The sequence below is a fragment of the Asparagus officinalis genome, chromosome 7, assembly GCF_001876935.1.
Source record: "Asparagus officinalis chromosome 7, Aspof.V1, whole genome shotgun sequence".
Taxonomy (NCBI): Eukaryota; Viridiplantae; Streptophyta; class Magnoliopsida; order Asparagales; family Asparagaceae; genus Asparagus; species Asparagus officinalis.
The window spans coordinates 142,769,212-142,822,364 of NC_033800.1; the positions used below are offsets into that span (position 1 = coordinate 142,769,212).

General features: G+C 39.0%; 7 protein-coding genes across 9 annotated transcripts in view; 3 read left to right on the plus strand and 4 right to left on the minus strand.

Moving 5' to 3' along the window:
- LOC109850306 overlaps nt 1-1,182 on the minus strand; it is a 6,529-nt gene extending 5,347 nt beyond the window's left edge. Inside the window, exon 1 of the mRNA XM_020420287.1 lies at nt 1,007-1,182. Within this exon, the coding sequence (XP_020275876.1) occupies nt 1,007-1,015 (9 nt within the window). The 5' untranslated portion in view covers nt 1,016-1,182. The remainder of the gene's footprint in view (nt 1-1,006) is intronic.
- On the plus strand, nt 49-641 carry LOC109850305. The gene is made up of 2 exons (XM_020420286.1): nt 49-328; nt 406-641. Exons 1-2 carry the CDS (start codon nt 90-92, stop codon nt 569-571), a joined length of 405 nt encoding a protein of 134 aa, XP_020275875.1. The 5' UTR covers nt 49-89; the 3' UTR covers nt 572-641.
- Nucleotides 1,049-2,233, minus strand: LOC109847886 (mRNA decay activator protein ZFP36-like). The gene is made up of 4 exons (XM_020417116.1): nt 2,045-2,233; nt 1,881-1,949; nt 1,144-1,394; nt 1,049-1,088 (listed from the first exon to the last, which is right to left on the minus strand). Exons 1-4 carry the CDS (start codon nt 2,231-2,233, stop codon nt 1,049-1,051), a joined length of 549 nt encoding a protein of 182 aa, XP_020272705.1.
- LOC109849418 (uncharacterized protein At3g03773-like) lies at nt 4,539-7,960 on the plus strand. The gene is made up of 6 exons (XM_020419245.1): nt 4,539-4,647; nt 6,220-6,403; nt 6,465-6,627; nt 6,725-6,759; nt 6,853-6,910; nt 7,522-7,960. Exons 1-6 carry the CDS (start codon nt 4,643-4,645, stop codon nt 7,623-7,625), a joined length of 549 nt encoding a protein of 182 aa, XP_020274834.1. The 5' UTR covers nt 4,539-4,642; the 3' UTR covers nt 7,626-7,960.
- LOC109849417 (probable F-actin-capping protein subunit beta) lies at nt 8,065-15,576 on the minus strand. The gene is made up of 8 exons (XM_020419244.1): nt 15,334-15,576; nt 14,327-14,397; nt 14,122-14,235; nt 13,901-13,983; nt 13,737-13,810; nt 13,495-13,614; nt 8,410-8,505; nt 8,065-8,314 (listed from the first exon to the last, which is right to left on the minus strand). The coding sequence occupies exons 1-8, from the start codon at nt 15,460-15,462 to the stop codon at nt 8,231-8,233; spliced, it is 771 nt and encodes a 256-aa protein (XP_020274833.1). The 5' UTR covers nt 15,463-15,576; the 3' UTR covers nt 8,065-8,230.
- Nucleotides 17,541-29,442, minus strand: LOC109849787 (tRNA pseudouridine(38/39) synthase). Of its 3 annotated transcripts, none has more exons than XM_020419668.1 (17): nt 29,266-29,442; nt 29,115-29,174; nt 27,796-27,948; nt 27,634-27,703; nt 26,739-26,811; nt 25,690-25,735; nt 24,174-24,284; nt 23,370-23,424; nt 23,000-23,096; nt 22,835-22,889; nt 22,599-22,729; nt 21,618-21,735; nt 21,111-21,234; nt 19,846-19,947; nt 19,696-19,767; nt 19,304-19,425; nt 17,541-17,855 (listed from the first exon to the last, which is right to left on the minus strand). In XM_020419668.1, the coding sequence occupies exons 1-16, from the start codon at nt 29,347-29,349 to the stop codon at nt 19,370-19,372; spliced, it is 1,407 nt and encodes a 468-aa protein (XP_020275257.1). In that variant the 5' UTR covers nt 29,350-29,442; the 3' UTR covers nt 17,541-17,855; nt 19,304-19,369. The 3 variants fall into 3 exon arrangements, with proteins under 3 accessions (XP_020275257.1, XP_020275256.1, XP_020275255.1); XM_020419667.1 differs by having other exon boundaries at nt 19,696-19,764; nt 22,835-22,895; nt 29,266-29,441; XM_020419666.1 differs by having other exon boundaries at nt 22,835-22,895; nt 29,266-29,441.
- On the plus strand, nt 33,799-37,174 carry LOC109849362 (aldose 1-epimerase-like). The gene is made up of 5 exons (XM_020419185.1): nt 33,799-34,048; nt 34,152-34,201; nt 34,752-34,875; nt 34,982-35,086; nt 36,457-37,174. Exons 1-5 carry the CDS (start codon nt 33,871-33,873, stop codon nt 37,059-37,061), a joined length of 1,062 nt encoding a protein of 353 aa, XP_020274774.1. The 5' UTR covers nt 33,799-33,870; the 3' UTR covers nt 37,062-37,174.

Sequence of the window (53,153 nt, forward strand, 5' to 3'; positions counted from 1 at the left end):
TAGCCACAGTTGATATAACCGTTTCATCACTCCTCCCTCTTTCGCTCTCTCGCCTTCATCTCCCTCGTCCTAATCCAATTCTCACCGCCATGAATTCTATCACCGTCACTAAAATTAAAAGCCACCTTTTCCTCCTCTTCCTCCTCCTCTCTCCTCTAACTCTATCCTCAGTAGTTAGAGGAGACGACGTAAAGAAAGAGGATAACAAGCAGCAAGACCCGAGCCCAGTCGAGAGGGCCGTCGGCATCACCGGACTCAACAGCCGCTGGGATGCGATCCGGACTTGGGCAAAACTTGCTTGGATGAACCTCCGGCCTCCGGATTTGAAGTAATTCATATATATTTGAGATTTAATCAACATTGTTAAGTCCATTAATCCTTACCCTTTGTTCTTTTCTGAAAAAGGTTTGGTCAGGGATCGGATACGAATGTGATGAAAGAGGCGGCGACCAGGAGCTTCGAGACGAGCAAGCAGACTGTGGAGCAGCCAAGGTGGCAGGGGAGGCCGTGGAGAAGGCTACAGAGAAGCTCAAGAGGAGTTTGTCGAGCGAAAGAGAGCCTATTAATGTAGAGCTTTAAAATATATGTATTTGCAAATGATCAGTCAGTTACCCTTCGGATTCTAATGTTATAACTGTGATGAGTGTCCTTCATGTGGTTTGAAATTCTAAGATGGCCTTCCTCAATCATAACCCTTGTGAATATCTCAGTTCAAAATTCACGGAGGATCCATTCATCCAAATGCGTGCAATTCTCTGTTATGGTGATTGACATTAAAGAGAATCCATATTCTAGTACTCTGCAACGTAGGCAGGGGACTACAAATAGACAAGTCCCAAAACTAGCAGTATCGTCATGATTGCTATAGTAAGAACACAATACATGATGCATGATTAATAGCTACTTGATGCTATGTCAACTAAAGCTACCAAATCCAGCATTTGAATGAATGATGCAGGTATGTAGTGACTAAGTAACTCGAAGGACAATTGTGAGAGGATCTTACTGAGAGCATATCTCCTCGAAGACAGGCAGCCTGCGCGTAGAGCTAGGCCCATAGAGAACGCGCATAATGAGCTCTTCTTCTTCTTCAGACGGAGGCCAATTGAAGGTAGACGACGATGGTAATGGCGTCGGTGGAACTGGGATAGCGATTGGAGCGGTGGGCTCAAGCTTGGATTCTGTGTTGGAGCCGCAGTCTCGAGCTTGGATTTTGGGTTAATGGTTGAAGCAGCGGCGGTCTCGGCGAGCTTTGTCAATGAGGTCCTCGTAGGGAGATCAGGATCAGGGGTGTTGGGCGATGGAAGAGAGATGTAGCGGTAGTATTTGCTGCCGTATGCGCTCGATGATCCTGAGCTTGGTGAGGATTTTGTACTGCTCACACTTCTTGCAACCTGTGAAAGGATTTGTGACCAGAATTGGTCATTGTTCAGAATAATTTACTACTTTAGTTAAAAAAAACTTGCAATTTGAAGAGAAATAGACAAAAAGGACTCAGCTGGATAGGCTACAGAAAGAGGGACCTATTACTGATTTCTTCTATAATTAACCACAGTATCTTAAATCCAAATTCGTCTACTGACACCAAATAAAACAACTCATACCAAACATTCGTGGGGAATTGAAAGCAGAAACTGGATTTAGACATAATTACATGGATAATTTGGGTTTGAGAATAATTTTAGTAGTGCGTGTGTGAATTCGAAATACATCAGGGTACGACCTTTTGGGTTTAGAAACAAAAATCCTAATTTGAAAATGGGGAAGCTCGGATCTGATCAGGGCTAGTTAGATGTTAGAGTATTCTTTTCTCCATTTGGCCCTGGCCCAATTCATTGTTTTAAAGACAAAAAAAAAAAAAAAAAAAAAGAGGAGATTACCTCGTTTTTATGTTTCCAAGATCGAGGCCCCCGCGGATCCGAGCGCAATTCTTCCTTCCCATGAGCAAACTGCAAAATTCCACGAACAACAAAATCACATCCATATCAAACTTCACTGAATCTTAAAATACACGTGTCCTCTAACAAGTAACAACACAACTTACTTGGCACTTGGACCCATAGCGACACTGCCCAAGCTCCTTCCACGACCAGCACATATCCTCTTGCAAACCCCGCCGGACCGCGACCTCCGGACTAGTTCGCGCGGCGAACACTGAAACTCCCGCCGAAATTATTCCTTCTAATAGTTCCGCCTCGACATCACTACAGAACCCCGTCCAGTCAACCCCCATCCGCCTCACTACCATCCACTACCGCTCAAACGGCCGCGCCTTGTACTCCGCCGGCGACTGTGTTCAAGTTCCGATCGATGAGAAGAATCGACGGGCTATCATAATCCGAAAAGCGGGCGGGCCTGCCGCCAGAGAGATCGAGAGTGTGCGCGAGCGAGGCGGGAGCGAGAATCGGAGGCTGCCGGATCTGGGAGGCGGAGGAGGGTGGGGTCCACGTCCGAACGATCGCGAGGAGCAAGCGTCGAGAGGTGGGGGCCGAGAGGAAGCAGAGGGAGGCGAGCGGTGCTGAGGGCGATGCGGCGACGGGTTAGTGGGGCCTAGCGCATGATTCCTGAGCCCGGATCGCGCTCCTGTTATGGGCTCCGATCGATTGTGAGGGGCGAGTTTTCTGTATCACCTCGTAGTAGATCATCGCATTGGGAGCTTATCCTGCTCCCTGAGGGATAAGTCTAAGCGGTATCGTGAAAATTGACAGTAATGGCATCCTCAAACGATCTAAATAGACGTCCGAAGAATCTTTAAGTGGCTGGAGGCGGCTTAATTTTCGAATTGAGACAGCGTACAGATTTTGTTTTTGAATTTCGAAATTTTTTTTGAGAAAAAGGATGGATTACCACAAAGGTAATCCAGCCAGCTAAATTAACAAAAATGGTTGTTACATAAAATACTCACCCCCAACCAAGAGTGAGTATTACAGTCCATATCAGCAACTACATACAAAGAAGAAAAACACCACCCCTCTGTACATACTCAAAAGAGGGAAGATCAAAAAAGATCTAACAAAAAACCAAAAGAAGAGCAGTTCACAATGTAACTGAGTTTTTGAATTTCGAAATTAATTCTATTTTTGCTAAATAATCTGAAGCAAGTCGATGGATCCATGAAAAAACATGCGAAATTAGGGCAAAGTTTGGGGGAGATTCATAACAACAGTGTATAATATTCCTTTATGAGTGTATGATTGATCTAAAACATTAAATTAAAGCAGGGGGGGAAAATCAAAGAAACTCAAGTATTTCATTTTCCTACTGATTAGGAGCAGATGGAAAAAATTATGTAAACTATACAAAACTAATCGTGTTGATGATCAGAGCGAAAATAAGCAGAAAATTCGCATCAAGAACATATAATTGCTAAATAAATCAGAAATTGCGAAGAAAACCCTCAGATCTCCTCAGATCTAAGGTTTACTTGCCCTAATCTCTATCTATTTTAACAGAAGTCACTCGAAGAAGCTTATTCAAATGAAATAGAGTAAAGATTGATCTTGAAATTAGCTGATAAGGTGACATCGGGGGGGAAATATCTTGAACAAGAAATTTCTTTGGAATTAAAAGAAATTAGCAAAGGGAAAAGGAAAAAAAACTCACCTGTGATGAGATCGGAAAGACGAAGTTCAAATTTTCGGAGATTTTCTCAAACCTTGAATCGCTTCATTCGAAGGAGATCGCTTCTTGTCGCGAGCTCGGAGATTGAGATTGAGATCTCGCTCGGGCGGGAAAACGAACTGTATATTTATAGAGAATGAAGGGGTTCTGATGTTGACACGTGGCGATCTAGGTAAATTACGGGTTTGCCACTGAATGAGGAGAGTCGTTGATCGTGAATCATATGATCAAACGGACGGACTGGATGGTGTTTCGCAGTATTTATGTTTTGGCTGTGATGGCGTTTCATACTTACATTTTAATAATTGCTTGGGTTACTAACTAATATATAATTAAACATTAATTAGATTGTTTATCACTTCTATCTCTTTTCGTCAACTGAAATAATATATTTTGCTTGGGTTACTAACTAAATATATTTGGCTGATGTGCCATAAAAAAAATTTAATTATTTGACATAACATATTTTTTTTCTACATGGAATATCTCGGCTACTTATGAAAATTAAAATTTGTGACACATGGGGTCAACGTATATTACATAATTATATTGTATTTAGTATTTTTGTTCTTAAAAATTAACTTATGATAGGTTGAGTAAGTTTTATTAAAAAAAGAGAACACACAGTTCAAATTGACTAGAAATATGATTACTATTTAATTATGTGGCTAATCATCTAAGTAATTAAAATATTGGAAATCTAGCTCAATCGTGTACATAGTTAAAAATCGGAAAACTAGGCACCAGGTGGAGGACTTTATTCTAACGTGTGGATAATTGGGGGAGCTAGTCATAATTTTCCAACCGGTTCATGGAAGCCCACGGCAAATCGGTTAATAATTGGAGGTGCTGTTCATAATTTTCCAGCTGCTTCATGGAATTCTCTAGACCTCTTCAGAAACACCTCTCGCCTTCGTGCTCCTATATATATATCCTCCACCATCTACTCACCGCTTTCCTTGCTGATTGTAGCTTCTTGTGTTAACCCGGCAAATATTTTAACCAAAAAAAAGGAAGAAATATGAGGTAAAATCTTATCCCGTCTTTGTTTTTTTTTTATTCAAACAATCTCTGTTCATATTTGCTCTACGTGTCAATAATTTCAGAGGTTTAGGGTTCTAGATCTAGTGCAAGTCATGAAGAATTGAGTTAAAATGACTAAAATCACCCATTTGATGATTTAGTTCTGATGAGTTGTGTGACTTTATTTGGATATCTGTATCCATTAAATGATGATTTAGTTCTTGATTGTCTCAGTGTATTGTGGAGAGGCCCCTTATTTGTTCTGTGCACATTGAAAATCATCCATATAGTTTAGCTACGAATAATTTCATACGAACGCGGCGGGTCCCAAGTGCAAATAAAAAGTTGGGGGTTTTCTTTAACAAGAAATCATACTAAAATAGGGTAATTATACAGAAACCATTTTGTTTTTCCTCTAATCATTCTGAATTTATACAGAATCAACAATTTTTTTTAATATGAAATCGAACACAAGACCCTGGGAGCCATATTGGAACCTCCTGATCATGCGGGTCACCCGCAATTCCTATATAGAATCCGCAATTAAAGTGGGGTTTTGCTGTAATTAACTAGGGTTTTTATTGTAATAAACCACCGTCTGGTCAAAATTTTCATTGAAACTCTAAAATTACCCATAAAAAATCACGCGACTCATTATTATTTTTAGGAAAAATTTACAAAATAGTCTGTTTTTGCTAATTATTTAGCAAAATAGACCGTTTTGCTAAATAATTAGCAAAATAGACATCTTTTTGGTCAACAGGCCAAAAAGAGGTCTATTTTGCAAAACAGCTCAGAAAACATACGGGACTAGTAGTCCCGTATGTTTTAATCACGGATTAGTGAACTCAGAAAGTTTCACAAAACATTGAGATGAACTCGGAAAACATACGGGACTACTAGTCCCGTATGTTTTCTGAGTCACTAATCCGTGATTAATTTGGCTCTAAACATACGAGACTAGTAATCCCGTATGTTTTCTGAGTCTTGTTTTTCAAAATCGATCTCTTTTTTTCAAAAGAGGTCTATTTTGCTAAATAATTAGCAAAACGAATTATTTTGTAAATTTTCCCTTATTTTTAGTGTTTACGTCTTGTTGGGATACAACTAGCGGTACTTTGAACTTGAGTTTTTAAAACTTATTTTTGGTCGTTTTAGTGAAATTTGTAATTGAAAGATGGTTTCCATATGATTACCCAGGGGGGAAAACCTCAAAGTTTATGTATAACTAAAAAGTTTATGCATAACCCGTGTAGTACAATTAACCCAAGATTGTAAGAAAACCAGAAAAGGCTTGTGTATCCAGTTGTTTTCTTGGGTCTGAGTGGATTTCCATCACCCTTTAGGATTTGGTAATGTGAAGTTTCTTTGATCTCTTATTTTATCTGTTTGACACTTAATTCCATCTTACTGAAATGTAGCCGTCTTGTGATTGCATATATAGAAGCATTTTTTTCCTTTCATTTCCATAAATGGATGGATCTTCTGCATACTCATTGCTAATGACTTATCCCTTGCAAGACATGCTCTCTCTCTTTAATGATATTTTGACTTTGTATTATTTCTCTTTGTCAGTCGACATCCACTTACAAAATGGGCTCAAAGATCTGACAAGGTCTTCATCACAATTGAACTCCCTGATGCCAAGGATGTAAAACTCAAACTGGAACCTGAAGGTCGCTTTTATTTCTCTGCGAAGAGTCCTGACAACACTCCCTATGAACTCGATCTTGAGTTGCACGACAAAGTTAATGTTGAGGTAAGCGTTTGCTAAAGTTTTTGATCATATTTCTCCAATTAATGATGAGTGTGTATTGTAGGAGAGCAAAGCTGCAGTTGGACTGAGACACATATGTTATCTAGTGAAGAAAACTGAGAAGAAATGGTGGAGTAGGCTGTTGAAACAAGAAGGGAAGCCTCCAGTGTTTTTGAAAGTAGATTGGGATAGGTGGATGGATGAAGATGATGAGAAGGAAGGCAAAGGTGAGCTCTAAGTTTCTCTATGTTTCGCGTTCAAATTATGCCCTGATTATCTTCGATATTAACTTTAATGTGCTTGTTGAACCTTTTACTTGGTCAGTTGGAGACATGGATTTCGGTGATATGGATTTTTCGGTATGTAAAGGATGCAAATTGTGCATCTTTTTGCTAGAATTAGATGTATCACATTTTATTTCATGAACTGCTCATGGTTTATTCCTTGTGCAGAAGTTGGACATGGGCGATGGAGATGATGATTTTGATGTTGATGCAGACAAACTAGCAGGTTAGTCATTAATATAGGGGTTTGGATTAATATTATGATTTTATCTGAGTTCTAATAAGATTTCAGATAACACATCACTACCTGACTTATCGAAGTCCTTGTGAGATTTCGGATAATACATTGTGGCATGATTAGGTGTTGATTGCTGTAATTATTGGTTTCCATCATCAATGTGTTATGATCTGGGTGTATTGTTACTTTGGTTGAACTTTGAAGGTTGTTGCTTTCTGTAGTTTCTCTTGAAGTCCCTATCCAATTATAACAAAACTCATTGGATAACAAAACTTTGAAGTTGTGGTGAGGGTTGAGGCGTTGAGGGTTAGTATTTTTATATTCTAACATGCCCCCGCTAGTTGAAGGTCCTTTATATGGGTTAAAATTTGGACTCATGCAACAAAGTTAGCTTTTGCAAATATGTTTTAAATTTGTGGCTGCTGAGATTTAAATCTGGGTGGCTGATATGCTCTTAAAATCTAACCAATTACACCAAAACTCGAAGTTGCGGTGAGAGTTGATGGTTATATTTTTATATTCTATACTAAGAGTTTCAACTATTTATAAGTATGGAAGAAATATTGTTTCATTATGCATCACTTATTTATGTTGTGCAGAGGATGATGGAAAGGGAGATATGGAGGCAGAAGGTGAGAACAAGGCGAATGAAGAGACCTCAGCTGCAGCTACTGCTTCAAGCGAGTCTGAAGGGAAGGTGTAGGGAGGTTTACTCCACTCCAAGAGTATTTTGTGGTCTAAAGTGATGATCTCTTAATAATGTCTTTTGTGTGTCTGGAGTTAAATTTGAATAGAGCAAAGAGTTGGTATGTTACTCCGATGAACCATTTCCTTTTGTGGTGAAAGTTTGTTAAAAATGTTATTCTTGGTTCTGCATATTTGAGGAGTATTATGGACTCGTTTAAGTACTGCCTTCAGATTGTACCCATATAGTCAGTCAGTGGAAACTTTGGTTTTAGCGACTTCTATCAATGCTTCATAAATTTCTTCGAGTCATTTTGTGTGAGCTTCACGAATTGCATTCTAACATTCCTACTCTGAATTTTAAGTTAGTAAGCATTTGATGTTTAGGGATGTTTTCTTTTGTGTTTACTTATTCCTATCCTTCACAATCCATCTCTGATAAGAGAGGAAACTAGAGAACTGGGAAGCGAACTATTTGTAAAAAGTACGCATTCTGTTGACATAAAAGCACAAGGATATCGTCATCTGTACTGATGTAGCTGATACATGTAGTAGGCTAGTAGCTCCTGAAAGTACAGAACCTCCGCGATGTTTATGCCTCGTACTTACTACCCACCAGCACTATCAGCTCTCTGGCATCCTGTGTTGTATCACTTCAGGTGGCGGTCGCAGAGTGCAAACCATTTCCCTTGTCTTGCCAAAATAAACCTGTAAATTTGGAAGCCCATGGATGGTATCTCAAGTACTCGAGGCTCCAGTTAATATTCGCAAATCATTGGAATGAGGAAAGGGGAAGAATATACCTGATCCAGCGAGTTCCTAAGCTTACCCTCCATCTCCTCTATCATCTTCCCCATGTTACATAGATGACCTTCTTCGGTTGATAGGTCCATACTCATCTGTAATTTGGAACTAGGTTAATCACTATTGGCATGAAAAGTATCGAACTTTGCAGTAGTAGGCAAATACAATAGGATTAACAACCAGATAGGTAAAGTAACCAAAGAAAAATGTGCATTCTTGCGTCGCGCTGAGAAACATTCAACTAGTGTCCATCTGATTGAGCACCTCAATCTGCATTTTGATTTTATTACAAGACTCAAGGATCTGCTTTGGTACATGCAGCTCTATTAGTAAAATATTTAGGATTTCATTTGGTACTGATGGCAGATTGGTTTATTGCTTTCTCAGTCTAGTTCTGGTTCCGTGTAATCTTGTTTACCTGATTACACTAGTTTTCTTCAATTTTGAGGACATAGACTTTCTCAATTATTATTTTCTATGACAGCGTCCACCTGCCACAGGCTATCTGCTTCTCCCTCCAGTCCATCTACTTGCTTGTTTCTAGAACGAATCTCTCTTAAGCCTAATTAAACTAGGGGTGGCAAACGGGTCGGGTCGGGTCATAGTTGACCCGACCCGTATAAGTGTGACCAACCCGACCCGTTTAATAAATGAGTCAATGCGATCCGACCCGTTTATTAAATAGGTTACCCGACCCGACCCATATAACCCGAATGACCCAAAGTTTACACCATCTCAATAAAGTTTTCTTTTATTTATAACACTTTGATATCACAAAATATGCATCTCTTTTTAACGTGGATACTCTAGAATTAGCTAAATGCGTCGTACAAATTACTGAAATTTGAAACAATATATAGAGCACATCAGTGTGAAATTGAACTCAAACTCTGGGTATCAGAGTGTTAAAATGATATTTTCAGGGTATCAAGATGGAGACTCTGAGTATCAAAGTGTTAAAAGATCCCCAATTCCTACCCGAATCTCAAGAATCAAAGCACCAGTCCATTTCCTCTATTCAATAGAGGAAGAAAAAGCTGCAACGTAGTACGACGAGCCCACGTGCAAAGGCGAAGGCGCTGCCAAGTTCAAGCAAGGCCTGAGCTTCTCCTCCTCCTCCTCTGATCCCTTCTCTAAAAAACCCTCGCAGTTTTCCCTCTCCAACTTCGTTCGCGCCTCAAACCCTAGCTCGACCTCTGTCAAAATCAGCGAGCAAAAAACCTCATATTTGCCTTCCTCCAGCCCTAAAAGAGATGATCGAGAGGATCGAACGCGCGTTCTTGGTAGTATCCATGATAAGCTCAGCAGAGGCAACAGCCAGCGACGACGATCGCCAGCCGAAGACTCTGGGTATCAAAGTCTTTACTGTTACAAAGTTACACCGTGAGCTGTTCTCAGAAATAGGGCAAAAGGATTCAAAGAAAGAAGAAAGAGAACAGATCTCATCAGAGATCCCGCCCCCTGGCCCCCCGACGGCGACGGAGCCGAGGATGAGGAGGAGATGACGGAGCCCTCGCCAAGAGGAAGCGTGGCCACCTGCCCAAATCTCAGGCGGTGAAGAAAACGCCAACGTCAATGAAGAAGGTCCTTTTTTTCAACTCAAACGGGTCAGTCGGGTCAACCCGAATTGACCCATTTAATAAATGGGTAAATTTGGGTTGACCCGTTTATGACCCGACCCATATAACTTGACCCACACCTATTATAAACGGGTCGGGTTGGGTCTGGTTGATGGGTCGGGTCATAATTTGTCCCCCCTAAATTAAACCATATGCTTTGCATTTTCAGCTGACATTTGCTTTATCAATTTTCTCAAACGGATTTTCTCATTCTTTGTCTTTTTGTTTCCTCTTCGACTCTCTTTAAAAGAATGAGAAACAATCCCGAAACAAATAAAAAAATTTAAAAAAAAAGACATGCAAAATAATGAATTCCTTTTTAGCTTTCACCGTTTTATCCACCTCCTTCCCTTGTTCTTTTAATATTTGATTGGTTACTTGATTTTTATCTATTCTGAACAGTTCTTAATATCTGTCTGTGCTCAGCTGCAAAGGTAAGCAAGACCTGAAGTTGAATATGGATCCAACCCGAAGGGGTCAGCACTTGTGTTAACATACTATTAGTTCTGTATGTTGATTATTTCATGAACAATTCGAACAAAATTTAGAGTATTGGCCTTCTCTGACATAAAAATTTAAAATTTGCAAAGTATAAACCCAAGAAAGCCATCTTAATAAAATGTATGGCCTAACAAGGGAGGCAAGTAACAAAATTCAGCATCCTGGGAACTGTAAGAGATGTTTCCTACCAGAAACAACTCAATTGTTAAAAACAGTGGTTTCGACCAGTTCGCAGCCCAAATTAGAATCAGTTTTCCCAAAATAGAAAATGACGGTACACAGATTGGAGGCGGGGCCAGCAAGCTAAGTTAGCATCCCTATTGCAGTGGTCATCTTTAAAAAGAAGGCAGCACTATGAAATAACTTGTAGCACAAGGTATAAAAGGAGAAATTTCATAGCACGATGATTGATAAAATGACCTGTTATCTCTAGCATGCCCATTGTGATTTCAAAATGCATCACAAGGTTCAGAATCAATTGCAGGTCATGCAAGGCTATGGTGACTACAAATGACGAACATGCCCTCATGATGAATCAAAGTTTAAGTATTGTTAGACTAAATAAGAGTTTATTTTGGAATGTCGAGGTAACAAAGGCTTAAAGGAGCTAGATAAAGAAGCCAACAGCCTTTTGTTCGTCATAAAGATATGATTTATGGTCTCAAGTCCATAAGACTCAGCTAGGAAATAGAAGCTCCATATCCTAGTTTAGAAAATAGTACCTGTCTTCTGATTGATCCTGACAAATTGAAAGTTCCTGATGGTTTGTTTTCTGTGGTCAATGATAGCATCACCGTACTTGTTAAACAATAATGAGCTGCTCCCTCATCCTCTATCCCCACCTATTAAACACAAATGAGATTAACTAGAACTCAGGACAGAGGAGTTAGCCAAAATTAGAAAATTTAAGGAAAATTCCACCATTTGAAGAGAACTATAAGATTCTATTAAAAGTGTGTTTCACCTCAATAACATGAATAGCTTCCCATGAGCCCTCTTGCAAGTAACCTCTTCTTCCATGTGCCTTCTTTGATCCATCTACATACCCATTTTCAATAACATATTAGTGCAACTAAAACTTTTACGGTAGAATGAGAATTATGAGATCATAATCCCAAAGCACCAGTCCATTTCCTCTATTCAATAGAGGAAGAAAAAGCTGCAACGTAGTACGACGAGCCCACGTGCAAAGGCGAAGGCGCTGCCAAGTTCAAGCAAGGCCTGAGCTTCTCCTCCTCCTCCTCTGATCCCTTCTCTAAAAAACCCTCGCAGTTTTCCCTCTCCAACTTCGTTCGCGCCTCAAACCCTAGCTCGACCTCTGTCAAAATCAGCGAGCAAAAAACCTCATATTTGCCTTCCTCCAGCCCTAAAAGAGATGATCGAGAGGATCGAACGCGCGTTCTTGGTAGTATCCATGATAAGCTCAGCAGAGGCAACAGCCAGCGACGACGATCGCCAGCCGAAGACTCTGGGTATCAAAGTCTTTACTGTTACAAAGTTACACCGTGAGCTGTTCTCAGAAATAGGGCAAAAGGATTCAAAGAAAGAAGAAAGAGAACAGATCTCATCAGAGATCCCGCCCCCTGGCCCCCCGACGGCGACGGAGCCGAGGATGAGGAGGAGATGACGGAGCCCTCGCCAAGAGGAAGCGTGGCCACCTGCCCAAATCTCAGGCGGTGAAGAAAACGCCAACGTCAATGAAGAAGGTCCTTTTTTTCAACTCAAACGGGTCAGTCGGGTCAACCCGAATTGACCCATTTAATAAATGGGTAAATTTGGGTTGACCCGTTTATGACCCGACCCATATAACTTGACCCACACCTATTATAAACGGGTCGGGTTGGGTCTGGTTGATGGGTCGGGTCATAATTTGTCCCCCCTAAATTAAACCATATGCTTTGCATTTTCAGCTGACATTTGCTTTATCAATTTTCTCAAACGGATTTTCTCATTCTTTGTCTTTTTGTTTCCTCTTCGACTCTCTTTAAAAGAATGAGAAACAATCCCGAAACAAATAAAAAAATTTAAAAAAAAAGACATGCAAAATAATGAATTCCTTTTTAGCTTTCACCGTTTTATCCACCTCCTTCCCTTGTTCTTTTAATATTTGATTGGTTACTTGATTTTTATCTATTCTGAACAGTTCTTAATATCTGTCTGTGCTCAGCTGCAAAGGTAAGCAAGACCTGAAGTTGAATATGGATCCAACCCGAAGGGGTCAGCACTTGTGTTAACATACTATTAGTTCTGTATGTTGATTATTTCATGAACAATTCGAACAAAATTTAGAGTATTGGCCTTCTCTGACATAAAAATTTAAAATTTGCAAAGTATAAACCCAAGAAAGCCATCTTAATAAAATGTATGGCCTAACAAGGGAGGCAAGTAACAAAATTCAGCATCCTGGGAACTGTAAGAGATGTTTCCTACCAGAAACAACTCAATTGTTAAAAACAGTGGTTTCGACCAGTTCGCAGCCCAAATTAGAATCAGTTTTCCCAAAATAGAAAATGACGGTACACAGATTGGAGGCGGGGCCAGCAAGCTAAGTTAGCATCCCTATTGCAGTGGTCATCTTTAAAAAGAAGGCAGCACTATGAAATAACTTGTAGCACAAGGTATAAAAGGAGAAATTTCATAGCACGATGATTGATAAAATGACCTGTTATCTCTAGCATGCCCATTGTGATTTCAAAATGCATCACAAGGTTCAGAATCAATTGCAGGTCATGCAAGGCTATGGTGACTACAAATGACGAACATGCCCTCATGATGAATCAAAGTTTAAGTATTGTTAGACTAAATAAGAGTTTATTTTGGAATGTCGAGGTAACAAAGGCTTAAAGGAGCTAGATAAAGAAGCCAACAGCCTTTTGTTCGTCATAAAGATATGATTTATGGTCTCAAGTCCATAAGACTCAGCTAGGAAATAGAAGCTCCATATCCTAGTTTAGAAAATAGTACCTGTCTTCTGATTGATCCTGACAAATTGAAAGTTCCTGATGGTTTGTTTTCTGTGGTCAATGATAGCATCACCGTACTTGTTAAACAATAATGAGCTGCTCCCTCATCCTCTATCCCCACCTATTAAACACAAATGAGATTAACTAGAACTCAGGACAGAGGAGTTAGCCAAAATTAGAAAATTTAAGGAAAATTCCACCATTTGAAGAGAACTATAAGATTCTATTAAAAGTGTGTTTCACCTCAATAACATGAATAGCTTCCCATGAGCCCTCTTGCAAGTAACCTCTTCTTCCATGTGCCTTCTTTGATCCATCTACATACCCATTTTCAATAACATATTAGTGCAACTAAAACTTTTACGGTAGAATGAGAATTATGAGATCATAATCCCCTGCAACCAAACCTTTCTTTATTAAGAAACAAGCCACAAATCCATGATTGTCATCTTCCCACATGTACACTGATGAAACACCCCCTTCATAATACCTAAGGATGCAAAACAAGAAAAATAATAGCATTAATGTTTTAGGAACGGGATAGAACTCAATAAAGTAATCAGACTCAAATTCGATTACATTACTATCAAAGCAATGACATTCACAAAGATTAAGTAAAGGACCTCACTGGTCACGGTAGACAGCGAAAATATCATTTGCTTCAACTTCGAGTTCCCTTAACTGGGGATTAGGGATAGATCCATCTTCCAGAGGAGGGTGATATTTGTTTGACCATGGTGACCTGCACGAGATCATAACGATAAAGTGTCAAATGCACAGGCCCTTTAAAGAATTTGAAAATAAAATACCACGATCTTGTTGCCCATTTTCACCTATATGAATCGGCATCTCTGTTGTACTCACACTGTATGAACTCCTTCCCAGACTCTTCATCAAAAAAGACCTGCAAGTACTCAAGATAAAGCATTACAATGGGTGATCAAAACTAGCAACATAATCAAGATAAGTTGTCCAGTAAAGAGATTTTTCATGTAGCGAAATACAAGATTTCACAGTGAAGTTGATAAAATATTATAAGAAAACTAAATTAGGATCCAATTTAATCAAGATCTTTTGAGGGGTAAGGGCCTGAACCCATTTTACTGGGGGAAGCAAAAAAACATGAAAATAAAGGGAAATACAAAGCGGTGTTGGAGGCGGAGGAGATTACCATGAGCTTGAAGGTATTATACGAGGACTACTAATTACATTACAAGAACAGTACAGATATTAGTACCACATTGTGGGACCGTTAGAAATCAACAAGTGATGATGAATCATGAACTCTGCTATATAGACATCTTTCCCTTAAAATGTCCCAAATCAACAACAAGGTCGCCATAATAAATTAGTCCCATTCGATAAGCATATGCTAGAAATCAATCAACTTGATTCAGAACTATATGATTTTTAACTGAGTTATAACAGTTTAAGTCTCCTTGAATCTTAAGTTCCTTTCTCTATAAATGAGATTGGTTTATAACCGGGTATATATAGATTGAAATTGCCAAGTGATAACCCACAGAGGATTTTAACTGAAAAAAATAGCAAAAGCCCCAATAAACCTTTTAAAGAGCTGAACATAAAAATTAAGCAAGATTCATGAACCTAAACCTTAGGAAAGGAAACCCCACTAATTTTAGGAAAATGCAAATTGAAGGGCATTAGCAATAGCATCACGTGCTACAATAACTACCTTCTAGAATAAAACCCTAGTTAAGAGCATTACGAGATGAGCAGGATTCCTTCCACACGAGAACAAATAAAAGAGAACCCAGATAACAAAACCGAATCTTTAAGTAAAACCCTAACAAAGAGAATCAAATCGAAGAGAAGGAACCTGAAGGGGCTGGTCAACTTGAGAGAGGAGATCGGCGGAGTGATGAGGGAGAAGGGAGAGGAGAGCGGAGAGCGCCATTTCGCTCTGATTCGGAGGTATTCTCCTCATCAGATCCATTGCAGCCTCCATTGGATTCCAGCTTCGTCTATTTTAGGATCTCTACTTTTGTTCGGATTTCTTGTTTTTTTTTTTTTTTTACCCCCCTATTTATTTTGGGGAAAATGCGCGGTTTTCTTGATCCGAGTTTCCCTCGCTTGCTGTTGCCTGGGATTTTGTCAAGCTCTCTTTTCTATCGCTGGTTGGCAAAAAGGGCCTTGGAAGTTAATTAATTACGGAAGTGCCACTCGTCAGAATTTTTTATTTTTCTTTTCCCTCTTTTTTTTTGGATGAGGAAAGAGAAAGTTTGACTGTATTTTAGTTTTTTTCTTTAAGCTAATAATGGATAAATGTGCGTAATATTTTTTTCGGAGGAATTGTGCAGCCGAACAAATCTGTCGCTTGGTAGATAAATGCTTATAGTTTTATGTTTTTCTTTAAAAATCTGTCACCTCTTCTCGACTAGTATACATGATTTTCTTATGCTTATACATCGCCTTACGCATAATATTGATTTAATGATGGAGTTAATAATAGATTTTACAGATGTTTGAGGTTTTCCCTTCTAATAAACTAGTTTTATAAGTGAATTTTCTTAGGTTTCTGTTAAACAATATCGGCCGCCTTCTGAAATCACAAGTAATAGGTGTGTGACGGTGATGATAAGATTGTACTCTCCAATTGAGATTAAACTGGTAAAAGCCGGTCAACGCGAGCTTTACGTTGTGAGATCGTAGCGATTAATAGATAGTCAATTGTAAATTTATAAAGAGTTATGTTCTTTATCACTTGACAGTTTGTATCATGAGAAAACGAACAAAAAACAGGTGATGAAGGGACAGAAAAGGAAAGGGGCAGTTTAGTAATTCCAAAGGACAAGATGCTCCCGTTTGAATGGGCCGCTATCCTGCTTTCAACAGTTTTGGCAAAATAGCGCCAACGCAGGGAGCCGGAGCAAAGGCCCACATTGACCAAGGTGTCGTCTTCAAAAAGAAAACAGAGGAAATAATTGTGGAGGCTAAAGTAGAGACACGTGGACCTTAGGATTCTCCTTTAATAATATAATAAGAACAAGGAGAAAGCTCAAGTACAATGCGAGAAGCTTGATGATGAATGGTTGCAGTTGAGTCGGAGACACGTTATCTACAAAATAATAATGACAGTAGCGGCAGTAATAATAGTACCATCATCAACCGCGTATAATTTTGGTGGTACTAGGGGCACACTCTCAATCACATCTCAAAACAAACACTCTCTCATATGCTACAGTGTACCAGGCCCCACATATGATTTTAAAATTTTAAAATCTCACGTGGAGTCCGGTGCATTGTAGCATATGAGAGAGGATGTTTGGTTTGGGATGTGGTTGGGGAGATGTGTCCCTATCCTTTTTCATAATAAAACGAAAGTTGGTAGAAGTTTAATCCCCGTTTAAAAGGGGGCCACGTGTAGTACAACCCATTAAAACCAGGATTAGTGATAAAGACAAATCTAAGAGTAGACCGTAAAAGTTAAACTATTTGAGATTTTCTTGTAAATTGTAAAGAGAAAATAACGTAAAGAGAAAATAAGAGTAGTACAACTCTTAATACACATGGCATTTTCCGAAATTTATCTGAGATTGTAAGTCACAAATGGGGTTCATTAGAAAAGATAGGTACGCACAAATCCAAAGCATTTAGCATTTTAATCTGTTTTCGGTAAAGTTTTTTTTTTTTTTTGCTTTAAGCATTTTACATATATGATGAAATGCAAATATAATCTATCTGAATAATCTTGTCGCACCGAAAGAATGATGAACACCTCCATTTTTGGAAATTCTCTAAATTCAAATTTAAGGGGGAAAAGCCATCCCTTGCGTTAAAAATATGAAGACCGAAGCACATCTTTCCTGTTTTGGCATTGTTAATCTTGTAATCCGCTGAGTCAAAAAAAGAAAAGGAAAAGGTCGAGAAAAATTATGTAAATAGTACCTTAAGCTTTTTGATAACAGAATGATGCTTTAAAACTTTACAATAATAGCCTAATTTGCAACAAAAACTCGAGCAAAGTATGAGCAGAATTCTTTGATGTTAACCTCAATTTGAAACAGTACTCACACAAATATCACATTGAAGCAGAAAAATTGCAAGGAAACTGCATTAACCTCTAATGCAAAAACAAGACTTGAAATCCTCTTCATGGCTGCCTTGTTCACTGATGTATCTCATTGTCGAAAGTGGAAACACAAAACTACAGTTGTCTATGAAAACTTAGAAGAATATGATAATTAAAAAGGACTTTTTTTTTTTTGAAAAAATAATACAAGCACAAATATTGGAGGAAACATGATAATACTATGTTTCCGAATTCAGCCTGTGCCAGAAGTGCAAATAACAGATCCGAGCTTAGCTTCGTACTGCGAGGTCTCTCTTTGCTCCAACTATCTGCATATGGGTGGAAAAATCATTTAGCCACTGAAGAAAATAATATTTTGGGCACTGTAAATTAAAAAAAAAAAAAGAACCATAGACAACTAGATTATAAGCTGTCTATCATGACTAATATGATTAAATTCAGTGTTGGATACACAAAATATGTAACCAGCTGCACAGTGCCTTATAGGTTCCAAGTTTCAGCATTTGGCAAGTTACATTTCTTCAATTGAGACTCGTTGATTCTAGAGTTGACTCCACTTCTGCACCTTCTCATTCAAATCATATTTTGGTGTACAATACACTAATCAAAAGCAGAAAAGTTTTAAGCTTGAATCAATATCTCTGCTATATACATGCACAATTTTTTGATAAAGAGGTAAATGAAAAAGAAAAAAAAAAGAAAGAAAGAAAGAGAAAAAACAAACAAAAAAAAAATAGAAAAACAAAAAGGAATAAAAGTCAATTCTACTGTAACTACAGTAAATATGGGGTAAGAGAAAAAGGCAAATCAATGCAGGTAATAATGACAGAAAAAAGGTAAATAAATAAAGGGTTAGTTGCGAACATAACCCATGTTGCAAAGAGACCCTCTGTATAGGCCACCCAACTATCATATATATATATATATATATATATATATATATATATATAATATACTATATATATATAGGAGAGAGAGAGAGAGAGAGAGAGAGATGGGCTATACTGGTCCAAGCACAATTTGTACTTGTAGTGATGTCTCATTCTCATACATCATTCAATTGGGGGCGACCCGTTCAACCATCGGTGAAATGTGGTCCCCCCATTTGAATGAGTGGAGGCATAATATGCCCCTCACTAGCACAATTTTGTGCTCTTTGTACAAGAATCCATATTCCTGATGTATATTATATATATATAGTATATATATTTATATATGAGAGAAATGAAAAACTTGGTACCAAGTTGCTTAAGGTTGCTCTAAAGCAACTTGCGTAGTGATATGGCATAATCTTCCCCTACATCTTACATTGGAGTTGTCGTGAAGGGTGGTTGAGTGCTTATCTTCGAGGTGTGATGTAGGGGGGGAAAATTAGGCCGCAATCACTACCAAGTTGCTTTAAGCAACTTGGTTACCAAGGTCTTATTTTTCCTCTCTCTCTCTCTCTCTCTTCTATCTAATCTATCATTCCTATCTTAATCTAATATATATATATATATATATATATATATATATATATATTACTTTTAAAAGAGTTGAAAAAGTTCACTAAGGGAGTGCATTTGCACTTGGACCAATACTGCAGGGGTTTATTCCCAACAAGTAGAACTAAATGGAGTTTATTTGCAACGAATAGAACTACAGGGGGTCTCTTTGCAATTGAGTGATGCTAGAGGGGACTCTTCGCAATTAACCCATAAATAAATAAGTTAACTATAAACATAATATATTCCTATATAAAAGTTGACCAACTCACCAGCACACATTAAAATTTCTAAAAGCTCCATCAGCTTCTTCACCAGAACTTTCTAAGGACAAGTTATTAGCTGTCATAGATAGTTCTCATATCCAGTTTGGCACGCCTTTCATCAAATGATGCTGGAATAATTAAAATAAAACTTGTCAAAAATAGGATCAAAAGCAGAAAGATTTACTCTTTAAAAAAGGGAGGGACTAACAAGAAAGAGAAAAGGTGAAAGCACAAGGTTTAAAAAAACTGTGATTGGAAAACAAAGTGTAATTGCAATCCTCTGCATGCAGATCAATTGAAATCCTAGACCTATATTTTTAGTTACCAAGAATAATAGGACTTGTCAAAAACTGAAGGTATAAACTCTAAACATGAGCTCAGACGATCATTTGACTTACGTTCAGTTGGCCGTAGAATGAGAGGAACATGACCCCGCTTCTTCTTCCCAGGTTCGGATGGACCTTCTTCTGCATTTACATTGAATTACATGAATTTATCCAAAGGGGAAAAAAAGGAAGGATTAAGGTTGTTAATGTTGACTTTCTCACCGGGAGTGGACAAACAACTCAATGTCTCATGATAAATAGCAGCTTGCAGCATATATGTTCGTAATTCATTGGTCAAGTGCTCGTGCAAAGCTCGTCTGGACTCTACATAAATCAATGCCAGCATCATTTGTCTATTAGTCACGTGTGAAATGGAATGAAAGATGATAAATGCACGAACCTTTAGAGCAATCCCCAAAGAAAGGCAAACAGTTTCATATTGAGGCAGGAGCCACGTTGAAAGGAAAAGGTACTTTTAAAGGTTGGTACGTACGCTTTCATATACTTTTGAAAATTAACATATTAATTGACACTCATGTGAAGTAAGGTTTCGCCTCTGTAAATGTAACATTGAAATTTTGTGCTCTTTTTGAGTGCTCAGGTGCTTCTTACCTGTCGGTGTCCTGACATTTATTCTCAATTTCCAATCATGCATGAAATGCATCAAGTAATACAGGAAAGTTATAGCTAGTAATGCATAGTCCAAATACCGCTCCTCTTAACTTGGACTTTAAATTAATAATAGGGAAAAGAACTGATTTTAGAGAAGGCTTATCAGAGCACGCCATCATCCACATTTAACCGGACAATGGGCCAACATGTTCTTCCAGTATGAGTTTGTAAGTTGATGTGATCTTGTAATTTAACCAGGCACAATAATTGTCTGATATTAGGCTCACTTGGTTGTTTGCTCGAGAGACCCCCTGATTATACTACAGCTAAACTGTATTTTAGTACATAAATTCTGCCAATAGTTTAGAATGATGGCAAAATACACAGTCAATGCAAACAGTGTTCACCCAAAAAACAAAAGCTAGCTATTCTCTCTTAACTTTGGACATTCCAGTATATTTTGCAATCACACTTTTATAGTTGGTCGCTCTTAAGATTCTGCAGTGAATTGTGTGTTGTGACTTTTCACGACTTCTGGTGATCATCCACTCCTTAAACTTCACAGTGGCATTGACCAAATAGTTGGAAAGTTGTGCATGTGTATATCATTCTATGACTTTCTGTATTGTTGATTAACCCAGCATGCAAAACATAAACACCATGTGAAATGTTTGGATATGACCAAGATATTTAAAATATCTGATTCACTTAAAACAGAAAACTTAAATGCTACTATCAGTGGTACAGCTTATCACCCTGGTCGAACAGTATCAATGGTGGCAAGGGTCCCTTTTCGGAGTATGTAAAATGTGAGTCTAGGCACAAAAAAGTGACCTTATTTTATGTTAACACACATACAACTTCTGAAACATTACCTGAGGAGCAAATAAAGTTGACATCTTTAAATTCGCAAAACTGTAGAATCAATGGGAGTTCGGTTGCCATGGTGTATTGAGGTTTTCTTGGAGTCATTTCAATATCCAGTAGCACATCAACTACCTACATCAGAAACAATTTAAAAGAAGATGCTCATAAATAGAAGATATAAACTGAAAACCAACTTCTCAAGTTAATTAGCAGATAAATGCAACTCTGAATGGTACTAGGCTATGTCTCAGAACAATCGAGTCTTAACATGTCATTTGGCTAGTGCCAGAAAAGTGAGTGATCTTTGCAAATAATTAAGTATCACCTGTGTTTTTTGTGACACTCATTAACAACCAGTTGTATCATGCTACACTGATGTCAAGAAAACCAATTAGTAAGATGGCAAATTTTTTTTATTACTTGTACTGGATATTGATAATATTGTTTCAGCAGGTTATATATTGTGTTGAACATGCAAATAAATTGAGCAATATGATAAGACTTTATGTACTTACATCAGGAGATTCAAGGCCTTGACCAATCATAAATAGCACTGAAACCATGCAACGGACTTGATGCCACAGAAAAGCACTACCCTTAACTGTGATTGCCCATAGTTCGTCAACATCAAATCTGCACAACCATACCGTTTCATATGCATAGAGTAAACAACATTGTAGCTATCAAATGACTCGAAAGCCCAATGGTCTAATCTGCAGGGTTAAAATACACAACAAATACTTTCCTGACTGAAAAATTGAATACATTATCCATTCATCAAGATAAGATAGTATAAGTAAGATTTTGGTTTAAAAAAAAGAAGCCAACAAATGCTGGGGCAATAACTGCATATGACATTTCAACCAAAGGAAAGACGCATCCAGGTTCATAAGAAGGTAAAAGTGTTCACATTACAATATTACATGAACTTCACAGAGTGACATTGTTAAGGCTTCTGGCATATGCATGACATGGCATGCTAGCTGAAATGCAATAATGACTAGTTCATTTTTAATAAGTCAAGTTTCCAAGTTCCAACAAACCCAAGTTCATAATTCAGTTGTAATTCTTCGACATAAGTCATCTCATTCACATGAAACACATCCATCGAGAAAGAAACATTAAAGGCCTAGTAGATTAATGACGAAAGTCACTGATATGGAGATATAATGCAATCTTTAATAGATAACATGAAGATTCCATGCAGCATTCACGTGTACTAGAATTAGACGATTGGATAGATGGTTGGCATGCATAATAAAAATTAGATAATCGAGTCAATCCTAACAACCCTTTTCCTGATGATATTCATCATTGATGGATCTCACAGTTAATGGAGAAATCTAAAGCACAACATGTAGCATTGTAGTCATATCACCAGTGATATTTATCCATTTATACATTATTTTGAAAACAAAAATAGAGTTTTGAAGGCGTCTCGGAAAATACTTATTTACCTATTGATAACCTTTTCCTTATAATAAACAATAACATACCTTTGGTTGCAAGGAGAAATATCAAATTTTGTTATCTTCCTTTTATAGTTTTTCACATTTGCTGCATCCATCTTACAGAAATTTCTGAAGTCATGCTCCCCAATGAGCTTTTCAGCAGCTTTCCGCATTGCCTGGTTATGAAAGCATAAGGAAGAAGAACTGATAACATCTAGTTTACAGTCAAGAAAGGGATGTAGTAACTAACATACAGATGGGACTAATACTATGTAACCTACCGCTATATCCAAAGCTCCTCTCCAGAAAAGATACCTATATTCCCTGCTCAAGCAGCTAAATCTGGAACATTTTAACATGATCATATACAGATGGAGGAAAAATCAACATCATACTAATTTTATGGGCTTGGATTGCAGGAAGATAATAGGAAGAACAGCAAAAACCTTGCACTGAAATCAGTGGAAACCGGGCACCAGCCTACTACTCGAATATCTGATGGGAGGACTCTGTTCAGCACCTTTACATAATCAATTTCCTGCTCTGAAGATAAACAAGAGAGTCAATTTCACATCAGAAAGGACATCTTCAGGTAAATTTTATGTAGTGGGAAATATCTCCACGCTTCTCTTAAAACACAGCACAGCCAACAGAAATGTCCACTATTCAATCTATGGTCATGAAAAAAATGCCCTAATATGGACGCTCTCTTTCAATTTTAATAAAAAAACACAACAAATCAGACTAAATTACTTTTTTATACAAATCAAATGACACGATAGCAATAATCTGTATTTTCTCTCAGCATGTTCTTACTTTTGATGTTGCCTTCAGCGTCCTTCAGGTTTGATCGCAAATATAGAGAAAGGACCTGCAGCAGATACCTCTCATCAATGTATTACAGAACCTGTCTGCATATCCAGCATGATGCTAGTTCAACAAATTTATCCTTTTTTTTAGATGAACCAAATCTCCAATAATGAAAATGTAACGAAAGCATACACTAGCTATGAAAGTACACTAGCTATGAAAGTACACTAGCTATGAAAGTAAAAGGTATAAGTTCAGTGCTAATAACTCTTGTTTATTTCTAGGCTAGATGAGCACATCTCTTAATAAATCTATCTAAAGTATAACTGTATAATGATTTATAATGCTAATGGTTGAATTTTTGTGCAAGTCATATGCACAACATATCGATGGGATTACTGCAAAAACTGGGGCCACAACAAAAAATGTAGTTAGCATAATGGCATGCAGCCATTATGCAGTAAATGATCGAACCGACCGGACAAACAAATATATAGAAATGCAAATGCTAACCAAATGAATTGATTTATCTGACTATCGGATGTTAATAGGTGACTTCAAGGAGATTCCAGAGATATCTTACTTGAAAATGTAACCGTGGATACTTTTACCCAGGGAACTGGGACCTAGGGAGCTTTGCTAAATATATTAACATTTAGATTCCAGTTCCAAACATCAGATCTTTCAACAAATTAATCTTTAACCAGAAAATGGATGTAGATTATTAAGATGGCAACCAAGACTCTTAAAGTTCTGAAAATGAAAGCTATGGCATAAAAACTAGATAAAGTTATTGTGATAAAAATATACTTGGCCGCTAGAAGAGACTCCCTTGTCAGTCCTGCCACATCTTGAATACTTTGATTCTGTTCTACTACCAACCAAAAGCTTTGTCCTTTCAAGTGCTTTGAAAACCTCAGACTGAGAACCAAAAGAAAATAGAAACAGTGTAAGGTGCAGTCAAGATAGCATTACATAAAAAATGTGAATTCTCTATTATTTCATACTATGATTATAATCATCATCTTTCCCGTCAAGTCAGCTACGCAATACAATTCAAACTCAAGAAATTCTAGAGGAAAATTGATCAAGTTTTATGACTGGCCTTCAACTTGAGATGCAGTTTGATGGAAGTTCATAGCAAGAGTGGGATGCCATGAATTTTGAGATGCAGTTTGATGGAAGTTCATAGCAAGAGTGGGATGCCATGAATTTTGATGATTCGTTCATAATAAATGTCACTAGCTCGTGCAATTTAAGCTCATACAACCCAAGGAATAGGCACAAAGGCCATTGAACTGGGAGTAGATGATTTAAGAGCTGTTATAGGGAGTTACTTGGTTCGATCAATATGCGAGGGGAAAAATATGCTGAAGAGCCGAAAATAATCACTTCTTACACAACCTTCTCATGGAAGTAAATAACGTGGAGAACTACGAATCTATAGCTGCCTACTGAAATTTATGTTTAAAGAACAGCTTTAAGTGCCAAACACCATTAACCAGCTATCTAATCTCGCAGCATACCCGCCCGTCTAACGAGTAAAACATTTTGCTTCAGTATGAACACTAAGCCCTTTATAGTTTACTGAACATTACATTAAATTTTACTACAATCTTACAACTTATATAGGAACTGTATAGTTTGGATGGTAAAGAACAAGATTTGTCAATAATAGAATGCACTTCAAGGCGGAACTCAGATAGAGCAGATTGAAAATATTCCACAGTTAATGGAACAAAATCTTATTAAAGATCTTGATCCATGAAGTACTCATACGCTCATAGAAAACTCTTTACTTTTTCAAAATTTATGTATCATATCCAAATAGAATTTGCTGTGAACTTGTGTAAGTTTCCATAAAGGCTACTAGAGTATTATCATTATATCATTTGTAGGTTTTTTACAAGTTCAATCTCAGATAGCTACCACTTCTTTTCTTTGACCTATTTCCATGTTTTTCAGCGTCAGTTGGCAGTTCACCCTTGGTGCACCTTATAGTTATGCTCGTAACTCGAGTTAAAAACAGTGGCAAATCCACAGCCGGATGAGTTGGCATCCCTAGTAACTAGGATGTGGAACTAAGATCAAGAAGCACTAAAGTCTCATTTATTTTCCTCTCAAAAATGTCGATTTAAACAGTAAACTTTGTGACTAAATATGGCTTTACTTCATGGACACTACGTACTTTATATTCTAGACTTGTAGTTAACACAACCCAGCACGAGAAGCCACATGTCCCAGTGCAAGCATTAAGAAAGAGACTTTTTCTCTCTCCTCTGATTATAGCTTACAACAAAAAAGAGACAATGATAAGAGTAAACACCTCAATAGTTGGATCCATTTGTGCCTCTGAAGCAAAGCCATAAAACCTGAAATATCATGAATTGTGACAGAATATAAATGACCACCTATTAATTAAAAAAATTAGAGTTGTTATGAAGTATTAGAATGGAAATCCCCATCTATATACAAGTAAGCATGACTAATGTGAAAACACACTACAAAAAGGACAATTACCACACTTCATGGGGTAATATAAAGGAAAAAGAGTGTCTCTCCCTGTCTTCTCACTCCTTCACTCCAAGTGCTCTCATTCATCATCTTCTCAATATCAATAGGTTTGCAAATACTCTCCACCATGGCCAGGATTCAGGCCTCTCAGTGGTAGGTGTTACAGCGTAGCTTCTTATATAGTCCGAAAGACCATTTCTGTGGTACAACTACTTGTTACTACAATAAAATAATATATATGTGAAACTGTGCCATGTCTAAGGATATCGTGTCACTATGAGTGTTTTGAAAATCACTGATCTACCAATGGCTTCAAATCTGGTATTAATTAATGCTTTATATATATTTGTTAATGCAATCAACATATTCTGTAGCTAGTAGCAAGCATAGCAATGAGAGATGATTTTAAAGAATATGTGCAAACAGTTGGACGCCACTGAGATATCATTGGCTTCAAATCCGATTAACTACACCTGAATCTAAACCAAGCTGGAAATTGATCTATTATCTAAACCAAAATCCGGCCCATTCCTTCAGTTAGCAGTTTATTTCTTTTGTAGACCACCCATGTTTAACTAAGTTTTTTCAAGTCCAATGGATCCATTTTGATTTTGCTAGGACGGGTCTAAATTTTTAGATTTATAAGTGAACTCATTGAACTTACGGATTGTGCTATGGATCCATATCCAATACACAGTTCAAGATTTCATGTAGGCGTCAGATCAAAATCAAACAGATCCGGTTGAATCCAGGTATATCCTTGCAGCCCTAGTCTGCATGTGGGTGTTTTTGGATATCATAAACTTTGGAATATATGCTATTGTAAAGTCAATAGTGCAAAAGACAGGATTGAATATTGACCTCTTGCCAAAATACATAACCTTTAGAGCAACATATCTCTTCGCACAAACTTGCATGGTACTTGGTTGGCAACCTGCATACACAAAATGTGGATTACGATATCTGTAAATATCATCATAAGTTTTCAAAACAATACATCCAGTGTTGTCATTCACAATCATTAATGAATAACATCTGATGATTGTGCAATAAAAGATGTCATAACTGAAAGAAAAGATTGAAGGAGCAATCTCCAACACAACTGGATGATTGCTAGTTCTTGCCCTTTAATATTCTATTGGAGCTATAAAAACTACTCCCAAGCTTCAATAATTTTTCCACTTCAACTATTGACAGAGAGAGAGACTATTAGTTGCAATGAGTATCCATTGGTACGCTTATTGTGTTGAGCCTCAATTCTTTGGTAATATATTCACTTAGTGCTCAGACTCACTGTGGGGACATCAATGGGGATGCTGTCAGTTATATACTTCAAACTTCCATGTATATCACAAGAAAGAGAACAAAATTGACCAAAACTCAACACCAGTATAAGTCATTATGGATGTTGAAGGCTTGAAGTTGATGTACCAAAATTTTGACACTGAAAGAGAAAAATTAACAAAGGATAGAGGCCAAAGAAGTGAAGAACTACCTTCGAGTTTAACTAAATTCAGGAAACATGCATTAATTTAATGACCAAAATATACCCTGTCACCAACTAGATTCTCCTTTTGACACAAAATTATTATCTTTGGCTTTGACAATGCAGATAAGCTCTCAGGACCTTAATTAACAAGTTTGAAATAGCACATATGTTGCGTAAAGATTCTAGTTATTTCATGCATCATTAAGAGAACTTGCATGCACCAATCCAATAAAAAATAAAAACACTGAACAATAAAAAATAGAATACCTGGTTGATCCTTCAGGCGAAGCTTTGAAAATTTGGCAGACTTTTCCAAATGTAAATAATCGAATGGTTCCTACTAGCAAATTTACACAATTTTCAAGTCATACGGATAATTCTCTTAAAGAGCAAACACAATGACCAAGCTTAATCAGAGTTAAGCTTCACCTCAGCAAGAGCACTAGGGGATGTCAAAGGAATATCTGGAGGAAAGCTCTTAGCAAGTTCTGTAGTTTCAAGAAATGCATTGCCTTGAGATCCTCCCTTTGAAGTGCCATTAACACCTACAAACTCACTAGTACAAGATCTTGCATCTTTTTCCTGGCAGAAAATGTTGAGATTGATGATTAGTGATATACAAAGATGAAAAAGTGACGTAATCAGGTCCTACATTACATTACACATGAAAGTGTTCCTGGGTCTCAGAAGCTGACCAGCATGATAAACCACTTTGAAACCTTAAATAATACATGTTTGCTTAGTATCAAAAACTGCGGTTCCATAGTAGTCGTTATTATTAATGTACCAATTACATGACACAGGCATGAAAAATATTAGTTAAATCCACACTGATTTAACATAGTAATTCTCGAACGATCTAGTTTGCTACAATTCTTCCATATGAACTGTTTAAGAATAATTTTGGACTTGTGTTTACACGAAGAATGCATAACTAAGCATTAAGCAACTGATAAGTTTCTAACTCCAGAATTTTGAGTGCAGCAAACAATGCATCTTCACGCATCCTCTATATGTAGGAGCTTAGAGGTTCCTGGTGCAAAGTTTGTCAGAACTTCAAAAACCCAAACTTGATGTATCAGATATTATTTGGGTTAATTGGATTGCTAGTCACTGTATTTATCAACTAATTGGACGTTCATACCTATAGTTTAATTGCTTGGATGGCTGGTCATGTAATTAAATACTAATTAGATCATTAGTCAGTTCTAATGTTTTCGTCAACTGACATAAGGATTTCACTGACATGACATTAAAAAAGTGCTGATAATTTGTAATAACGAATTTCTTTTTCCGTGTAATATGTCGATCACTTATGAAAATGAAAATTTGTGATATATCAGTCGACTTGTATTGAATAATTGTACCTTACTTAACATTTTTTTTCCTTGAAAAGAAATACCTTTGACATATTGAATAAGTTGCATTGCTTAAACATAAAGGAAACTGTACAACTCAAATTGACAAGAAGCATTACAAGTGACTAGCGAGCAAATTAACACAGGTAGGAATGTCCAATTAAGAGATAAATACAGTGACCAACAATCAAATTAACCCGAGATTATTCTACCAATCGATGATACTTTTTGTATCTAGTTAAAAATATAACGTAGCTCCAGATCGAAGAGACCTACATGAGGAAAAAAAATTCTCTAAAAGATTTCACAGTAACTATATATTTTCAAAAATACATTGAATATGCTGTTTTCAAACTTCTTAAAATAGAAAAAAGATTTTTTTTTAAATACCTTGGAGCAGCTGCAGATTGACAATTGGGAACGCAATCTCTCATTCTCCCGCTCTAATTCCTGCAATTTTCATAAAATAAAATAAAAAAATAAGAAGAAGAAACACAATAATAGGAATGGAAAAGGAAAGAGAGAGGGTTTAGGGTTTTGCCTGGATTCTACGACAAAGAGAGGCGACTCGAGCGCGGGGATCTAGGTCGTCAGTTTCTTCCATCGGACGGTCGAGATTCGTCATCGGACCGCCGGTGAACCTCCAACAATCGAGTTTTCGGTTAACAATGTGCTTTCTTGCTTTCTCAGTAGGGGTTTCCTCCAACCCGACCCAGGGAATTATGGTGTAAATTTCATAAAATCCCCCGAAACTTTGAGGAGCATCCTTATAAAGCCCTTGAACTTTGTTTTCCCCACTAAACCCCCAAATAAACTATAAAGATTGTCAAATAACCCCCAAAAAATTTCACGTTTCTCACAAAATCCAAACATTTACAATTTTTTCAACATACCTACCTGATCAGTGGCGGGTCCAGAATTTCTAGAAAGTAGTGTCACCACATAATTAACAATTAAAAATTTTACAAATTAAATTATTTTATACTTGAAAATTATCCATGATTTTATAGTCAATATGGGCACTATCAATCTTTTTGGCCAATTCTTAAGGTAGTAAGTGGTGTAAAATGCGGAAAAAAAACTTCATACGAATGTCGTAGTTTGACAATTACCATTGTTTTAAATTGGCAATAAGTAAGGTATAAATTATAAAATACGGATCTTATTAAATGGTTAACCACTTACCATGGTTAAGGCTTCAAATGGTAAGTTGCCATGGTTGAGGCTTCAAATGATAAGTTGACAACTATATGCTTAGCTACATGTTTGAGTTATATATAAAGAGAAATTGGTAGAACTTCTAAATGCATAAAAATTATCATGTGTCATATCATAAAGGCCGTGAAACTAATATGTGTCACATTAGAAATATATATATACATATATCTCTATCCTACAAAAAATATGGCACGGGGACACTTAACCTTATATTCACCTAAGAATACTCATAGAATTAAAACTATCTATTGTATCAATAAAATATTTTATAATCTTTATCCTATTGTAACTATTCATAATAAAAAATATCTTATGAGCATATATTTAAATATGGAAATTAAAGAAAAACTCATGTAGAAAGTCCCTCCACATAATGTAATGGATTAATTAAAAAAAACCCTCAACTATGTGGGTGTTTCAGCAAATCCCCTCAACTATTTAAATTCAAGCTCAAATTTGATCATATTGTAGATAGCCCTCCTAAAAAAATTTGAGATAACCTTTTGAACTTTTATCACTTAAGCCCCCTAAAATATGGGGTGTATCTCAGAAAACACCCCTTAACTATTTTAATTTGAGAAACCCCCTCAAGTTTGAGCCTATTGTAGATAACCCCTCAAGTTTAAAATTGGTAAAACCCTCATGAGCTCTTCTCACATTACACCATGAAAGCTAACACCATTATGTCTAACATGTCACATGACAAAGTAGATGACTAAGAAGAGAGGAAAAAGATATTGTACATTGATCAAGATTTTCTTATCAGTTGTGGGTTTCTTTATAACTGAATGAGTTGATTTTAAAAATGTGCAATTCAGTTATTTTATATTTTGAAATGACCCGAAGGGATTTGGTGAGAAAAACATGAAATATAAAAGGGGTTTTGTGAGACACCCATAAGTTGAGAAGGTTCTTCCCTAATTTTCAAATTGAGTGGAGTTATCTATAATATGCTCAAATTTAAGGGGGTTTCTCAAATTAAAATAGCTAAGGGGTTTTTTCTAAAATTAATCCTTACGTCATATATGTAAAATTAGACATCTGTCAAATTGTATTTAAAGTTTATGGATTAATCCTCCCTTCAAGATATTATTGATGAATCAATCAACTTTTTTGTTGTTTATTGATTGATACCATGTCTTTATTGATTTTTATAAAGAGGGATTATTGGTTCATTCATATCTCTTTAAAATATTTTTAAAACACGAGACACCATAAAAAATATATAACATGTAAAAATCTATAAAATTAAAAACTTTTCTATTATAAAATATTCTCAGAAATCCACAAAATAAATAAATTATTTAACATAATTACTCAAAAAATTATCTCAAATTTTCCTTGCTTTATCTGATTTTTTCCTAATAATTAGATTGAAATTCTAATAGATTCTTAAGATTTTTTGGGAGGGTATAAACGTTTGGATTTTTAAATTTATTTTATACATTTTTCAAAACTTATATCTCATCTAATTGCAATGTTTTATTTGATTGCTTCATGTTGTAGGATTTAACTCAATGTATTCTTCAGTTCATACTAAATCTCCCACAGGTGGGAATCAAGTAAGTGTTCTTCACTTCTTTTAAATATGCTATATAATTTGAATTTTAAATTTCAAAATAAGTCACACACTTATTTTGTATTTTCTTTATAGGAAAAATGCTCTAGTTCAATACCTAATTTTGAAGGAGCAACAGGTCAAAGAAAGAAATTTTTAGACGCATGGGCATAACCCGAAAAAAACTGATAGAGAAATAAAAAAATTAGATATACAAAAGAAAGAAACCAAAAACTCACCTGTGCAATTATGGGCATAACGCTTGCAAATGCATGAATGTAATAAGTGGTATAAAATCTTATTTTGCCATTGAAGTTAATTCTATCCCACTCATTACCTAGAAAAACTTCATAATTATCAGTCATCCTTGGAGGAAGTGGTGTCACGTAACACTACTTCCTCCTATGTTGATATGCCAATGTAACCTAACGGTGTAACCCCATTCCACATAACCTTCTAACTTTCAATATTATTTTCAGAAACACCCCAAAACTTCTGACATTATTATCAGAAAACCCCCGTCACACCGTTAGGGGGGTATATTGAAATTATGAGGGATCAAATAAGCTCAAGAAGCTCAGAACAGTTCCAATCAAAATCACATGTGAGAGCCTAAACACCCATAACATTCCACGATAAGGTTTTTGGGTACAAAGAATTATGTGGCTTGACATGCATCTCCACAAAAATGTAAAAAGAAAAGGAGTCACAGCCTCAGAGACACATAATAGAGAAAAGGATGGTGAAAACTAAAGGCATGCAGGATTCTTTTTCTTCCACCTGATCTATAAACATGGCTAGGTTCAGTCCTCGAACCTTAATGCCTTTTTGTTTCCTGTACATCGACTGCATTATAGAAGTATTAGATAGCTGGTACATGAAAAACAGTCTATTCTTGAATCAGTATAAACAGAAATGTCTAGGCTTTTTATTCTCATGCCTACTGAATGATTTGCTATAAATAGGGACCAATGTCGAATTTCTCAAGCAAGAAAATCCACAACAACTACGAAGATCAAGGCTTTCGATTTTCTTAAGGAGACCGCATGAGTGCGTTTTGTTTAGGACTTTAATAAATTGGTTGTCCTCTGGAGTTCCCTCAGACACTTCACTAAAGATATCTGAAGTATTGAGGACGTTTCGTCTCTAATGAAGTGTATGGGGGAACTCTGGCGGGCAATCAACATTTTCCTCAATAGGTTTGGAATTACTTGATGAATACTACAAACATGTTGGTTATCCCCGGGAGTTCCCTCAAACACTTCGTTATATAACTCAATCTCTCTGATACCAGGGAGGTAGTATTCTACTGAAGTGTTTGGGGGAACTCTGGATGGTAATCCAACACAGATGGGGATATAAATATGCACGCGTGCAGTCGGATGAAAGAAGATTGTTATAGGTCCATAGCTGCATTTGTACGTGTTTCTTTCTTCTTCTTTGCATAAAACAGTATATTTCTCAATGCTTTCATTAAAAAAGAATCTAGAACATTAAGATAATAAAGGACCAGATAATAAGCAATAATAGGATGACCTCTGGAAGAAAGAAATGGTGCTTAATTTTTATATTCAGTCTCATTTTAAATTTTTTTTTTTAAAATCATGCTCCATGTATGTAGTATAAGATGTACATAGCCTCATGGCAAACTGAGTACCCACGTGAGTCCTGGTTAGTTATCTATAAGTTGGCCGGTAATTTTGCATTACTGGTGATATATGTGGGTAAGTTGTTCTTATTTATTAACAAGACGGGCTCTCTAATTTCCCTTAAAAAGATTTTTTTTTACTTACGCATTCGATGGAACTTTACAACTCATAGTATAGTAATAGAATTATTATCAAACATGGACACATAACACAGATAACCGTTAGAGAGATCCCTCCAACTCGAGTAAATGGCCACTTAATTTGCTTTCTAGTATAATTAATACCAGCTGTTGCATACGCCAAATGTCTCCCTCTCTTTAAGAATCAAGTTACTAGTGCCTATTTGATCATGATATGGCTTAACTTTGTGCTAGATTAATCAAAACCAAAGTCAATTAGCAATCAGATATATGCGCGCGTGTCAAAATGCACCCACCCTAATCGAAAATCATTGAGAGCCCAATATCACATACTATATTCATTAGACTATTTTGGTCTGTTACACCTGTTTCCTATTGCTAAGCCAGATTAAGAGGAGAAATGGACAATTCTGATGCAGCCGGCTACTGATTCTTCTTAATAAAAAAAAACAGAAGAAAGATTCTTTGGTAAGTTATAAGAACTCACTATCACTCTCTTATGTATATATAAGCCTATTGATAGCTAGCTTTCTCTCTCTACTCCTTTCTCTACCTCATACCCTTTGTAAAGATCTGTGGGCATGGCAAAGATTTCTATGCCTTTGTTCCTAACTCTGCTGATCTTTTGTCTACTAAGTTCTCCTACCAGTGCGAAGAGGAAAATGGTAGGGATATATGAACTTAAGAAAGGAGATTTCTCAGTAAAAGTTACTAACTGGGGTGCAACCATCATCTCTGTAATTGTCCCTGATGCTAGAGGTTATAGCTTTTTCTTTATGGATCATATTTTTTTTAGTAATTTCTCCGGTTAGCCGTTAGTGATTTTTGATGATTTACTTGTTCAATTTTGTTGGTTTTTCAGGAAACTTGGATGATATTGTTCTTGGTTATGATGGGATTGGTCCTTATATCGTAAGAGGGATATAATCTTGTTCCTCTCTTGATGCGTAAATTAACATGTTTGCAATGCTTTTAGTAATTGGTGATGTAAATTTTATGCGACCAATTGCATGTTTTTTTAATGAAAATATGTCCAGTTAAGAAGATTGTACACAAGTATTTGAATTACAGTCTTTTCATTTAGTAAGAAGTTCCTTAAGCTACCAAGTAAAATTATTAGAACAACTTTATTTGTCAGATATGTTTTCAAATGAAATAAATTCACATAGCAAGTCAATTCTAGAATATTAAGCTAACATATTTTATTTACAATTTTGGCTTTCCGCATATTCTTTCCCAGAATATATCTAGAGAAAACCTCACTATTTTCATGCTGGATGTTTATGTTCCTCTTTTTAGGGGGAAAATTATGCTCCTGTTATTATTAATAGCTCGTTTACTATTTAGGAATTTTGTCATCAGATTATACTCGGTGGTCTGATCTATATAGAGTCCATCCTGATAATCAAAATTTATTCTTTCTTTTATATTCAAGCTAACTGTATACCTTTCCATTTTACAGAACGATACCACATATTTTGGAGCACTGGTAGGGCGAGTAGCGAATAGAATATCAGGATCTCGATTCACTATAAATGGAACTGCATACAGATTATATCCTAATGATGGGAGAAATTCAATTCATGGTATACATATTTCCTTCCAACAGAAGTTACGCATCTATACATTAATTTAAATATCTTCTATATGGTTTTATCCTATACTTTGTTCTTTATGCCATCCCAATTTTAGGTGGGCATAGAGGTTTCAGTAAAGTTATCTGGACTGTAAAAGAGAAAGTTGATGGTGAATATCCTTACATCACTTTGTGCTTGCATAGCTTTGATGGAGAACAAGGTAATGGACCTTTTTGCAATTATTTTAGCTTAAATGCTCATAAATATCTATCCTATCATCATCACTCATCTAAGCAATCATAAGAACAAATTATACAATTTTAATATCTTAATTTAAATGCACATAATTAACTATCCTATCATCATCACTCATCTAAGCACTCATAAGAACAAATTATACCATTTAAATATCTTAATTTAACAAGATTAAAACCTCAACGGAAACCTGTCAACTGCCAAACAAATTATACGACATAAATACCTTAATTTAACAAGATTAAAACCTCAACTGGAGCCTGTCAACTGCCAAGCAAAAGCTTTCTCAAGTGATCAATATGAGGCAGGACAGAGCACAAAACAAAAAGAAACGAAGAGCATCATCTTGTCATGATTTAATCGGCTAAAGAGTACATGTAGAGCAATGATAAGTCAACCGAGGAAGGATCAGGCAAAGATTTTAAAGAGAAAGTCCAAGCGATTTCTATTAAACAGCTGTAATAGCAATCAAAAGTGTGCACTTTCAGGTGTTGACAGTGAGTACTTCTTAATTAATAGTTTGCACTTTCAGATGTCTTCGTTAGCTTTAATTTGATACCACCCGTGTCAAATGAAAGAGAATTTTTGTGTTTTTTTGTATAGAAACTAGTGGTTTACAATATAGATGGAAAGTAAGGAAATACAAATAGAAAAATATATGCAAAAGCATGCAACCTTTTCATAGTGATAGTTTCATTAACAAAAGAAAAAAGGGAAAAAAAAATCTTTCAGCCCAAAACTTTCTTAGTCAAGTTAGTTATGCTGTAGATTGATTCAAGTGATTGAAGATACTAAAGGTTCAGGGCTGTTTCGTTAACATGTTTACAGATTTTTTCCCCTCTCCAATTCAGATGAGATACAGGACATTCCATCTCGTTCAGTTAAAAATGAGAAAGAGAATAAAATAGTGGAATACTTACTTTTTACACCAACCAAGTTTTTTTAAGGATACAGTCATAGAGCTTTTAGAGGCATGCTCTGATGCTCGGATATACAACTGGTAAAGACTCAGTTTGATATTTGAAATTCAAATAAGGCAAATAACCACTCAGATATACTTTTTTTCAAAATTTAATCCATCACCAGTCTACTATTAAACACCTGGCACAAGCTTTTCGATAACTTTCTTTCTTTCTTCGGATCATGTTGCTAATAAGAATTTGGTTTAGCTAGTATGCTGACCCCAACATATACGCGTCTATGCGTGCTATGTGTAGATCATACATACATACAAAACACGCATGAGTACTTACAGCATAAAAACATGCACATATAGACACACATATACATGCATATGAACGTGTACACATACTGATAAATTTTTTTCCCCTGCAGGTTTCCCAGGCGATCTTGACGTATTTGTCACATACAGAGTAGAAGCCAACTACACTCTGAGTGTATCAATGCAAGCAATGCCCCTAAACAAACCAACACCAGTGAACCTCGCCCAACACTCCTACTGGAATCTCAATGGCCACAACTCCACCACCACAATCCTCTCCCACATCATCCAAATCTTTGCTTCGCACATTACTCCAGTCGACGAAACCCTCATCCCCACAGGAGAAATCGCCCCAATCACCAATACCTCCTTCGACTTCCTCCAACCGAAACCTGTAACAAGAGGCTACGACATAAACTACGTTCTTGATTCGGTGATTGATGCTAAGGGAATGAGAAAGGTCTCTGTAGTTGAGGATGATATCTCAGGGAGAGTGATGGAGCTCTGGAGTAATCAGGCTGGAGTGCAATTTTATACGGGGAGTTTTTTGGAGGGTGTTAAAGGGAAAAATGGGGCTGTTTATGGAAACTATGGGGGGTTGTGTTTGGAGACCCAGGGGTTTCCTGATGCAGTGAATCATGCAGAGTTTCCTGATCAAGTTGTGAGAGTTGGAGAGGTTTATGAACATTACATGGTGTACAAGTTTTCGGTTAAGTAGGAAACTAGTAAGAGGTATTTCAGAATATATAATTTGGTGCTTTACCATTAATCTCAGTGTGTTGTATACAATGAAGGATGTTTTATGTTTTATATGAAACTTGTTTTTTTTTTTGTTGTACGTGGCTAAGAACTAGTTTATGTGGTTAAGGTGTATAATATCTCAATTTTCTATTACAGAGAATTGTTGAGATCGGTGTAGACTCAAACCTCCGCAAGCGAGCTCGATGTCGAGGCGGATCAGAGGCGAGCTCAAGGCAAGTTCGAGATCAGCAGCTTCAGGCGGATCCATCGCAGGCGAGCTCGAGATCCAGAAGCTGCAGGCGAATTCCTTCAGACGAGTCGAGCGGATGGCTGCAGGCGAAGTTGGGGGCAGGCGGAAATCTCGAGCACGCGAGCTGCATGTTGTGTGCAGCGGAAATTTCGGCAGCACCTCCGGTACACAAAGTGCACAACAAAAGATTAGATCACAACGAAATTCTTGTTTCTCAAAGGAAACAAGAACCGAAATCCAGATATCTCATCAAAGTGAGATATCAGCTCTTCCTCTCGTCAGCTCTAGGACTGCGCGTCGAGGGAACCTACAAGCTATTACAAATCACGGCAAGAACATAAATTTTACGTGGTTCGGCAAACTGCCTACGTCCACGGGGCAAGGAGGGGGATATCTACTATTAGAGGGAGAGATACAACTAAGGTTTACAATCTCACAACCTAAACCCTCTCACAAACTCTCAGATCCCTCACACAAACTCTCTCTACAAAAGGGATGCACAAATCAAAGAACAACTGCAAAAGGACTGCTCAAACTCTCTGCCCGCGCTTTTTCACCCGCACGAAGCCACACGCGCCTCTGCAATTTACTCTTTGCACACCCCGCCGTCAAAAACTCCTCTCTGCACACTTTTCACAAAACCCTAGGTACGCTATTTATATAGCTTCAAAAGTAGTTGTCTTCGGGTGGGCTAACTCCGCTGCGGAAAAGAAACCGCGTGGGATGATTACGCGGTGTCGAAGAAAACGCGTTCCCTGTCAACTCGAGAATCCGCTGATCAAATCTCTTCACACCGCATTCATAGCCGAAAATATTCTCTTCACGTGGGTTTCACTTCTCAGCTCTTCACGCACGTCCGTGGTCCCCACATGGAAACAAAAAACCAACTCATCACAGATATTTCACGCGGAAAAGGATAGGTGCGTAGTTTGGGTTGATTCATTTCACCCACGTGAGTGGGTGGGCCCCCACATCCACTCACAATTCACCACCTCGGTGAAGTTTCTTTCAAAAACTGAGCCGACACCAACCAAAACAAATGTCTCACTTGTTGCATCCAGTACGCCACGGCAACGGACTCATGACAACGGACTCCATCCACACAAGTCGAGACCCAAACGAGAGTGCGAACACTCACCCAAAACAACAGTGTCTACTCACCAAATCAAATTGAGCCTACACCAACTACACCAAATGCCTCACTTACTGAGACCCAAATGGGAGTGCGAACACTCACCCCAAATGTCGATGTCGCTCATCAAATCAATCTCACCCTCATCAACTAATCCAAACCCGGCTGCATCATAAAGACTGCCTACGTATCCTCTTGCCCAAGGAATCAAGCCGAACGTAGTTCACCCAAATGGCCTCCAAAGGCCCTCAATCAAATAGAAAAGTCTGCAACTCTTCTTTAATATCACCAAACGATCTGCAACTGATAGCACTCCCAATAGCTCCAAATTGAGACAAATCAAACACCTCCATCTAAGGTGAACCAATGGCCGTATCCAAATTAAGTCCATCAGCTGCAATCGAATCCAACTCATCATCTGCATCCAAATACAAATGATCCCTAATCTGTGTCACCTCAGCTGGAATTCCAAATGATACAATATGATCTGGAGTCTTCACCTAACGTGGAGTAGCATCACTCTCCACCCGCTGCGATGTCCCAAAGATCTGATCACCACTCTCCACCTGCCGAGAGTTAGTGGAGTAGCATCACTCTCCACCCGCTGCGATGTCCCAAAGATCTGATCACCACTCTCCACCTGCCGAGAGTTAAACGTGACATACCTGCTCAGAACAAAATCAGAAGCCAATACATGATAATCAAACACGCCTCTGAATCCCAAATGTGCTATTGGATCAAATCTCACATCCACGATGTGACCAAGTGCTGGGTAACCAAATATCCGACGCAACCCAAAATCTGAAGCAGCTCTACCAGATCCAAAATATCTACATGCAGCAGTCGGCAACCTATACATAAGATGGCCCAAACATGTCGTAGCCTGCACACCAATGCCAATGCTCAACATCAAACGCCGATCCTCCTCCAGAAAGGAACAGCTCCCCAAATCTGCCATCTCATCACGTCGCCTTAAAGTTTCCACACCAATGAAGTATCTCTAATTGCCGTGAGCTCGGCACAAATACAGAAATAGGTCCCTCTTGTACCTCCCTCTAACATCAGACTGAAGTACATTCACCTTTCTGCCAATACACTTCCTCCATTTGTTGCGGGCTTCTAGGACTTCACACCAACGGCACTTGGTTGCAACCCACCAATGCCTAGAGCAATCCCCAACTGCGAAAACCACATACCTATTACCTCCCAATAATGCTCCCTTGGAAGGCCCCCGAATGCCTGAATGAACACCCCTCAGAAGACCCCTTGAATGATGGATAGAAGTGCCAAACTCCATCTCGGTCTTCTCGCTCATACCAATGGGTTCACATGACTTCAAACTGCAGGTCATAGCACTCCTCAATAACCTATGCACGGCATTACCAATCAAATAACCCAGCATCAAATAATGCCACAGTCTAGCCGAATCTGATGAAGTCGTCATCTCCCTATCAATCACCGTGCTTCCAAGCAAATAATATAAATTGCTCCTTCTGACATCCTTCATCACAATCATGGACCCCAATGTGACCTTCAAACGTGCATCCACCAAGGTCACTTTATAGTCAGATGCCACCAAAACTCCTAGTGAAATGATGTTCTTCGACAACTGCGGAACGAACCTCACTTCTTCTAACTCCCGCACCATCCCGTCACTCATCTTAATCCGAACGGTACCAATACCACCAATAAAGCATGCATGTCCATTACCCATGAGCACAACATCCTCTCTTTCAAACTTCTGAAAGCTGGAGAACCAATCCCTCCTAGGGCAAACGTGGTATGAAGCACCCGAATCCAATATCCACTCTGTAGAGTTGGCAACACAAACTGACGGTAGTGCAGATAACGAATAGCCCGAAGAATCCGAATCTGAATTGTTACCACTAGTCTTGACAACATTCACCTCTGAAGCTTGTACAGCTTTCCCCTTATTCTTCTCGGCTCGATCTAACTTTGGACATTCGGCTTTCCAATGTCCATCCTCTTTACAAAAGGCATATTGATTCCTACGAATCCCACGATGTGCACCTCTAGACTGCGACCTCCTGCTTTGGTTTGAACCACGGCCATGAACTACTAATGCATCTCCCGATGCCTTCTCGGAGGACTCATCCACACTCTTCCTCAACTCATAATTCACTAACGCTGAGGTCACCTCCTTGTAACTAACAGTAGTTCTTCCATTAATCATAGTTAGGACAAAAGTACCATAATCATCCTCGGGCAACGAACACAAAAGTAGCATCACCTTGTCTTCATCCTCAACCATGATATCCACATTGGCCATGTCTGAAAGTAGCTTTGTGAAGTTGTTAACATGCTCCCTAATGGAAACTCCCCTCTTCATCTTGAATTGGTAAAACCTCTTCTTCAAGTGAAGCTGATTCTCAATGCTCTTAGTAAGATACTTTTCATTGAGCGTTTCCCACATCTTCTTCGCTGACGTCTCGTTCATCACGTCATAAATAAGATCCGGTGTCAAGCATGACCGAATAACTCCACACGCCCTACTATTCATCTTCTTCCAAACCTTAGCTTCCATCTCGGCAGGTTTCTCTTGTAACTCAAGAGTCTCCTCCAAATTCTGAGCGTCCAAGGCGTCCATCACCTGACACCTCCACAATCCGAAGTTAATCTTGCCGTCGAACTTCGGAACATCAATCTTCATGTTATTGATGCTCAAACTATGTATCGTCTTCGTAAGAGACGATCCCGATGTGCTTGTTTCACCCATGTTGTCGATCTAATCTTCAAATAGGAATCCTTCAAACAAGCTCCCAAGTCCAACCCGGATCTTTGATACCACTTGTTGTGCGCAGCGGAAATTTTGGCAGCACCTCCAGTACGCAAAGTGCACAACAAGAGATTAGATCACAACGAAATTCTTGTTTCTCAAAGAAAACAAGAACCAAAAGCTAGATATCTCATCAAAGTGAGATATCAGCTCTTCCTCTCGTCAGCTCTAGGACTGCGCGTCGAGGGAACCTACAAGCTATTACAAATCATGACAAGAACATAAATTTTACGTGGTTCGGCAAACTGCCTACGTCCACGGGGCAAGGAGGGGGAGATCTACTATTAGAGGGAGAGATACAACTAGGGTTTACAATCTCACAACCTAAACCCTCTCACAAACTCTCAGATCCCTCACACAAACTCTCTCTACAAAAGGGATGCACAAATCAAAGAACAACTGCAAAAGGACTGCTCAAACTCTCTGCCCGTGCTTTTTCACCCGCACGAAACCACACACGCCTCTGCAATTTACTCTTTTCACACCCGCCATCAAAAACTCCTCTCTACACACTTTTCACAAAACCCTAGGTACGCTATTTATATAGCTTCAAAAGTAGTTGTCTTCGGGTGGGCTAACTCCGCTACATAAAAGAAACCGCGTGGGATGATTACGCGGTGTCGAAGAAAACGCGTTCCCTGTCAACTCGAGAATCCGCTGATCAAATCTCTTCACACCGCATTCATAGCCGAAAATAATCTCTTCATGTGGGTTTCACTTCTCAGCTCTTCACGCACGTCTGTGGTCCCCACATGGAAACAAAAAACCAACTCATCACAGATATTTCACGCGGAAAAGGATAGGTGCGCAGTTTGGGTTGATTCATTTCACCCACGTGAGTGGGTGGGCCCCCACATCCACTCACACTACAGGCGAGTTCGTGGTCGAACCGCTGCAGGCGAGGTTGAAATCCAGGCTGTCGACAACCTGTCGACAGCCCAACTAGGGTTTCCTATAAAAGGGAAACCCTAGGGCTCGAGCGGACCGTATCTTTTTCCTCTCTCTCTCTTCGATTCCTGGCGGCGCCTGTGATCTCTCTCTTCCTCTTCTCCCTCTCGCGATCTCTCTCTGTCTCTGTCTCTGTTCTCACGTGATTGGGAAAGAGATTGAAAAGGTGGAATTTATTGTAGAGAGATTTAGAGGGGGTGTTATTTAAGAGAGGAATCTTTACTGTAGTTACAGTGAAAGATTGAATTTATTGAGGAATCTCAATTTGAGATTCACTCTGAATTATAATTTCTTGTTAGATTAATAAGAAATTTATTGTGTGGCTCCCGAGGACGTAGGCAGTTACCGAACCTCATTAAAACTTGGTGTACTTTTTTTATTCTGCATTTCTGTTGCATTAGGGATTTCGGCGTTAAATTCCCAACAACTGGTATCAGAGCGTGAAACGATCTAGAGGAAGTCGGATTCAAGTGGGAGCTATGGCCGCAGATGAAGGAAAGCTGAGACTTGAGAAGTTTGATGGAACAGATTTTGGATTCTGGAAAATACAGATAGAGGATTATCTGTATCAGAAAAATCTGTATCAACCACTATCGGGGAAGAAGCTGGATTCTATGAAGGCAGATGAGTGGAGCCTACTAGATTGACAAGCCCTCGGAGTTATCAGATTGACGTTGACTCGTAATATTGCGTTCAACATAGCGAAGGAGAAGACCACGGCGGGTCTTATGGCAGCACTCTCAAACATGTATGAGATCTCAAACATGTATGAGAAGCCATCAGCCACGAACAAAGTTCATTTGATGCGGCGGTTATTCAATCTGATTATGGTGGAAGGCGCATCAGTAGCACAACACCTCAATGAACTCAACACGGTTACAACCCAATTGAGTTCAGTTGAGATTGAGTTTGATGAGGAAGTTCGGGCGTTGATACTTTTGTCTTCCCTACCAGAGAGTTGGAACGCTACAGTCACAGCTGTGAGTAGCTCGTCGGGAAACAAAAAGTTAAAGTTCGACGATGTTCGTGATTTGGTTCTCAGTGAGGAGATCCGACGGAGAGAGACGGGTGAAGCTACAACCTCTTCAGTATTGCATACAGAGTCAAGAGGTAGAAATTCAACTAGAGGAAACAGACGGGGCAAATCAAACTTCAGAGGTAGATCAAAGGACAGGAGGTCCAAGTCAAGGAATCCAAGCAACAGCTCGAAAGCTATCGAGTGTTGGAATTGTGGAAAGACCGAGCATTACAAGAATCAGTGCAAGAGTGCACAGAAGGAGAAGGAGGCGAAGGCAGAGGTGAATGCCACCTCCACCTCAGGAGGAGATGACGCATTGATATGCTCTTTGGAGAGCAAGGAGGAATCTTGGGTGTTAAGGAGATGACGCATTGATATGCTCTTTGGAGAGCAAGGAGGAATCTTGGGTGTTAGATTCAGGAGCGTCGTTCCATGCTACCTCTCAGAAAGAATTCTTCGAGAAGTATACCCCCAAAAATCTTGGATACATATATCTTGGTGATGATCAACCATGTGCTATTGTGAGCAAAGGCGTGGTGAAAATTAAGTTGAACGGGTCAGTATGGGAGCTGAAGGATGTTAGTCATATTCCTGACCTGAGAAAGAATTTAATATCCGTAGGCCAGTTGGCTGGCGAAGGATATACCATGACCTTCCATGGAGATGATTGGAATATCTCAAAGGGCGCAATGACAATTGCCCGAGCCAGGAAGACTGGTATCCTATATATGACAGCAGGTGCACGTTGTTTGATCTCAGTTGCAGGAGGTAATGAGACTTCAAAGCTGTGGCACCAGAGACTCGGTCATATGAGTGAGAAGGGGATGAAAATCATGCACAAGAGACTCGGTCATATGAGTGAGAAGGGGATGAAAATCATGCACACAAAGGGAAAACTCCCAGGACTGCAGTCAGTGGAGATGGATATGTGTGAAGAATGTATACTTGGAAAGCAGAAGAGAGTCAGCTTTCAGACGAGTGGCAGAACCCCCAGGAAGTGAAGAATGTATACTTGGAAAGCAGAAGAGAGTCAGCTTTCAGACGAGTGGCAGAACCCCCAGGAAAGATAAGCTAGAGCTCGTTCACTCAGATGTTTGGGGACCAACCACCACCGCGTCTATTGGTGGTAAACATTACTTCGTGACTTTTATCGATGATCACTCTCGGAAAGTGTGGGTTTACTCTCTGAAGCATAAGTCAGAAGTATTTAAAGCTTTCAGGAGATGGAAAGCTATGGTCGAGAATGAGACCGGTCTGAGAATAAAGAAGCTCAGGACCGACAATGGTGATGAGTATGAAGACACCGGATTCAAGAAGTTCTGCTATGAGCACGGGATCAGAATGGAGAGAACCGTGCCCGGCACGCCTCAGCAAAATGGTGTAGCTGAGCGGATGAACCGAACGTTGACAGAGAGAGCCAGAAGCATTCGAGTACAGTCAGGCCTACCGAAGCAGTTCTGGGCAGAAGCGGTCAACACAGCAGCTTACTTGATCAACCGAGGTCCATCGGTTCCATTGGAGCACAGAATACCAGAGGAGGTATGGTGCGAAAAGGAGGTAAAACTCTCACATCTTAAAGTTTTCGGTTGTGTAGCTTACGTGTATATTAGTGATCAAGGCAGGAATAAGCTTGATCCCAAGTCAAAGAAATGTACTTTCATCGGCTATGGTGAAGATGAGTTCGGCTATCGCATTTGGGACAACGAAAACAAGAAAGTGATCAAGAGCAGAGATGTGATATTCAACGAGAATGTGATGTATAAGGACATGCACAAGATAGATGACTCAGAGAGCGAGTCAATATTTGTAGATGCAGATGATGTCCCAAGTAACCTCTCGGAAGAACCCAATGCAGAAGATCCTCAGCCAGAAGAGCCTGTTGGATAAGATGGTGCGCAGGAGCCCGACGCACCAGCTCCGATATTAATAAGATCTTCTCGTCCTCCTGTACCCAACAGGAGATATATGAACTATCTGTTGTTGACAGATGGTGGGGAGCCTGAAAGCTTTGATGAAGCTTGTCAGGGTGGAGATGCGAGCAAGTGGGAGCTTGCTATGAAAGATGAGATGAAGTCTCTCATCTCAAACCAGACGTGGGAACTAGCTGAGTTGCCTACGGGTAAGAAGACACTCCACAACAAATGGGTATACCGGGTGAAAGAAGAGCAAGATGGTTCTAGAAGATATAAGGCCCGGCTAGTTGTCAAAGGATTCCAGCAGAAGGAAGAAATTGACTACACCGATATTTTCGCTCCCGTGGTGAAACTAAATACTATAAGGACAGTGATGAGTATTGTAGCAGTTGAAGATCTTCATCTCGAGCAGTTGGACGTGAAGACGGCGTTTCTTCACGGAGATCTATAAGAGGAGATATACATGCACCAACCAGAAGGTTTCTCAGAAGAAAAAAAGAAGAACCTGGTGTGCAGACTCAAGAAGAGCTTGTATGGCCTGAAACAAGCCCCAAGGCAGTGATACAAGAAGTTTGACGGCTTCATGCACAAGGAAGGTTTCCAGAAGTGCAACGCCGACCACTGTTGCTACTTCAAAAGATATCAGTCCAGTTATATCATCCTATTGCTGTATATTGATGATATGTTGGTTGCAGGAGCAGATATGGAGAATATCAGGAGTTTGAAGCAGCAGCTGTCAAAGGTTGATGATATGTTGGTTGCAGGAGCAGATATGGAGAATATCAGGAGTTTGAAGCAGCAGCTGTCAAAGGAGTTTGACATGAAGGACTTGGGTCCAGCGAAGAAGATCCTTGGAATGCAAATCACGAGAGATAAGAAGAGAGGTCTCTTACAGTTATCTCAGGCGGAGTACATCAATCGTGTTTTGCAAAGATTCAGCATGGGCGACGCCAAGCCAGTGAGCACACCCTTGGCCAGCCATTTTCGTCTATCGAAGGATCAGTCTCCTCAGTCGGAAGAAGAGAAAGTGAGTATGACTAAGGTTCCTTACGCCTCAGCTATCGGAAGTTTGATGTACGCAATGGTCTGTACGAGACCAGATATTGGCCATGCAGTGGGAGTGGTCAGCCGGTTTATGTCGAATCCAGGAAAAGCTCATTGGGAAGCGGTCAAGTGGATTCTGAGATATCTACGAGGCACCACACAGAAGTGTTTGCACTTTGGTAAGGGAGAGGTAGAAGTGCACGGGTACGTAGATGCAGACTTTGGAGGTGAAGTTGATCACTGAAGAAGCACCACCGACTATGTATTCACTGTCGGAACTATAGCTGTTAGTTGGATATCACAGATACAGAAGATTGTCACTCTGTCCACTACAGAAGCTGAGTATGTTGCAGTGACTGAAGCCAGTAAAGAGATGATATGGCTTCAGGGTTTGTTAACAGAGCTGGGATTCAATCAGGAGAAGAATGTTTTGCACAGTGATAGTCAGAGTGCGATACACTTGGCGAAGAATTCCACATTTTATTCTAGAATGAAGCATATTGCGCTTCGGTACCACTTCATCAGATCCCTGCTGGAAGATGACGTGTTGAAACTGGAGAAGATTCCAGGAAGTAAGAATCCAACAGACATGTTAACAAAGATGGTGACCATTCAGAAACTGGAGTTGTGCGCAACTTCAGTTGGCCTTCATGCATAGGTGATGAAGGCGAAGCCACACAGGAGAAGGAGCTTGATGAGATAGCCTGCTGTCGGCGGTTTGATCTCCAAGTGGGAGATTGTTGAGATCGGTGTAGACTCAAACCTCCGCAGGCGAGCTCGATGTCGAGGCGGATCAGAGGCGAGCTCAAGGCAAGTTCGAGATCAGCGGCTTTAGGCGGATCCATCGCAGAAGAGCTCGAGATCCAGAAGCTGCAGGCGAATTCCTTCAGGCGAGTCAAGCGGATGGCTGCATGCAAAGTTGGGGGCAGGCGGAAATCTCGAGCACGCGAGCTGCAGGCGAGTTCGTGGTCGAACCGCTGCAGGCGAGGTTGAAATCCAGGCTGTCGACAACCTGTCGACAGCCCAGCTAGGGTTTCCTATAAAAGGGAAACCCTAGGGCTCGAGCGGACTGTATCTTTTTCCTCTCTCTCTTCGATTCCTGGCGGCGCCTGTGATCTCTCTCTTCCTCTTCTCCCTCTCGCGATCTCTCTCTGTCTCTGTCTCTGTTCTCACGTGATTGGGAAAGAGATTGAAAAGGTGGAATTTATTGTAGAGAGATTTAGAGGGGGTGTTATTTAAGAGAGGAATCTTTACTGTAGTTACAGTGAAAGATTGAATTTATTGAGGAATCTCAGTTTGAGATTCGCTCTGAATTGTAATTTCTTGTTAGATTAATAAGAAATTTACTGTGTGGCTCCCGAGGACGTAGGCAGTTGTCGAACCTCGTTAAAACTTAGTGTACTTTTTTCTATTCTGCGTTTCTGTTGCATTAGGGATTTCGGCGTTAAATTCCCAACAAGAATATAGTGAAATGATTATAGGTAAAACAAAGCTTATGATGGATACTGATCTACAACACACAATTGACACTTATACTCACGGAACCACCACCATTGAAATGATCCCAAGAACTGGAGACACAAAACATAATATTAATTTACCACATATAAGTACCAAATTACTCACCGTCAATATATATAATATATAATATAATAATATACCCCTATATATATACTATATATTATTATATATATATACCTATATACTACTTAACCTACATATATCTATATATATATACCTACTATATATACCCTATATATACCCTACTACATATATATATAACTGCAGAAACATGAGGTGCAGCCCTGATAGCTCACGGCTGCCCAGTGGAGCCTTGCAGTGTAATGACACTGTGAGCCGCACACCTAACCGATGTGACTAGCTAGTGTCATACACTTGGCCAGCTCACGCTCCCATCTCACTCTGCTCCTCTCATCTTCTCATCTCACCCATCCTCTCCTCTCTCTATCATATATACTATCCCTAATTATAATATACCTATACTACTATACTATACCTACTATATAGTACCTATATTATATACTACGAAATGTTTCCTAAGGCTGACACTTAAGATTCCACTAAGCGACGCGGTCTAAATTAACGTCATTCCCTTTTTTTTTGCGATCCGCTCTGTTGAACTTGATTTACACGTTTTTAAACCCAAACACATTAATTTTGGGGTGAACCCGTCATGTTTTGACCTTTCGTTGAGCCGTGCAAAAAGTTCTATTCATTCGAAACCGTTAAAATTGCGGTGAGTGGATGAAGGGTCAAAACACGACGGGTTCATGTGAAGCACGTGGCCACGATGTGATCAGGAGATCACATGAATGAAGCAGTTGTCCACGAGTTTAAAACCGAAGGTGATTTTTCATGTGGGGGCCATGATGTGATCAGAGAAGTTTTCCAGCGGCTGCGTTTGATGGCCCACCCGATTGAAACATTATAAATACCCTAAAGTTCCTAGGTTTTTGACAGCAATTGAGGGCGTGCGCAGGTGTTTTTTGAGGTTGTCTTCATTGGCTGTGGGAGATAGCCAGCGAAAAGAAAAAAAGGGTTTCTGACTTGGCGGCGTACAGAGCAGAAGGCAAAAACCGAAGGTGATTTTTCGGCTGAGAAAGAGAAAAATCACAGAGGCTTTTCATCAGTTATGTCCCTTTTAGGGTTTCTGCTATCCTTTTGTAGAGAGATATTATGAGGGATTTGAGAGTTTGTTTGAGGGTTTAGGTTGTGAGTGATTGTAAACCCTAGTTGTATTCTCTCACTCTATTAGTAGATCTTCTCCATCCTTGCTCCGTGGACGTAGGCAATTTACCGAACCACGTAAAAATTAATTGTACTGCTATTCGTATGATTTGTAATAGCTTTTAGGTTCCCTCGACAGGTCAGTCCTAGAACTGATGAGAGGAAAAGCTGATATCTCACTTGGTTGAGATATTTTGCTTAAGGTTCCTGTTTTCTTTGTGAAACAGGATTTTCTATTGTGATCTGACTCTCTTATTATGCTGCCGAAGTGCTGCCAAAAATTCCGCTACGCGTAACAAGTGGTATCAGAGCCCATATTTCAGATCTAGGGTGTTTTGGATTAGGTGGAGGAAGATTCAGTTGGAAGCTTAGTTCTTGGAGTTCTAGGCTTCGGTGGAGATATGATTTGAAGTTACCGTTGGAGATTTCGCTTTCCTCGTGTGGTTAGGAGTTCTATTTAGAATCCAATCTAGGATTCGGTTGGGTAATTTCTTATTCCTTTCAAAGTTTGAATATTTTTTTGCAATTTGGAGTTAGTTTGCAATGGGAGAAGAAGGTGAAAGCAGCAAGTCGATGGCGAGTATAATACAAGTTGGTTTTCAGAACACTAAGATTAGTGTGGTGAAGTATGACGGTAAAATCAACTTTGATTTGTGGATGAACGACGTACAAGATGCGCTCAATGCTCAAAATTTGGAAGAGACCATCATGGTCCACGAAAGGCCACCTAAATATGATGAGGTGATATGGGAGAATATGAATAGGAACGTGTGTGGGATGATCAGGTCCTGTTTGGAACAGGAACTAAATATGATGTGATTAGGGTGACGTCTGTAATGAAGATGTGGAAAATTCTTAACAACAAGTATCTCACAAAGAGTGTTGAGAACAGGTTACACTTGCTGCGAAGACTCTTCAGATTTTAGATGTCCAGAGAAACCTCGCTGGCGGCTCATGTGAACAACTATACTAAGTTATTGTCGGACTTGGCGAATGTTGATGAGAAGATATCGGATGAGTACAAGGCGATTATTTTGTTGGGCTCCTTACCGTATGAGGAGTATGATATCTTCGTGCTCACTTTGTTGAACGGGAGATCTTCTATCAGCTATAGTGTAGTGGCTAACGCATTGACCAATTACGATTTGAGGAGGAAGGACAAGGAGACTTTCTGTGCTAGCACTTCAGGCGAGGCCTTGTCGACGAGAGGTAAAAGCCCATATCCGAAAGGTGGTAATAGAGGGAGGTCAAAGTCAAGAAGCCGCCACCAATTAACAAAGAACCAATGTACATTTTGCAAGGAACAGGGACATTGGAAGAGAGACTGCCCGAAGCTCGAGGAGAAAGAGAATGGCAAGAAAAATGGCCCAAAGGCCAATGAGGTAAATATTGCGAAAGACGATGATTCCGATGATTCATGCTTTTTTCTACTGATTACTCCGGAGGTGAACCATATGGATGCATCAGATTGGATGCTTGATTCTGGCGCTACTTATCATGTGACCCCTAGGCGAGACTGGTTTGCATCTTTTGAGAAAGTCGACAGGGGTGTTGTTATCATGGGAAATGATCAGTCCTGTGACGTTTATGGGATAGGTACCATGCGGATTAGGATGCACGATGGAGTAGTCCGTGAGTTGAAAGAGGTTAGATTTATTCCTCAACTAAAGAAAAATCTTATCTCAGTTGGAGCTTTGGAGGCGAAGGGATTCAAGGCGACTTTCGAAAACGCTGTAGCGAAGGTTACTAAGGGATCATTGGTGGTGATGAGGGAGTCCGCAATCAGAATTTGTATTATCTGAAGGGAAGCACCGAGATTGGTCAGGTTGTTTTGGCTATTTCAGAAGCGGACATAAGCAGACTTTGGCACTATAGGTTGGGGCACACAGGTGAAAAGTCACTGCAAGTATTGTGCAAGCAGGGGCTATTAAAGAAAGTCAAGAGTGGGAAGATTGAGTTCTGTGAGCACTGTGTTCTTGGCAAGAAGACGAAGGTGAAGTTCGGGACTATCATTCATCAGACGAGGGGTATCCTGGACTACGTGCATACAGACGTTTGGGGTCCCACCAAGACTGCATCTGTCACGCCCCGTTTCCCAAAATACACGGGAACCGGAACGTGAACAAGCTCTCGACATATTAGACTGAGGAGAGATAAGTACTAGACCCCGTCTTCTCAATCTAATACGCTAAGCATCTAGAAATAAGTACAATGCGAAGTCACAGGTCCCCGATCACACATAGCAAGAATATAATGAACAACTCAGAATGGAAAAGATACATATCACAAATGAATATCATCCAAGACATAATATTAGGGTCAAACATGCCCTTATACAAATATGAACAAATGAATACTGAAAAGATACAAAATACACTGATCAAATAGAAATGGAAGGTAGTACAAAAGAAAACGGAGGACCAATAACTAAGCTTCAGCTTCTTCTCCTGCTCCATCCACTAAGCACTCCTGCTGAGAATCCTCTGGCTCCTGATGATTTCCCAGCTGAACCTGTTCTTCCTCTAAGTCTGACGTACACCAGAGAAAACAGGTGTACGTCAGGTGCATGGCGCACAGCAAGACCCGACCCCACAAAGAAAAATAACGAACTAACGGAAACCAAAACAGAAATCGATACAATAATAGAAATAATAAAAGGACGTACAACTGAGAATCCAACAAAATCAACATGAAATCCACTACCAAAACATGATAATCATAAGAATCCGTAAATCAACCGGGTAACGAAATCATGCAGCTAGCGATCAAAATAATCATCCAAGTAACATGTTCATACACTAGATGAAATTAATACTTAAAAATCTACAACTCGAGGCGTAGTACGTCGAGCGAAATAATCCAAACAAGGAAACCCTCATGTATATACCATATGCCTCAAATTGTAGATAATTAAATATTAATCCCGATCTAGGTATGGAAAGAAACATAACTGGCCTATATCTCACAAGAATCCAAACTCATCCAAGTAACAATTCATGTAACTAGCCATTCTATAACAAGTCACTGGTCCAACCGTCTAACCCCAGTGCGTATCGGTTCACTGGCCCAACAGACTATCCCAGTGCGTATCGGTTCACTGGCCCAATAGACTAACCCAGTGCGTATCGGTTCACTGGCTTAACAAACTAACCCAGTGCGTATCGGTTCACTGGCTTAACAAACTAACCCAGTGCGTATCGGTTCACTGGAGCGACCCTAGAGGATACATAAACAGTCACATCTAATTACCTGTACTAAGACTTCCCATCACAACCTCTCTGTATTTCTAAGCCAACAACACACAACCTCTGTTCTTATTCATCTTACACAAATAACTATAATCATGCATTTCTCGTGAGTCCCAATCAAATGCAATAAATACTACATAACAAAAATCATGAACAACTACTATTATTAGTGTTGTGAATCATGATTAGAAGCATGAATAACTACTAAGATTTAGTACAAAATTAAACTACTATTAGCATGGATTATACACATGAAATGCCACAGTCCGCAACCATCAAAAATACAATCATAATTAATTCAAAAATAATCTTTTTTTTAAAATAAAATCTTTTAAAATTATTTCTTAATAATTCAAAATAATCCTTATTCCAAAATAACTCTTTTAATTTATTTATTACTATAAATAATTCAAAACAATCCTTAGAAATATTCTTTCTTCCAAAAACTTCTCATAATGAATCATAACCTCATTGTCAAAATATCTTTTCATCACATACGATTCAAAATACATATCGTACTCATCTCTTCACGAATATAGCAGTAATTAATATCATTCATTAACAACCCACGCAGAATATCGCAGTCTAATCTATGCATTTTAATAATAACAGAAATAATTATTAAAAGACAAGCAACAGATCTAAAATCTTAATGAATAAAAACCAACTTGAGGAGAGGGGTCTTGCCTAGGGTTTTTGTCGAACGTATCAACGCTAACGGTGCGGGTTGCTGAACGACGGGATCTCGACACGAACGATGCGGGCAAAGGAGGTCGACGGCTCTGGGCGTTCGTCGGCGAAGAGAGGGGGCGACGAACAGGGGAGGCGGTGCTGCAGGAGGTCACGGGGACGACGTGGGAACGGGCTGGCGCTGTCGGAGGCGGCTCAGGCGAGGCGCGGCGGCGGATCTGGGTTGGAGGCGACGCGGGTCGAGGGGCTGGACGGGGTGTCGGGCGGCGGTCAGCGGCCTG

Bases quoted from the DNA above. Each gene is read 5' to 3' on its own strand.
- LOC109847886 (XM_020417116.1), bottom strand. From the start codon at position 2,233: ATGGGGGTTGACTGGACGGGGTTCTGTAGTGATGTCGAGGCGGAACTA. The intron at 1,950-2,044 runs GTAAGTTGTGTT...GGAATTTTGCAG, and splicing joins GCTATGGGTCCAAGTGCCAA to TTTGCTCATGGGAAGGAAGA. The intron at 1,089-1,143 runs GTTCCACCGACG...CTCCGTCTGAAG, and splicing joins CCGCTCCAATCGCTATCCCA to AAGAAGAAGAGCTCATTATG.
- LOC109850305 (XM_020420286.1), top strand. From the start codon at position 90: ATGAATTCTATCACCGTCACTAAAATTAAAAGCCACCTTTTCCTCCTC. The intron at 329-405 runs GTAATTCATATA...TTTCTGAAAAAG, and splicing joins CTCCGGCCTCCGGATTTGAA to GTTTGGTCAGGGATCGGATA.
- LOC109849417 (XM_020419244.1), bottom strand. From the start codon at position 15,462: ATGGAGGCTGCAATGGATCTGATGAGGAGAATACCTCCGAATCAGAGC. The intron at 13,984-14,121 runs GTGAGGTCCTTT...TTGCATCCTTAG, and splicing joins TTCGCTGTCTACCGTGACCA to GTATTATGAAGGGGGTGTTT. The intron at 8,315-8,409 runs GTATATTCTTCC...CCAAATTTACAG, and splicing joins TTAGGAACTCGCTGGATCAG to GTTTATTTTGGCAAGACAAG.
- LOC109849362 (XM_020419185.1), top strand. From the start codon at position 33,871: ATGGCAAAGATTTCTATGCCTTTGTTCCTAACTCTGCTGATCTTTTGT. The intron at 34,049-34,151 runs GTTATAGCTTTT...TTGGTTTTTCAG, and splicing joins AATTGTCCCTGATGCTAGAG to GAAACTTGGATGATATTGTT. The intron at 35,087-36,456 runs GTAATGGACCTT...TTTCCCCTGCAG, and splicing joins TAGCTTTGATGGAGAACAAG to GTTTCCCAGGCGATCTTGAC.
- LOC109849787 (XM_020419666.1), bottom strand. From the start codon at position 29,349: ATGACGAATCTCGACCGTCCGATGGAAGAAACTGACGACCTAGATCCC. The intron at 27,949-29,114 runs GTATTTAAAAAA...ATTTTCTGCCAG, and splicing joins CAATCTGCAGCTGCTCCAAG to GAAAAAGATGCAAGATCTTG. The intron at 19,768-19,845 runs GTGAGAAAGTCA...TCAATGTAAATG, and splicing joins GAGTTGTTTGTCCACTCCCG to CAGAAGAAGGTCCATCCGAA.
- LOC109849418 (XM_020419245.1), top strand. The intron at 6,628-6,724 runs GTGAGCTCTAAG...TTACTTGGTCAG, and splicing joins TGATGAGAAGGAAGGCAAAG to TTGGAGACATGGATTTCGGT. The intron at 6,911-7,521 runs GTTAGTCATTAA...TATGTTGTGCAG, and splicing joins TGATGCAGACAAACTAGCAG to AGGATGATGGAAAGGGAGAT.